Raw genomic sequence first — 55090 nt, 5'->3', positions numbered from 1 at the left:
CAGATTTTAAATTTATATTGAACTTGCTAACTGCTGTCATCACACAAAATATTGTCATACTGTGTGAATACTTTTAAGTTTCAAATATTATTCTGCTTCCACTGCTGTGTTTCTGAAAAGCATCCCTTCTCTTTCTGTTTTAGATCTGGTTTCAGAACCGCCGTGCAAAGCTGAAAAGATCACACAGAGAATCTCAGTTTCTAATGGTGAAAAATACTTTCACCTCCAGCCTGCTAGAGTAGAAGGAAGGATGGTTTGCTGTTACAGTACTGCTGCAGAAAATGAAGAATTATTCATAACCTGTATTAAGTAATGATATAGTAATTATGATTTTATGCCCAGATTTGAAAGTTTATTATAATTTTCATTCAAATAAACTGTAAATACTTGAAGTTTTATTCTAATCTACTTTTTGTGGGAAAAGTGAACTTTTCCTTAATATACTTGAGTAAGTATTTTCAGAGATTTTGAGATATTTTTGCAGTTTAAAACAATTCAAACCCTAGGTTGCACAAGAATTTCAGCTACTATGAATTACTGCGGATGACTTGACAAGCTTTATGGTTTTAGAAGAAGTCTGTTTCAAGTCTGAAATAAACTGTATGCAAAATAGATTTTGCTACAGGAAACGGTTTGTTGCATTGCAGTTTAAATAGCTCATTTATAAAGAATATGATAGTTTTCATAAATAAGATAATTTTTAGAAAAAGGTGTCTCCTATGGAAGGACTAATATTCAACTGACTTCAGTTTTAACCATTGCTCAGTTAAAAGAAGCTGACAATTATAATCTTTTTATGTAATTTTAATTAATTTAGGTTATTTGCCTATTTAATTCTCTAACTTGGTTATCTCCTCTCTTGTCAATATAACTGTTCCAGTTATGGAAATTGCCCTATTATCTTTTAATGACAGAATGTAGCATTTTATGGGATCAGATCAGTGGGGCCAGACCAGATATCCAGATCATTGCCATTAATTTTAGGGTGTTGAATTCATTTTTATCAAACAGTTCATGAAAGTTAATTATCCTCATATTTGATATTGAACCTGAAGTCAAGGAGAGCCATATACCAAAAAAACCCTCGAGTCTTTCTTCATGGGCACAATGAAGGGAACCATTTTAAGTACAGGTTGATGCTGCTCTTTGTTCAGCAGTGCTCTAAGCACTTGCCTCATGTGCTGGTGACCTTCAGTGAGACTCCAGCCTGTGTTTCTTGCTCAACATAAATTCTGCATTATCTGCTGAACAGACAAAATATTGCTCTTCCTTTCTTCATGCTTGTATCCATAGCTGTTGTCCAATAGGATGAAAGGTAAGTTGACAAAATAGGGTGATAGAAAAAATCATTTTATGTAGTCTCATACTAGGAAAAGCTAAAGGGAGGGATGATCTGACAGTCCTTACTTACTATTTTGAATTAGAGTTTGAGCTACAAGAGATTAAATAAAAACCATTTCTGTATTTTCTGAAAAATATCACTGAAAAACTGCACTACTTTAGAACTGGGTGACAGATATTGGCCCTTCCGTGTTTTTATCTTCATTGGCTCATTGCCTTCACTTTTATGCAGAACCCTAAAAATCTTGAATTGTTTGGCTTTGCTCCTGAAAATCTTATTTTAATATGGAAATAACAAACTTTTATCTGATATTGAAACATTTTTTTGTACTTTACTGGATTTGGGAAATAACATTCCTAACCAAATTCTGTTGTAATCCTGCATTCAAAATACTTAAGAGAACCACAAGTAAAGCAATTTAAATTGAGCCAGATCCATTGGGAATGGTTTTTAGAGAAATTGAAATCTCAATTCAGATACCTGCCTGATCTGGTAAAGGCAAAAACAATATTGGGAATGCATTCTTTTATTTTGTTTTTCTTCACACCTCAAAACGTATATTGCCCATAGCTTAACCTTACTGCAGGTAATCTGAAACTATTGTCTACTTTGCTTCTGGAAACAAAGTTTCCAGCAGCAGCAGATTAGACTAATCTGTACAGATTGATTGCTTAAGAACCTTACTCTATTATCTGGCAAATACCTAAATACACCTAAAGTCTGCTATAATGGAACTTGTCTCAAGTGACGGAAGTCTGACAAAACAATTTAAGAGAAGCAGTAGAATAGTAGCAGAATAATAATAGCACCAGCCCTGGTATCCTGCTCTCCATTAGCAAATGTTACCAGCAGGATCTTTAGTGTGAGGTGCTAGGAGTGTCCCACACAGTGCTAAGGGGGAAAGAATTTAAAAGCAGAGTTGCATTATTTGCTTCATTTGGCTTAGCTTGTTCTTCCCAGAGTAAAGGAATCAGCAAGTCAAAAAAGAGCCTCTCACTTTACATTTATACCTGTTTTGGCCAGCATGGGTTTAAATTGTGCCCATCACTTTCTCAAATGCAGCTGGATTTTTTTCCACCTTGAAAAGTGTTAGTCTGGACTTCACAGGGTGTTTGTCTTGTCCTGGCAATATGCAGGGCTGCCTTGGCAAAGGATGTGACAGTTGTGTTTCCTGTGCAGGAGCAGCAGTGGGGAGGCCACCCTGCATGCTGGCATCCAGCCCTGCTCTTTCATTCCTAACATTGATTTAGTTTCCATTATTAATTGTTAGATTGATGATCTTTGTCCTTTATTTTAAAGGACTTACATTATTGGATGGGAAATATAAGGTATTTTATTTTTAAAAATACTTTGGAGCTATAGTGATTGACCTGAATTATTATTTCATGTCCTGTTATTTGGTTAATGGATTCATCTTGAATCAAAATCACATTTTGTTATTTTATATGAGCAATTTATAATATCTTATGTATTTGATAATGAAAGAGTAAAAAGACAAAGTATAATAATCATTATATGAGGGGGAGCTGGGGCTGTTCAACCTCTTGGGGGGCATAGGGATCCCACCTGATTGCTTCAAGAGGGAGCTCTTGTGGTCACAGTGGGCAAACAGGGCTGTTGGTGAGGGAGAGGAAACCAGGGCTGCTGAACAGCCTTCAGTTCTAGATTCCTTTGTGGGGGAATAGTGCCTGGACTTGTGTGGCATGAGGGGAAAGGGCTACACAGAAAACATGGAAACCAGTGTGTCTGTTTTGGGCACCCAAAGGTGATATCGGTGGCCAGCAGCATTTTCAGGAGAATCCCAGGAAGAGTGAAGTGTTGCCTTGCATGGCCCACTGTTACCACTGAAGTTTTGCTTTCTTAGATTAACTAGCAAATGGAAAATTAATCATGTACTTGTTGAGTTTAGAAACAGCAATAAATTGGATTTCTTTTAATACCTGTTTTTTGCAGGACACTCTTTAAGCAAGGAGGCAAGAACATGATAAAAATGCTTAGGAATATGGGCTTGGGTGTAGCTGGGTGTGATTGCCAGTGACTTTCATACCCCTGGGTATGTTTTACATTTGATCTCATGGATGTGCTGTGGGGCTGGTAGTAGAGTGACAGAATAAGCACTGCATTGCTTGTGCCTTAAAATATAAAAGGAAAAAAAGAACAAAAAATCAGTGAAAGGATAGATTTTGCAAGTGTGTTTTGATCCATGTTGTGAATCAGTGTGAAGTTCAGCATCTTGAGCAGAGTGTGTTGTGGAATCACACAGGTGCAGGTAGTGCTTTTGATATTAAATTTCAAGCAGGGTCATCTGGCTTGGGATGTTGTAAGGATGTGTATGTGTGAGCAGTAAAATTGATACAACACCTAGACTGAAAGAGAAGTAAATATCCCTTCTTTCTGCATTTATGTTCTAGGATTTTTTCTCCTAGCTCCTAAACCAGGTTTTCCTCTGCCACTAGGATGGTTTGAAGGACAGAAGTAGGCAGGTGGTATAAGATAGTCCCCTTCATTAAAAATTATCTATGTCATTAGTCTTGTTATTAATCACTATGACATTTTGGGACTTTGCAATTTTTAAATTGCATGTGTTACAAACTCATTATCTCATGGTGACCTTTTAAAAAATCCATAACCTTGCATCAACTCAATTATTGTACCTTCTTTTCCTCTGATCCTTTCTTGCTCTCTTAGAACTGAATTTTTATTTTACTGGTCCATTACATTTTATTACTTCTATGGTTTTAAGTGCCTGACCACAATTTCTAGATGCTGGGGCATTCTCTTGTCTGTATAACCAAAATATGTTTTATAAAATTAAAATGAAAAAATATATTTTATTGATAGATTTCCTACTTTTAATTATTAGAATTTTATTGTATGGATCAAAGTAATACTCCAAAATATCTTGGGATTCAGTTTCTATGAATGATGCCATATTAAGGACATTAAGAAGATAGCAGATAAAGTATTCTGCACTAAAAATCGCTGGCTGTTTATTTGGCTTTTCCATATAAATTCAGGCTGTAAAGTCATACATTTTGAAACGGTTCTAATCTGTGTTTGAACCGCCTAGAAAAGTGCTGGGCTGCTCCTGTCCTCTAGAGGCTGGATTTAGCAATGACAGCCCCACTGCTGTGGGATTTAATCCGCACTCTGCAGCGGGGCCGGGGCACGGGATGCCCGCAGGGGATTGACTGATCCTTCCAATTACACAACATTTGTGACCGAATTAATGTTCTGCACACGTACAGGGCCTGATTTTCCAAAGCTCTCAGTGCTCAGTATTGAACAGAACTTAGTGATGGGTGGGTGCTTAATGTTTTTGATGCTCTGAACAGCCAACCTTTTAAAATCTTACCTCTAAATGAATTTAGGCTGCTGTTGGGACTCTGTGTCTGTAAGACTGCCCAGCCTTGTCAGCTTATGGTAGGAGAATATTTTCACATTCCAGAAAGGAATTCTCAGGAAGGGTTTCTTCACAGAAAGGGTTGTTAAACATCAGGGCAGGCTGCCCAGGAGATGCTGGAATTGCCATCCCTGGACATGCTCAAGAGACCACTGGATGTGGCACTGAGTGCAATGGTCTGCTTCAGAGTGTGATGGTTGGTCAAAGGTTGGACTCCATCTTAGAGCTCTTTTCTAAGCTAAATGATTCCGTGAAAGCTTTTGACAAAGTATCCTGCAGTTCTAGAATAACTCCATGTATTATGGTGTAAAACTTAGAATGACTTTTGATACAATATCTACAAATATAATTCTTCTGTGATAATAAATACAGTGTTGTCAATGCAAATATTTGCCAGGCAAAAAACTTATTGCCACCAGATTTTCAGTTTTCATTGTTTCATCACATTGGAAGGATAAGAAATTACTTTGTGCTGTATAAATACTGTGCACTTTTTGACTATTCTAATTGCTTTTCAAAGAATTCAGTCAGAGCAAAATATTAAAAAATATTATATTATCCATCTGTCATGATTCAAATATTTGTAGGATTCTCTAACTTCAGAGTAGCATTCCATTGTGTGCTATGGGATGTGTCTATCTGTCAATATTCCTGTAGTTTGCTCTAATTCATTTTGGCAGAGAAAGGAAGTCAGAGGGAAGCATTCTCAGGAGGCATCAGCACTGCCCTTAGAATGCTGAAACTTCTGTAAAAGTTAAGTTGGTTACATGGAAAATCTTTTCTTGGGGGTGTTTTTGTTGAAATTAAAAAAACCGATCCAGTCTTTTCCTCCTTTCCTCTGTAAACATACAATCCTGGGCAGTTAGTTTTATCACAATTTATGGTTTAGGAGGACTGGTGTTTTCAGTGGTTGCTACTATTGCAATCTAATTAGAAAGAAATAATATTAATCTATTGTAGTTTACCATATTAACAGGCTTTAACTTTCCATGGAGTCTTAACAAATCTTGTGCACTGCATTTCAGTCTGTTATTATCTGCATATTTATCTTACTTTTTCCAAAAATCAGCAGCTAACTCAATCCTGATATCCAACTGCTTCAGATTTGTGTTTTAAAATAATATGCCAGACTGTAGAGAAAAAGAACCATGAGTTTGTTTGGTGGAGAGGTAGAGCTGCCAGCAACAATTGTCATTCCTAATAGGGCCCTTCCTCTGTTTTTTTCAGCCCAGTCATGTAGAACTGCTGTGCATTCTTTCGTAAATCTGTTATGGAGTGTTCTAAAATTACACTGGAATATTTTGGGGAATATTTATCATATAAACAACAACAACAAAAAAAGGTAATTTCCATATGCCTCCAGCCTTGGTATTTTCTTTGTTTGTGTATTTCCCCTTGTGGGAGTAGAATGATGTGCTATTGACAAAGGGTTTTCCAATCTTCTTCCACACTGGTTGCACAATAGTCAAACTTTTTTTAATTCTTCCAGTCATGTTTCTATTGTTCTGCAGTGGTATCTGTTACAAGTGTCTCTATGCATTTTAATTGCAAAAAATTTCAGAACATTTTCTTTAGCCTTAATTACCCTTAGCTTTTGGCCCCAAATAACAAATGATGTCATCCCAAAGTGCTTGAGCAAATAGCTCTCCCTCAGTTAAATGGGAAAGGGTTTAAGGCAGGTTATGCTCAGTGAGGGGTCCCTTAGTGTGCTAGGATTAATTTTGCAGACATTGCCACAGGATGCTGTTGAATTGCACAATAGACTATTAAATCAGGTTAGGGTTGTTCTCCCACCCCACCTCCCTCCCCCGTGTTTCCCTGCAGAAGGAAAATGACAGGCTGTCTGCATGGGAAGCATTGTGCTGCAGTAAGAAAGGGTTGAGAGTAGAATTAAAACTGGAAACTTTTGTAAAGATGTTACTTCATTATAATTTCTGGCATTTATACAAACTGCATTGTGAGGATCTTGGTTTGCATTTTTAATAGCTAGTTGAGATAAAATTTCTATATTGCAGAAATACATTATTTTAAAATTGAACATTACAAATTATTCACTTGTTAAATAATAAAACATAGATAACTTTGGGGATACAGTTGTTGGTTCAGAATAATTTCAGTTCAACAGAGTTTTTATTGAAAAATGACTCATCCATACAATTTTTAATTTTCTTTGCATCATAAATCTACTCTTCTTTAAAAGTGCAGTTTCATATTACCCCTAATCCAGTGTAACAGAAGACTGCTGCTGAAAGATGCAGTCCTGCCCCGCTCCCTCAGAAACAACAGTGGCCACAGGGTGAGCCACTTTGGGGTGCTTTTGGAGAGGGAGGAGTGTGCTTGGTGGCACATCACTAAGTTGAATAATCTTAGAGAACTTCCTTTAGTATATTCATGTGAATAAACAGATACAAAACTAAACAGAAATACAGAAAGCAGACATTTGCCTACAAACATTTTCTGACAGTAGAAAAAGGAGGTGTCTGTGATACAGGGAACTGTGAGGTCTGGGGAGGGGTAACATTATATGAAGATTTGCATCCATGGATCACTGACAAATTGTTAATTTGATGGTGATCAGAAATAATTTTCATATAATAGCTGTTTGGTTTAGTTCAGTCATTTCCTTTTCACCATAACATACTCCTACATCTGATGCTGACTTGAGCCTCTAGGAATATAGGACTTAAACTTCTCTGGTCATTAAGTGCAATTTCCTGTAGAAGAGATTAAGTCAGCCAGAAAGGTCACAAGACCATTCACTCCCTTCTCTCTGAACTCTACAAGCCTCAAAACATCCCCAGATATCTGGAGACAGACTTGAGTTTTTTGAGAAAAATCTCAGACATGACACTGTGACAAAAAAGTGAGCAGGAGAGAAACTCTGTGGGATTCTGGAGAGGCAGCTTAGGCAGCAGGGAGGACTGGATGCTCTATTTCAGGACCTGTTGCAAAGCATCTGGATATAGAAATGGCTGGCAGTGTCAAAGTGGAATTCATGCATCCAATTCCATTTTCCCATCGGAGCACAGCAGCAGCTCCTCCGGAAGTGCCAGTAAAGGTGTGGCCCAGCAGGAGGCAGCTGGCTGCCAGGACAGCCTGCCGGGAGCTCCTTGCCACTCCTGAGAGAGCAGCACCACTGGAGTGGAGTTCTTCTGGAGGCTCTCACCCACTGGTACTGCCTGGGTGACCTTAGCAAGTGGAGTATGTCTCTACAGAAAGCACAAATTAAAACCAAAGAATGCTACACACAGGGCTCTTTTCCTGTCTTACTGAGGCACAGGTCTTTCCTGACTCCAAATCTAATTATTGGTTTAGCCCTGAGCATGTGTACAAGACATAAAAGCAAGCATCTTTATGTCTTGGTGCTTAGTTTCCCCATCTATAAAATGAGACTGGTAAGACAGATTTTTTCTTTGAGAGCTCTGTGTTTCATGAATTTTTGTCACATTTCTCAAGGCATAATGATTTAACTGTTTCCTTGAACAAGATGGGTATTCATAGATCAATTTCATATTCATTTGATTCAAGTTTCAATTCAATTTTATGGCTTGAGGTTGTTTTCCTATCACTTGATAACCTTTCACTTGAGCCTGGCCAGATCATTTGAAACCATGGCATGCTGTAATACAGAAGATTCCATGGAAACAGAATTTTTGTGACCCCTGACACAGGTGGAAATTCTCATGCCTTGCTGGGAGTGTCCACATCCATTTCACATTTGTTAGTTTTGTTCCTGAGGTTTGATCCTGGAGGATGGTTCTTCCTCTATTTTGTGCTCCATGCTCATCCCATGGATAAACCATCCCCATGGAAGTGGGACAATTTAATGTAAATGGGTACTTGCAAAAGATCTGATTTTCTATCTTCAGAGATCTGCTGGAGGAAGTTCCAGAAGATCCTCACATTGAGGGATTTCTGTTCTGGGATCTCTTTTAGCACATTGTCTGCTTGGTTCACTGCATCTGATGCTCCTTTCCTAACAGTGGGCAGTGTCTGTCTGAAACAGGAGTTACTGACTTACTGCAGTATTGTGATATTGCAATAGCCATGATTGTCTGACTTAGCTGAATACTCTGCAAGCCTGATGCATCCTTTCTGCCCCAAAGGGAGCTGTTTGAATGATTTCTTTTGCAGTTAAGGTCAGTCTCTCCTGGGAGAGAATTCTGTGCTAGAAATATGAACTATGGATGGAGCATAAGTCCAAGAATGAATTTTCTCTGAGCAATAGAAAGATTTTGTAGGGAGTTTTTAACCATATTACTGGAAATTTTTGGTCCATGAGTTTTCATGTTTTTATGGGAATTGCTGAGTTCTCACTGTCTCCTCCATCTGGGAACAGCTGCTCAGAAAGGAGAAGGAAAAAAAACCCCATATTTTTAGCTTTAAGCAGGATGGGAGAGTGGCAACCAAAACCAGCTGTAGAATGCAGGATATTGATACCCATGACTTTTGGGTATTATGCATTCTATACTACTCAGAAACAAGAGACTGTTGTAAAAAGGACAAAGGAACCTACAGACAAGCAGAGTCCCCACAGCCACTTTTGCCCTTCCATGAGCTCACAGCAGTTTGGAGACTCCAGTTAGAAACACTAACTGCAGTCATTTGATTCCTGCCTCTCCACTACTGTTTTCCACCAAAGAATTCAGTGGAAATTATTCTAAATGGACCTGAAGCAATGCAATACTTCTGTGTTCAGCCAGTGCACTCACAGGATAAGCTGGTCATGGTGGCAGCATGGAGGAACTGTTTTTCAGATGTGTCATTTGTTATTAGCTTAGGCTGAAGTGTTGGGAAGGAAGTATCAATGCTGGTTTTGTCAGATGGCATCTTTGCTTTGTGCTGCTAGGTTTGAGCTCTCAGTAAATCTGACCAATCATTTTGCTGCTTTTTGGATACTGCCAGTGGAACCAGGGGCAGCTGTGAGTTCTTCAGTTGTTCTGCTAGCAAGGCATTGGCACTATTTGTTGTGTGTCTGTTTTTGTTAAAAACATCATAGGCTAATGCATCAATAGCTCAGATAATGCTAATTTTGTCTTCACTTAAAAATTACAGCTTCTCCAGCAGTCTAGATCTCAGTTAACAGAAAAAGCCAAACATTTCCCCCATGGTTTAGAAGATTTAATTGCAGATCTATGGCATTATGTTCAACAGAGAATCCTTGCTTGTCATAGGTGGGTATGGGAAGCAGAGGTATTTACTGACCTGTAAATGAGCTGTACATATGTCTTCCTTTCTTGAGCCATGATGCTGTGGTATTTTATGTCCTTTCTAATTCATTCAAACATAAAAGAACTAGTTATTTACAGCTTTTATGCAGCCTGACTTGATTAAAAATAAAAATGCTCATATAGTTTTCAAGCCTGCTAGATGACTTCTGAATAATGCAAGGAGGAAGTAAAGCAGGAATACCCAGACAGAAGTGTGTGGTGTACAGTGAGAAAATGTGCTAAACTTCCATTCTGGCCTGGATGTACTTGACCATCAAAAACATCTCATAAAATCAGTGGAATTCCACCTAGAGACTTAATGTTACCTTTTTCAGAATTCCAGCCTGCAGGTGAAATGGAGATCAAAAGTAGGAGCCTTTTTTATCCCAGAGCAGCAAAGAACAATGGTCTAATCTCTAATTTTTGCTAAAAAAATGTTTAATATAAAAAATGTAATTTCTGTTCATGTCACAATGGAGGGCAATAGCCATCCTAAAGTCACAAACCTGTTTTCAAAGGTAACTCTGAGTGCCAGGGCTATGATCCATCAACTTAAACAAAAAGTTTAAGAAAGCTTTATCATATTATTTTCACCACTAGTCACAAAAGATGGAAAACCTATGATAGGTGCAAAACCAATAGTAGTTAAAAATTACCAGCTGGTCGTGTTTCCTTTCAACTGATTGCCTTAGTGGTGGTTTTACATACTATTTTAATCCAAACTCTAATGTCTTTATAAAATACTGATGGGTTTGTCTGTTCCATTAGGATGACATTTTTGTCCAAGATCAATCATAGCAAACAGAATGTACTAAAATCAAGGTTTTCAAAATAACTGGAGTTAAGTGATATGTAAAAGTGATGTATGACAAGGCCCTGGGCTGTCTCATCTGAAACTGAAGTTAGGGCTACCTTGAGCAGAGGGTTAGGCCTAGTGACCCTTGAGCTCTCTTCCAAGCTTGTGCCTTGGAGGAGCCTTGGGCTGCTCTTCTCTTACATGACTTTGAGGCAAAGGGGAGGAAATTGATGTAATTTACTGATCTATTACACCACCTTGCATTTGATATTTATCAGAAATGTGATTTATTTTATTTTAAAGAAAAGTGTTTCCATCAAAGCATGTGAGGTCAGAATTAACTCCAGTTGAAAAAGTTGAAATATTTATTGCCACATATGACTTCCTTTGCATTTTCAGCAATTGAAAATTTTAGGATAGTATGTTCTTCCAGCTTGTCTTCCTTAATTAAAGAGTAGCTGGTGTTTAGCCTGGAGGAGGCTTAGAGGCGACCTTATCACCCTCTACAGCTACCTGAAAGGAGGTTGTACCCTGTGGGGTCTCTTCTCCCGGGCAGTAACAGGACAAGAAGACAGCCTTAAACTGTGCCAGGGGAGGCTGAGGTTGGACACTGGGACGAATTTCTTCACCGTAAGGGTGATTGGACTTCGGAATGGACTGCTCAGGGAGATGGAAGAGTCACTGTCCCTTGAAAGTGTTTAAGGAAAGATTGGACATGGCACTTGATGATCTCAGAGGTGTTTTCCAACCGAATTGATTCTGTGATTCTGTAATGCATGAATTTATATCAAAGATCTGTGACTGGTCTTCCTTGGTACCTCTGTTCCTTGCAATGCAGCGAGTGGATCAGGAATGCGGTACCGCAGCACGGAACGAAGGTGGGATCGGCCCGGTACTGGCTTGGTCCCCTGACTGGCAGGAAGGCAGGAGCAGCCCGCCCGTGTCCCGGGGAACGGGGGGCTCCCGGGGCAGGGCAGGGTGCAAAGCAAAGCAAAGCAAGCAAGCACAGCACAGCACAGCAGCCGGAAGGGGTTCTGCTCCCTCCCATTGTTGCCGTTCGCAAGGGCTGGAGCGGAGCGGAGCGGAGCGGGGCGGGGGCGGCGGGGCCGGGGCTCGGGCGAACCCCCCGCCCCCGGGCCGGGCGCGCATGCACACACAGCCGGAGAGTCAGACACCCGGACAGACGGACAGAGCGGCACGCACCCGGCGGCAGCACCGCCGCCCGCGCCGGGCTCGCTGCGGACCATGGCACCGGGGCTGCAGCTCGGCTCCTTCCTGCTGGCCCTCGCCGCCTGCCTCGGCGCTGCCCGGCTCGCTGCGGGAGCGGCCGGCGGCAGGAGGGGCCCGGCGGCCGATGCGTGCGCGGGCAGGGTGAGTGGAGCAGAGCGGAGCGGAGCGAGCGAGCAGAGCAGAGCGGAGCTGCCGCTCCCCGCGCAGCAGCCGCGGCGGGCGCGGGGCTCTCTCAAGGCGCGGGGGCTGCGCGGGGTTCCGCGGGTTCCGCGGGTTCCGCGGGGCTCTGCAGCCCTCCGGGAGTGCGGGAAGGAGGGAGGGAGCACTGCGACACTTCTGCAACAAATAACGCTGCCCCGGGGCTCTGCATCTGGAAGTTAATTGCGGCCGGGAGGGAGGGTGGCATTTCCCGGCCAGGGATATTTATGGGTTTCTCGCCCAGGGCAGAGGCGGCTGGTAGCCGGCGAGTGTGAAGAAGTCACTCAACAGGTCCTTTACTGGCTCCCTGCTTCCCCGAGCCGACCTGGATAAAAGCGATCGCTGCGGCTTTGTTATTTTAATGATTCGAGGCCGGCTTGGGGTCTTAGCTCCGGGCCTGATCATTATACAGAGGATGTAGGAAATTTACGGGAGGGGGAAGAGGGGAGGAAGGTGATAAACGTTTTGTTACTGGTCTTTGCCTTTTGTTCCCCTTTCTGATGTGTTTTGCTGTCAGACTTTTCTCGATTGCTTTTCATATTCTTTTTCTTTTTTAATTTTTTAAAATATACTTTTAGCTACTTTTGAGTTGTGTGTTTTGGTTCGTTCCTTTCCTTTCTCCTGAGGGCTGGTTACAGGTTTAGTTGAAGCGTGGTGATCCGGGAACGCTGGAGGGAACACAACTGACTTTCATTGCTTTTCCTTTTTGTTAGACTGTCACTAAGGATTTTCTTGGGTTCAGATCAGATCCTTTGAGAACGTTGCTGCAACACAGAGTTCAGAAGTTTGTAGGGCATAGTTTAGAAAGGCGAAAGCATCGGGAAATATGTAAAGGGAGAGTGTGAAAAACAAACTTCAAAACCTGATCTAAACCTTTGTGTTGGATGGAGCAGTTACAGGTTTAGACTCCCCTGTTTGGTCTTTTTAGCAGAATTAGCAATGAAATGTTTTGGCTCGGTACGTCTATTGTGTGTTTCACCAGACATGGGCAGGGTACTCAAGAGGCTCATAACACCTCTGTATATTTGTGTCAAGTTTTCCATCTTCTATTAAGTAAATTATCACTATTACAAGTCATAGTATTTGACTTGTAATACACTTGAATTAATGTATATTGCATAGAAATATGCAAATGCAGTTTGTTCTGGATTTATTTTTTTGCTTACATAATATCAGTGTGTGTGTCAAACACGAATCTATCACAATTTAATTATTTTAATACAATGATTTTGACTGACTTTTAAATCAGCAAAACTCACATTCTTTCCAATTAGCATAACCCCCCCTTTGTCTTTATTGCTCACGATTAATGTACCATTTTAGCTTTTAAAATATTTGTACCAGTTTTTGGTTCTATTGTATTTTCAGCTTCAAGTTCAGACTTCCCTAGCCAATTTATTAGATACCTTGTCTGATTGTGTGGTTATAATTTTGTGGTCTGATTTTGCAATACCACTCTTGCACATGATTGCCTCCGTACTGCCGGCAGGGCAGCGTTTATTAGAGTAATGACTGCAGGATGGTACCCATTGTCTCAGTTATGTGGTATTTATCTTGGGCTGCATGTAAGTTTTGAGTAGACCTGACATGCTATTAAATGACTGATGGCCCCTCTAACACATTGTCTGCTCTGGAGCAGGGCTGCCTTTGAAGTAGTACCCTGTAGGAAGTAAAGAGACTATTTGCTCTATTAAAATTCCTTGGTATTTCCTCTGTTTAACCACAGGCCACTTCCCCTCTGCCACTCTAAACACTGCAGGGACACTGACTGATTGAAAAGACACAAGCCCTAAGTAATTGTATCCTATTCAAATAGTTATTCTTATTGCAGGTTATTTATAAGTGGTGTCTAATTAATGTATGTTAAGGGCATGAATAAATCTTAACATGTTACATAGAGAAAGTAAAAATGTCTAGTTTGCATTAAATGAAGTGGTTGAACTGAGGTAATTCTCAAGGGCATAAATAATCTAAAAGTATATAATTAAACTTTTAATGGTTGTTCAAGGAGAAATAAAATGTAGCTAGCTGGGTTTGTGTGTGCATTTAGATACATGCACATTGGGTATTTTCTTCTGCTAAAATTGTAAATGTGGGTTGCAGTTCCCTATGGTGAATCTTTTTTTCATCATTTGAGTGTTATTTTTGAGAATCTGTTCTATTTTTCTCCATATATACAGAGGTAATATACATACATGCACAAGTAATGCAGAAGTTTCTTTCACTGTGCAAAATACAGTTTTAAGTATCCTCAATATTTTGTAGCAGTAAAAAACTGACTTAATGAGAGCATATTACTGGACTATGGTTAAAAGAATTTGATGAGGAAGTATTTGTTGGCTTTATTCATAGCTCCTAAAACCGTTAATATCTAACATTTTCAAAACTAAAAACTAAATCACATTCTAGATGTGACTTTTTGTTTGTTTTACAATTTCCATCACAAAATATATTTATAGCCTGTATTATACATCTTCTCTGGTAACACACTGGCATTTGTCTTGCAAATGTTCAGGACTGTAGAATTTGGATTGACTTTGCTTGGTGCAGGATTCCTTTCATTGATGTTTAATAGGAATTTTGATGTATTCCAACACTTATTTCACATTAGGGTAGACGTTTGCTTAAAGTAGAATAGTGTTGCAAAGTAGTTTTCCATATGGATGATCTTAGGACCTCATATGCATACCTTTATCCAGAATAGAATAGTTCAGAGAAGGGCCTGTTTTAATCTAGAATAAGTGTGTCCACATGGGGAGCTATTCTGGAAAAGTAGACCCTGAATTTTTCTCATGCTCTAAACAAGCCACGAGGTGCACAGAGAAGACAGACGTGAGATCTGAGGATGATTTGAATATATTTCAGATTCATATATTCAGTGTTAAACACATGAGCAACTTTACTCTCAAGTTGTTTTGTAGATTCTAATGCAACTACACAAATGAGTATTTGTTTTCATGTTTAATTCCTCTGAAGTTCCTGGCATCAAATCGTGTTAAGTATAAAGCTTAAATTTAATGTGACTGTATGATGAGGAAGAATAAATAACCCAGCATTTTACCAGCCCTCTCCTCCTTGTTAGCAGAGAGTTGTGCCTTCCTTTGCTCTGCTAAGCAAAGCTGCTCAGACAGACTGGAGGGCTCTGTTCCCGTGCATTCTCCCTGAAACTCCCTGTGTCCCCTTCTATGCTCTTTATGTAAGGAACTTTCTATTTCCTTTTCACTTCAGAGCAGAGACACTGAAGATTTCCTACTGTTCCACTCTTGGGAGCTCTTCTTGCCTCATTATTCTTTCGGCTCAAGCTGCTGCGTCCCTACATTTATCTCCTCAAGCATACCAAAGCAGACTTCTACTTCTCCACAGTTAGGAATCTACCAGGCACAGAGCTAGGTCATCCAAAAATACTTTTCCCAGCTGAGGACGTGTTTTGGGAACTTTATTTTGGAGGAAAAACACTCTCTAAAATGGTAAGAAATTACCAAAGTTTAAATTTCTCCCTTCTATTTAATGTTATTCCCCAACAGTTAAAAAAAATCAGATTTTCTCATGCGGAGTATTTAAAAATTTGAAAAGCTACTAGACAGAAGACAGCCCTAAGATGGAGCATGGTGGAAGGTGTTAATGTTTGCCATCAGGGTGTTTTTTAATCTATAGACAGTTCCAGAGCTGCTTTAAAGCTCTGCAGACCAGATGCCAGCAGTTCCGTATGTGCCATTTTTTGGGAATTTATAGAATCAATAGTTTTCTCTCCCTGGCATCCAGAACAATGTGAGAGCATTTCAGAATTGATGAGATGTGTCGCTTAAAGCTTCCTGTGCTCTGTGATTAGAGACAATGCAACACGTTGAGTGCAAGGCTTTGCAGGCATGGTCAGTCATGCAGGTAGGCATCAGTATCACTTTTGTTTAGTTAGAGTCTGGCTTCAGGGTCCCTCCAGGGTTTGTTTTGGGGTTTTCTTTTGAATTTCATTTATTGAATAATGTAGCAGAGAATGAGACCCCGTTCCTACTCTAGTGTCAAAAAGTGTTGATGACAATCTGCCTATTTAAATTATTTTAAAAATGCACAAAGTAGCATAAATATGATCATGTTTAAAGTCACAGATGACTGTTTCCTCAGGAACTGTGAGGCTCTACAGTTTAATGCTGTGTTTTCAGAATGAGCATTCAAATGCATGACCTAGAGGAAAAAATATGGAAACATATGTTTATGTAATTGAAACTAACTCTCAGTATTAACAACAAAATTGTGTATTTCCAACAAAATTGTGTATTTCCTTATGTGTCTGCATGGAACTGGGCAATCTGAATGTGATGATAATTCATCAGCTGTTGACTTAACAGGGTTTCTACAGTTGGAGTCGCTTGGGATTGTTACAGATTTGATTGATTTCCTCTCCAGAATGTGTTCCTTACTTTAGATGCTGAACTCCACTCCCTGCCTTGCTTCCCTCAAAATTTGCTTTTCAGTAAGTACAAGTATAGAAACTGCTGGAGCAGACTTGTTAATTTAAACTCTTGAGACATTTATTTAAGAAGAAGTTCTACTTTAACAGATTAATACTTTATAGTCAATGGGTGAAAGGATGTTAAGCTGTCATGATTAGCTGATGCTAGCTTTTCTTTAGTTAATTACTTGGTAATGTTAATATAACATGGATGTTAGTCACTTAAAACTGCAACATTTAAAGGGTGTTTAATAGGGACCGGCTGTCCAGCAGATCAGTCTAAAGATGATGAAACAAAGCTTTGATGTGAGCTTGCCTGCTTAATTATGCTCAAAGGCTGAATTCTACCCATAAATTTAGCATGTGTTTTTAGAAGCAAACAAGAGGAGTGTGAAGTGTTCCTGCAGAACTGTTAACCTTGAATGCCATTTTTAGTTTTTAAAAGTAAATTTTTTTTCAAGTATATTGCTTTGATTTTATATTTACTCCTACCAGTATAATGAGGTGGATCTGAAATACATTTTTTCTAAAAGTTTAGGTTAGTGCTGATGTTCCTATAGTAGTTTTTATACTGTTTTTATATCTAAAAATGAATATTATGCATTAATACATCAAACCTAGGAAAAACCACATAAAAGTAGTATGAGTGCTTATTTTTATATCCTTATCTCTATATGAATTATAAAAAAGGATTGAATGGAAGTTTAAGTTACAGTAACCTAAAATAATATTAGGTCAGTACCTCTGAAGTACTTTAGGTTTTAGGTTATGGTAATGTGAAACTTTATTTAAGGGTCAAAATTTAAGTGCAGACTTGAAGAAGGAAGAATCCTGGAAGAAGGATTTTATCTTCTCATGTGTATAGTATTTTGTAGTTGTTTCACTGTCCTCCCCAGCTCTCCTCAAAAGGAGTGGCACATCCTGACACCCATTATTTCTATGTGATTTTATCATAAAAACTTTGACCAGGTATATACTTAGTAGAGTAGTGAATACAGGCACATACCAGTAATGGATAGGTTCATTGCAATATCCATACAACAGAAACACAGGTATTATCACTCTAGTTAGCCAAAATTCTGCCAGCCAAACCAGGGTATTAATGTGTATTTTAACATGCTTCAACTTGTTTCTCTTAGTAAATTGTACTTCCAGTGTCATGTCCAAGGCAGCATTTATGGATTTTAAAGGTATGTTGTTCTCCTGTCACCTCTCATCTCTGCATGGTAGATTCCAGGAGTGTGAGGAAAGTCAAATGTGCAGGTTGGGATTTGGTCTCCCAAAGTTTGATTTGATTATTAAAACTAATTAAAGCTTGGATTAGAGTTTTATCAGGCATCCGCACATGTTCCAGGAAATGCTGTATTCTCTGAAATTCTCTCACTTGAAGGCTATTACAACATTATGTCACTATTGACTCTGAAGAATTGTTCCAGACATTCTATTTTTATTATTTCTCTTTGGGCTGTGTTTCAGCAAGCCAGTAAATCTGCTTTTGGGGTGCATCAGTCATACTCCAATGAGCCCAAATAAATGTGAGAGGTAGCTTTGTGCTAGGGGGCTCCTACATCAGGTGTTGTACCTGAAAGCATCAACTCTGGCGTGTGTGTTCTGTTTGATGGAGGAGAGCCACAACTGTGTGTCCGTGACCGCTGTGAGTCAGATCTGTTCCTCTGGGTGCTGTGCCAGCACTGCCGTGGCGGCGCGGAATGAGCCATACGGCGGCCCGGGAGTCTGTCCGACCTGCCCGGGGCTCTGTCCGTCCCTCCTACCCGCGGGTCCGTCCCTGCTGCCCGTGTCGGGGGGTCTGTCTGTCCCTCCTTCTCGGGGGTCTGTCTGTCCCTCCTCTCCGGGGGTCTGTCCCTCCTGTCCGGGGGTCTGTCTGTCCCTCCCTGCTGCCCCTTCCCGAGGGTCTGTCCCTCCTGTCCGGGGGTCTGTCCCTCCTGTCCGGGGGTCTGTCTGTCCCTCCTGTCCGGGGGTCTGTCCCTCCTGTCCGGGGGTCTGTCTGTCCCTCCCGCTGCCCCTGCCCGCGCCCATGCCGGGGCCCTGCCGGCTCTCTGGGGGCGCTGCTGCTGCTGCTGCTGGACGCTGCCCTCTGTTCCCCCACCCTCTGTGTTCAGAGGGTCTCCCCCGAAGGTTGCGCTCGCTCCCCGTGTGCTGTTCCCGGGCTCACAGGAACAATGAGGGGCCGATCAGGAGCGTGTGGAGTTCAAAGGGCTCCCTCAGTGTGTGTGAGGGCCGGGAGCTGCTGTGAACATGACAACAACTGGACAGCATCAGTCAGCTCTGGGGCTGCTGGCTGGAGGGCATGACAGGCCTGCAGATCTGCTTGGAGCTGCACATCCTGAGCTTTGGGTTTCCAAATGATTGATTTGGAATGATGTAGCCATATGATCCTTTATCTCACAAAATTGTGTGTAATACCCATTCCTATACCCCCTGCTATATGGCCCTGCTGGATTTTCCTCATGGTTGGTGGGCAGACTTGGATTTTAATTTCTGACCTTGCCTATGTTCTTCACTCTTATATCAGTGGGAGTGACTAGGTATTTCTAATCTTACTTCTGACTACATTCAAATCCAACCAAGCAATCAATGACTTCCCTGACTTTTTTTTGTATACGGCTGTGGGAAAATTCCTGGTTGGCTGGCTATGAATTAATGAAAATCCTTAGAATGCTTCACTAATTATAGCTCCCGTGGCTTTAAAAATGCTATTCCCTTTTTTAATTTGAGAGAGGTCACAGAGGTTTACAGAAACTAAGAAAAGAAAACTTAACATCTGGTTGTGCTCTGTAGATGACTGCTTTTGTGTGAAGAAAAGTTATGGCATCGCCTCAGCATCAAACACATTCAAGGTGATCCTTTCTAAGAACTCTTTGCAAGAGCCCCCTTTGCTCAGACTGTGTTTTCTAATTAACTTTGCTTTGTATTTTCAAATGGAGGATTTTAGTTCTCCAAACTAAATCCCAAACTCATATTGATGCTTAAAGTTCACCTTACCTTTATAGAATGTATTTTCCTAAGTTTTGTAATTATAGCATAATATTTCCATATGTTTCCTAATATTTTCCTTTAAAAGTTATGGAATTGGAAGATGAGGAGGCTGCTGGGTTGAATTCTGGTATTTATGAAAGAAAATTTGTTCTGTGTTTACTTATCTATACTGAAGTCTCAGCTATTTGTATGTAAAATACTGAAGAGTAATCTGATTTGTGAAAGTCCCCTTTTTGAAACTTCTATTTTCTAAGCTAAAAGAGAATTTTTTTTTCCAAATAATGCAGGTTAAAATTATATGTGAAGCTAGTGTAGCTCATAGAAAGCATAATATGAGAATGTTTAGATCCAAACACTTAATGTTTAAATTGTTAAAATTATAAGTTATTAGCTGCTCAGTTAAACATATGTAATTCCAGGTGTGAGTGTTTGGACTCAGAAAGCATAAAAAACCACAACTTTAGAAACAACAGACACATGATCTTTTTATATTAGACAGTGATTTAAGCAAACTCCAAGCATGCCTCCATCATCTGCTTGTAGGAACAGCACCCCAATCTGTTTTCCTTTCAAATATGGAGAACTAAGGGATTTCTTTCTGATTTTATTTGGCTGTTTTGTTTAAAGAGCTAAACCCTACCTATTAAAATCAGTGGCAACACTTTGTTTTGATGGGATTGTCTTCCATACTTGAAGTGGCTTGATGCTGTGGGATTGCTTGGCACTGAGCTGCTGGGGCTGACTCCATGCAAGAGCTGGGTGGTGCCAGCCTCTCCTCTGGGTGGCCCTGGGGATGTCCCTGCCTGGTGACAGAGGTCACAAGCTCCCAGTGCACATCACTTGCCCAGTGGGAGGGTTTGGGTGCTGTCCTCAGCAGGGGCAGAGCTGCACAGAGCCACCCCAGAGTACAGCCAGGGAGCTGAACCGCAGGACTGGGGGGCACAGCTGCTCCACAGCTGGGCAGTGGCTGCTGCTCAGGCTTTGTTCATAATTGCTGTCTTCAGTCTCATGGGTGTATCCTGGAACAACCCAAGGACTGTGTTCTTGTGAAGTGGGGAGTGCGCTGTGAAGTTGGAAATTTGTTTATCCCACAGGAAAAACTTCCTTGATTCCAACCTTAATGATTCTGTGATTTTTTTCCCCCCTCAAATGTACCAGAATAACTTTGGTTACAGCTGCCCAGCAAGGAAGAATTCCATTCTTTTCCTCTGTCTGAGCTATCAAGGTGCCAGTCTGTATCTTGTCTCTCAGCCCTTGTAAAGCCTGCCTGCACTGCTTCCTCTTCCTCCAGCTTCTATGGGAATCAGTTTTATCTTCCTGTCTAGGCTTGTCCCCTGTAGTAGGCAGCGGTAACAAAATGAGGGTGGAAGTTGAAACTGGCAAATTGTGCAATTTTTGCTGAGCATAAAGGGAGCTCTGTCTGGATGAACTTTAAATACGGTGTGGGAAGGGGGTGTTGCTGAATCACAAACCTTTTTGGCAAAGTTTTCAAGCTTGTGCTGGGCTTGGCCTTGAAGTTTGTGAGATATAGGGTGTAAATGGGTGATTTAAGCTTCACCATATAAGTGTGAGCAGACCCTGAAAAGCTTGGAGTGGGATTCTGAAAAAGAATGGAGTGCCCTAACTCCTATAAACTTCAATGGAGTTTATATCTTCTGTGGCTCAGGGGTGTAGATATGTTTTTATATTGACTCAGCAGTGAAGCTGCTTTGTGGAATTCTCACTCCCAACTGTTTCCTCCCACTGTGGTGTTGGTGTTTGCCTTTCCCTCCCCACCTGCTTTAATGCACCTATTTGTGAGCTGCAATGTAAATCACATTTTTAAAGCAGCTTGAATTGAAAATATCCCTACCTTTTTTTTGTTTTGTTTTGTTTTGTTTTGTTTGTTTTTTCCCCTTTTCACAACTGGAGTAATTCCAATGACATGGATAAAATGAGGTCCCCATGCATTTATCTGAAGTATATGTTCAGAATTGGTGAACTACAGCATGGAGGCAGAGGAACTGGACAGGGGAGCCAGGAAATCCCCAGGCTATTTTTGTGATTAGGCCCAGTGTTCCATGTAGCTATTCAGATGCTTTTAACATTCCCACCGTTAAGTTGTGTTAATTTAGATACTCTGTTAAAGGTATCTCATCAAAAGAGTTTGAGGTTAGTATAATGAGCATATAAATTATTCAACATTTTTCATAGGAGCGTTTTTAACAGTGAGTTTTTCACAAGCAAGAAGATGATAATGTTTCAGAAATCACTTCAGCATCTGTTGAAATGCAGCCAGCTCCGTGGTGGAATACAGAGCTCAGGGTAAGGCTATCCAGCCCTTCCTGCCAGGAAATGAAGAGCAGGGTATTCATTTGTAACCCAAGGGGGGCACTTCACCAGCCAGCCCACAGTTTGTGAATGGAATTTGGTCAGCTTACCACGAAAATTACAGAACAACCCAGAGGGTCTTATTAACTCTCTCTTTTTCTTACCTTGCTCTAAAGACAGCATCTCTTATTAATGCAGTGTCTGTGAGCAAATTTGTGTAGGGAGTACAGTTGAGGATTATTCCCCATTATAAGGAACTTTCATTTTGTTTACTCTGTCAAAATTTTATCTGAGGTCTTCGGATATTGCTTCACAAATTATGCTCTAGTTATGAAAGAATATCTTGTTTACTGCAAAAAGTTGAGCCAAGATACTTTTCAAAGAACCAGTAAAATGATCTATTGCATAGTTACAACTTTGCTTTATTGTTTAATTCTCTGTTTTGAACAGCTTATGGTGGTGGTTTTTAATAATTAGCTTAGTTTACCTTCTGACAGGAGGAATAGGTTAAGTCCGAGAAGAGTTAAAATAAGAAACAAAAAGAAAAAACAAACACCTAACTCAGCCAGACCCTTAACAGGTGAAAAGTTATTTTTCCATGCTTCTTCAGAACATCAAAGGAAACAAAACCTTTATCTTTTATTCATTAGCTAGGAATAATGCAAGTTGGGCTAGCGTAAGTTTCTCCTTATAGCTGCATTTGTAAGAGTAATTCAGTAATGGTGCCATTCACTTTTGGGATTCTTTTTCATTAAGGACCACTGGCCGTGAAATGTCATGCAGAGGTTGGAAAATGGGACATTCAGCTCACTAAAGAATGAGCTGCAACGACAGAAGTTTCTTTTTATTACCTTCTGGCAGTAAATGTAGGAATCAAAGTCCTAAATAAGTGATAGAATAGCATCCAATATTGTCTAACAGTGCTGGTAGCTGTGGATGATGATTGCTCAGTGTAACCACATTGCATTTGGTTTGCATCTTTTATTTATTGTTTATTATATTTCATTCAACCATTGAAGCTCCATTAGTTTATCTGTGTGCTTGTCTGTGGCAAGCTGAGTTGGATTTCTAGGTGTGATTCCTCCCTCTCCTCCCACTGTGCTTAGGTTTTACTGCAAGAAAAAAATATTTGCTTCCATGTATCTATCTTTCAATTATATCCAAGTAGTATTCCTCTTAAGAGCTATAATTTCTACTGGAAGTGAGACTTGATGATCTTTGGAGCTACTTCTGAATTTACTGCAATAATGTGATTGTATTTTGTGTCTTCCTGTTCAGTGTTTTAGGATTAGCTGCATGTATGTTCAGTTTAATGTTGATAGAAAGGAGTTAAGTGAAAGTTTGTGAGAAATAGAGGTTCAATTTAATTTTTTAATCTGTGTATTTAAATGCTGTCTTCAAACTTCCATTGCATTCTGGCTTCTGAAATAAGATGAATGCTAGAAGGCAACTTGTTCATTGTCATTCTGTAAGGAGACTTCTTAGAAGTGACTACTTCCTGCAAAAAAAATCAGATAGTGTGCATGGATCTTTAAAAATAAAAGGCTAAACAATTAGTATAAATGGTTTTCCAAGCAGTTTTAAATTCAGATGAAATTTTGTCATAATTTGATCAAAGTCACATAACCTGTGGCTCTGTTTTTGTTACACATGCTGATGGTCTGTGGATAACGTTACATTTTTTCAGCATGAAACTGAACACTTCAAATCCCTAAAGCAGGCTCAAATTTATGGTTAATAAAAGAATATATTGTACTGGATGTCATCTGTTATATCACTCTGGGAACAGAAACTGGCAGTGAGTGGACAGGAAATATTTCCATTTCAAATCACTTCAGTCTATGGTCTAGGGTGAAAGTGTCTGATTTCAGGAAAATCACTGTGAATGTCCATGTAATAGAAATATTTCAGAAGAGTATAAGCTTTTTCAAATATGGTTTTTTGCTTTTTAGTATTTTATGAGCAGATACTACTTATTAATATCACATATTTTCTTTATTTCAGTCTTGATCCCTTAACCTTTTCAAGGAATAGCAGAAATGTGTATTCAGGTACCTCTGTGTGCCAAGTAATTGGTTGGGTTTTCAAGAGAGTGGATTCCTATGTGTTGGTTGGATTCTTCCAGCTCAGTGCATTTCTTCAGGTTGTCTCCTCTTCAAATGTAGTATAAAGTGTGAGATCCATGGACTGTAACTTTATTAATGGAAGCTTCAAGCAGCAGAAATTTTGGTATGTTTTTCATGTGTTATGTAGTACTTAAATAGCTCTGTGTTTGAAGTATTTAAAGCATTTCAATTAACTGCATTTTAAATGGACATGTTTGTCCAGGGTACATGAAAACCAGCAGAAAAAAATATGCAAATTTTTATCTTTATCATGTATTAACATCCTGAAACACTCAACCCTACATCAAGTTATTTATTCAGGTGTGTATCGTTTTTTTTCAGCTTTGCAGGAACACAAAATAGGAACCAAGCCTTAATAGGGTGAAGATTTATTACTTAATTTGGGCAGTTTGGAACAGTTTTATTATCTGAGGTGTAGGTTAAAAAATAATTAAGTCTGTATGTAAAAACAGAGCACTTCTGCCTTTTGAAGATAAGGAAGGTTTGATCTGAGGATTCATTGTGGAACCTGTTGGTTACTGTGGGTCTCATGGAAGGACATGAACTGAAACCTGCCTCTTGTGTGCTGTGCTTACTGCAGCAGCTCCTTGCTTGATGTAGGATTCTGAAAGGATTTTTTTATTTCTATGTTTTTATAATTTTTGTGAGATGGGTGAAATGACGGTTTAGGATCCCCTCCTTGCAGGTTCTGCTGACTTGTAAGGACAGTGTGGAATGAGTCTGGATCTTATTGGTGCTGCTTGTGTGGAAACCAGAGGTATTTCTTTAGTGCAGCACAGCAGGGGGATTTTTCCTGAGGCTAAATTGACTTTGTACCTTTCCTGCATCTTGTCAGAGTAGGCCATGACAGAACAGATCCATATGCCAAGCCTGCTTTTGTACCTCAGACATTTGATTTTAATGTTCCTGCAATTTTTCCCACAGTACTATTTCCTATTATTATTTATTAGTGAGTATTGAAATTTTTAATTTCAAAAAATTTGATTTGACTGACAAAATTGCATATTCTCAAGATATAGATTTTCTTTGCCATGGGTTTGTGGGTTTGGTTTTTGGGGTTTTTTTGTTGGGGATTTTTTTGTTTGTTTGTTTTGGTTCTTTAGTCAGATAATTCCATTTTGTCCAGTAATACAAGAACAAAAAGTGTTCCAAGGTTCTAAAAAAAGATTTAGCATGGAAATCTTGCAAGTGGTTAAATAGTAGTTAAGCAAATGGCACCAATGAAGTAATTGAAAGCCCAAGCAGGTTGTGGTACAGGTTGTGTCAGTGCTTTAGCAGATATCACATTTCATGTCAAGTTCTGTATTAATTAGTATGAAAAGGGCAGTTCTGAACTGCCATGTACCACACAGATAGGATGTGTAACCTTTGCTTTGGCCAATTTCCAAAAGCACTTAACATGAAATACTCAGGAAAAAATGGATCTCTTGAAGTGTTCAGCTTGATCAAGTGGATTATAAAGTGGGTTATCCAGAGGGTGTGATTGTCAGTAGTGGAAACTGAATGCAGTCAGAGTGAAGTTTTAGTACCATTTCAAACCTTAAAGCTCTCTTTCAAATCTTGTATCTAAATTTCCTTTTATAGTAGTTAAACGCTGCAAGGGACTTGATAGCACAGAAGGCCTAAAGACTTTGCCAGTACAGATATATTTAAAACACACACATTGCCCTGATTTTTTTTCCAACAGTAAAATTTAGCCATACTTAATGTTTTTTTAATTCAAGTACTGAAGATAGACAAGCACACAGGAAAATTTGAATGTATTTTGTCTTCTCTTCATGCTTTTTTTTCATTGTGAAAAGCCTCAAGAATCCTGATGGCAGAAACTATGCAGTGTGAAGGAGTGGGTGAATCACGAGGTGAACTTTATTCAAGGTTGGCAGTTCTCAGAAACATTCTCATGAATGTTTCCTCAGAAAACTGTGTTTTGGATGGTTTTATTTTGTTGTGTTCAAATTCCTGGTGTTGATTATTTGGTGGAGCTTTTCCTGCTTGTCTGTAAGTGGGGGAGCTCCAGTTTGCCTGCAGAGACAGGCTGGTATAGATGGAATATTTTACTACTATTTCTTCCAAGGATTCTTCAGGTGAGCAAGAAGTGTTTGTGCAGCTTTGTGTGTGTTTCTGACACTTCCAAATGGAGATTTTTTTGGCTGCAGACATGATAGCTGTACTCTGTAGAGGGGAACCAGGGGTGTAAAAATTCCCTGGCAGCCAAAGCTTTAAATGTGCAGCCACCAAATGTATCTGCCTGTGCCTCTGAAGTTCAGCCATGTACATCAGAACCCAGCGAGCACTGGACCTTCTAATCCTCTCTGTTCAATGTATTACTGCTTAAGCTTGGAGCAATTTTTATCTTCTCTGGGACCTGGACTAGACAGAGGCTTTCAGAAGGAATTATTTCCTAAAAGTGCATAGTTCAGCAGTAAGAATCTCTCTTGGCAGAGATTTTGGGAGGTGGGAGTAAAAAAGTGGAGCAGCAAAAGGACCAAAGCCTGTGTCTATAGCACAGCAGAGGGAAAGGCAGCACAGCTGAGCCTTGAGTCTGCCTGCAGCTTCTCCATTAACTGAGGGCAGAGAAAAAGGGAGGAGCACTTGATTTCTTCCTAGGATCTGCAGGGAAAGGTAATTGGTTTTATTGGCACAGTTGATGTACAAGAACATTCACTTCTAACCCAAAAGTATTTTTAGTCCTTGTGTTTGACATGATGGCCCCTCCATTTTTCTGGCTGGTTTTTTCTGCTCACCCACAGTACAAAAGTCTGCAGCAGTTGTCATGCTGGTGTGTCCTGAGACAACACAGCAACCTGCCCCTCACTTCTGGTGAGCAAAATGTAAAGCATGGCTGTGTATGGAGTGAATGTAGCACTTCTTGTGCCCTCCTGATGGTGAACTTAGTGCCAAAGGCTCCTTTTCATTACCACTTGCTCAGGTGCCTGTCACATTTCAAGTCCTGGCTCCTCATTGCCCAAGGCTTCTTAGCTTCTGTAGCTCACAAGGACGGGAACTTTGGGAGGAGATGCTTGTGTTATTTGAAGGGAAGTTGGTTCTTTTGCTTCATCTCCTGTAAAAACAAGTTTCGTGGGAAGTATTAAAAACACTATTGGTGGAATGGTAAATTATTCTTTAAAGGTAGAACGTGGGGGTTTGGCCAGTCAATCATTGGTTATTCCTGGACTAGAACTATACTGCTTATGAATTCAGTTTTAAAATCTCATGGATGAGTGTGTGTTTCTAAACAATTGTGTGTTTCTAAATCCCTAAGAATAGGGGTTTATGTCCAAAATAATTGTGTTATTTCAAAGGGAGGGATTAAGATGGAAGAATCCCAAATCCCATCTACTTTAAAAGTTTTATGAGTTCTGTGGCACTTCAGTCAGTGCAGTTATTGCTAAATTACCTAGCCACCACCTCCTCCTGAGCCAAGGCTTTGGTCTATTTATATGTTGGTCCTACAAAACCAATGTACATTAATATTCTTTGCAGTCATGATCTCTTGTGAATATGTAATACTCTCTGTACTGGTGCCTCTGTGTTTCATTCATGTAAGTAAGAACTAAAGTGAGCTTTCTAAGAACAGGCATTTCATATTTTCTGACAACAAACTCTCAAAGAATTTCAGTGACTTTCAAATAGAACAGGAGAAGCACCTAGGAGGAAACATTGTCTGAATACACCAAACAAAATAGATGTGCTATGTCAAATGTTTCACATTCCAGCCTTTATGTGATCTTCTGCTTTAAAGATTTCCTTGAAAGCAGCTGTTTTTACCATTTTCAGAAGTTACAGATTGGATAAACTCACCCTGTACTGCAAATAGAGTATTTGTAGTCTGCTTGCTCTGAGTTTGTTTGCAATGAAGATGTCCAACATTGCAGTAAATTTCAGATTAGGATTTTCTGTAGGTCAAGCACTTATGAGTAAAGCAGTTGATCCACATTTGATGACAGTTTCCCAAGTGATTTTTTTTGTGTGTATGTGCACTTTGGCATTATATTGAGAAATGAGAGTGAAAAACCCACCCTGAATTAGTCATAATTGTGAATTGTGTTCTGGCTGAAGCTTAAAACTGAACCTATGAAGTCAGTGCTAGTTACTTTTACAGATCTTCTGTTCCTTTGGATGAAACTGAAATCAAATGAAGAGCTTGTGCTAGGAGTTTCCAGATTGAAAGGTAGGAATTTGGCAGCAAAAAATTGTTAGGGAACTGTTTATGATTTTGGAAATAAGCTCCTTTAGTTGTCTTCCAGGTGCCATTGCATTTGCTCAGCTTCAAAGGCAAAGACTTTCTTTTTGGATCTGTCTCATTTGGAAGTACTTGCTCATTTAGGAGAAGCAGAAGACCTTTATGTGCATAAAATCTTGAAAGATACAATTTGTAACTCTAAAGTATTTTTCTTTGCTTTCTTTTTCCTTGATGTTCTGTCCTCTGCAAGCTACATAATTTCTTAATGTGGTAAGCCAAATGAATGAATGAACATACCCATATATATGATATAATGATTAATATAAATAACACATATCCATTGATCTATCATGCTTCAGTCACTTCTTGAAACATTTTCTTGTTTGTCTTCTGTGTTTCAGCATCTTTGAGACAAAGACTCTGCCTCTCAGCCTGTGGCTCTGTGTGCACAGGAAGTGCACAGCCAATAAAATGAATGAAAATAGATTGTTTAATTGTTTCATGGATGGATTAGTTTAGAAGTGCTTGGGCATAAGCTAAAATTCAGTGCTCTTGCAATTGTTCCAGTAAATGTGAGGAACCCTGTGGGCTTCCTGAGGTTGTGGATGACTTCCTACAGAAGAAAACGCTCTGGGCTTGTGGATTTGACAGTGTCCTGTGCAGTGTGTTAGGCAGTAAACATTCCCTACAGGTTTCATTAATTTAATTATTTCAGATATTTGTTATTCTGTTTGTTTTTAGAGCACAAGTCAGTGTTTCTCAAACTAATTTGTCTTGGGTCCCTCTAAAAGCAGCTTTTCCATTTGTAGCCCCTTTCCTTCCCAGTCCTAATCACCTCTCCTGCACCTGTCTTGGCATTGCTTTTTCTCCCCCTTTCCCTTCCCAAACACCTCTTTTCTGGGAATTCTCCTGCCAGGGGTCATGTCCCACAGTGAAGAGAACACTGCTTTGGCTACAGACTTTTGGCTTTTGGCCAACTATCTTGAGACCAGCACATTTCAGTATTGTTTGTGGGAAATGGGCTGTATTTGAAAATATTTATTCTGTTAACTTCTGGAGGCTTTTTGGTTGTTTTGAGAAGGCTTTTAATTTACCAAACATAATTTGCACAAGAATGTTGGAAAAAAATAAACTGTGTCAGTGCAAACAATAGAAAACTTCTTAGGCAAACTTTCAAATTGCATGAGAGAAATCAGAGCTGATGCTGCCCATTCTGTGCCATGCTTTGCTGCATGAAATTCCTGGGTTTGACTCAGAGATTTAAGATTTTCACGGTAGGTGGTGAGCAGTACAGATTGAGCTTGCTTCCCTTGTTGTTGTGCCCCTAATTGCTGCCTGTTCCTTAAAGAAACCAGTTCACATCATTTCAGGGAACAGCTGCACAGAGCTGTGTGCATCTGAAGAGTTGTGCTGTAAATACTTCTGGCAGTGTTTCTCCTTGCACTGGTTTCTCACTGCTCTGTCAGCCAGAGCAGTGTAAGATAACCTTCCACTGCCCTTTGAAAATAGAAACTAAACCAGGCAGGGATAGGGCATAATGGAAAGTAAATAATAAATAAAATTTTTACTGGTTTGGTTTGGTAGGTTTTCTGTTTTCTTTTGTTCAGATGGGATGTGTTGTGGCTCGTGCTCTTCAGCCAGCATGTTTCACCTCAAAAATCCCCAAGACCCCATGAAATGAGTATCCATGAATACCTTTCAGGACCACTCCTCCCCTGGTGGGATTTAAGCCAGCAGCTGTTCAATTCAATATTTTTTCTTGATAGGAGGACATTGAGAAAACCATATCTAGTCAAAATGGCAGAAGGATTGTTCAGACAAAATGTAATTACAAAATGTAGGAAGTCAACCATAAAATCATCTGGTGGTTGGACTCAGTGATCTAAACCTATTTTCCAGCCTAAATGCTTCTATTATTTTAAGATGTTCCTTCATGCTCACAAGTGATGGTTTCTTTCCCAGCCAATATATTATTTACAATGGAGTAAAGCAGTGCTTTGCCTTTGGTGTCTCAGGTAGAGTTTGAGGTTCTCTGGAGACACATTCAGCTCCTCTGCAGCTGAACTTGTGTGCAGTGGCTCTGGATGAAGCAGTGAAACACTAAATAGCCACTGTCACAGACATCTTTTATGAAAAATCCTTTCCTTAGCATTTTTCCTGCTGAGAAGCTGAGAGGCCTCAGGAACAAAATGTGAACAATGTTTATGTGCTGCTGTGGAATGCAACAGGTGGATATTTGACTGGCCTATGTTGGTTATTTCTAATTAATGGCCAATCACAGTCAGCTGGCTCGGACAGAGGGTCTGAGCCACAAGCCTTTGTTATCATTCTTTCTTATTCTATCCTTAGCTAGCCTTCTGAGGAAATCTTTTCTTCTATTCTTTTAGTATAGTTTTAATGTAATACATATAATAAAATAATAAATCCAGCCTTCTGAAACATAGAGTCAAGTCCTTATCTCTTCCCTCAACCTGAGAGCCCTGTGAACACAGTCACAAGCCACCAGCTAAGAACCAGCCAAAATCTGTGAGCTTCTTGTAAATGATGCTGCTTCTATAAGAACAAACACAAAAGATGCCAACTTAGTAAAAGAAGTTAAAATCAACATAATTAGAAGAGTCTACGTTCTTCTTTAAAATATGAAATAGGCACCAAGAAATAGGCACCAATTAATTCACTTTAATTCACTTAAACTAAAACTTCTTTCTACAGTGTCACTAAGAGGTGTTTTAAAATGCTATTCCCATAATTTGTGCATGCAGTGCAGGAACATATATATATATATATATATATATATATATATATAGGTAAATCTGAACAAAATTCCTGGTTGCAGTTGTCAGTCACACCAGGTTTGTAAGAATAACAGCACAAACCCATCCACCAGGGCTTAGAATTCATTCTGCAGTCAGTGGAGTACACACAACTTCTATAGCAAACATCAACATGGATTATGTATTCTGTTATATTCTCTTGAAAGCAATTCAAAATGCAGGCATCTAAATAATACAGATAATTCATTTTACTGATGACTCTAGAAATAGAAAATATTTTTACTTGGTTGAAAGCATCAATAAATCAATAAAGCTTTGAAACAAGAAGAGCAGATGTCAAAAATAAAGCCCTTGTTTTACTGAGCATGAGTATGATAAACATTGATTATTCATCTTGATGCTAAAGTTCAAAAACAATTGTCCCTTCAGTTTGCCTCATGGGAGTGTGAAATTAGGACCATGTGTGTGTTGATGAACAACATGTGAAAGATGAATCATGATTACTGTTTTGGTCTGCTGCACAAGGCTGTGCTTGAGGGGTAGTGATTTCCTACCTCCTCTGCCAGATTGCTGTAATTAGTGCTAGCTTCTCTCTCTGCTTCCCTGTGTTTGTGTTCAAGTGGCTGCCTGACAGTGCCTAGGCACACACATCAATTGGCCTTCTTGAATCAAAGAGTGTTTGCTCCACAGAAGAATGTTGGAGTATATTTCAATGTTGTTTGTAATAAAGATTCCTTATAGAACTATTCTGAAATCACCCATCCATTTCTATCACCAGTGCTATCTCTGGCATGAATTGCAGATATGAAAATAGATGTTTCTTTCAAATAGGAAACACTATGTTCTAGGTTAAAAAGAAGAGGGAAAAGTTACTAAAATCAACCAGAGTTTTCATTTCATTCAACTGTGTTTAATTTATGCCTCTGGCAGCAGATATTAGTTAAATTTAACTTCTCTTGGAGGCACAATTAGTTCCTGTGGTTACAAATTTCATTTTAGCTTTACTTCTGGATATGTAATCCTAACTTTGTTCCTCTCTGGCCCAGTAATGGGTACAAAGAGTTGTCAGGAGTGCATTTCATTACTGAGCTGTTACTATAAATGAGGGCTGGGTATTAGAAAAATCTAAACAAACAAGAATAGAGGTTAATGGCATAGAATAGTCTTTGTCTTTTATTAATATTTGTGCTCTTTCATGTCGAAAGATGGATGTTTAAGTAGAATGAAATGCCTGTACATGCCTTGAACATCCAAATGAGCTATTCATTCTTCAGGAGATGATGTGGATTGGTCTCATTTAGATCTGTGCTGACTTGGGATATCTGGGGATCTTAACCTTAATTATTGAGGCTGTTTATACAGACTGAGGAGCAGATCCAGTGCTGATCTCTGTGATTTGAGGTGTGTGATGGAAATTGTTCCTGCCTTGCTTGGCCAGTATAGATAGAGGATTTGGATTTTAGCTTATCATGTTTTCTGTGGAGCTCTGTGCTTTGAGCTCACATCATGTGAGGTTTCATGTGGCTAATGCCTCCTCTGCTCCCCCAGCTTTTTGACAAATAAGGTTATTGCTAATTTAATATGTGTGCATTTCAACTTCGATTATCTGTTCAAAGGTCAGTGGTCTAGAGTTCTTCAGAAAAGCTGTTTGCTTTCCTCTGTATTTCTTCTCAGTCCACATGTATGGAAGTATGTAGACCACAGGGATTTTGTAAGAAAAGCTCCAGGACACAAAGACTTGTTTTCTAGTAAAGTTCTGAATACATTAAATTAAACAAATGGAAATTCAACAAATGTTCTTGGTTAATTAATGATAGAATCACAGAGTGGTTTGGGTTGGAAGGAACCTTCAAGATTATCTAATTCCCACCCCCCTCCCATGGCAGGGACAATTAGCTAAGAATTCAGAGCCCTGAGGCCATAACATTAGTATTTCTAGCTTTCAAGTAGGATGCTCTAAACAAGTTCTCCTAGCTATAAGCCACCTAAATAGCTCAATTACTTTAATTCAAAACCAAGGCAATGCTTCCTGGAAGAATATATTTTTAAACTCACAGCAGTAAGTCCTTGAGGGATGAATACTGCAGTTGAGCATGATGAAATTATCTGAGTAGCTTACATGTTTTAACTTCTAACTAAAATAAAAATTATTTACTTCAATACTTTGGGGTGACCCTAATTCTGTCACTAATTACTGCAGCCTTTTTGTACCTTTTCTACACTTGAGAGAAAATTTTTGCCACTAGTGAGCCTTATGTACTGCATAAGTTCAGCAGAGTTTGGCTTCTGTTATGTCTGTATTTACATCTAAATTATCAGTGCTTGTGGTATATTATTTATGCTTATGCTGTTACATATTTTGTTATGTCACCCTAATCCCAGTAGAAATGCAATTAAAGGAGAAGTGTTGCCTCTTTATTTTAATATAGCATATAAAAATCCTATCTAATGAATAAAAACACATGTGCTCATTTTCTGTAGAGTTTAGTGAAATGTATATCTCCCAAAACTTCAGCTCTGGGACAAGAGGAAGACAAGTAACAATTGATTTGATGGTTTATCTCCCTTTATAAAACGTCAGTAGTTACTTTTTTGTGATTTTTTAACTCAAATAAATCATGTCTTTGTTTTGCTGTAAGTGAAATGACATTTAATAAAGATTAGAGAAACAGAAAGTGAGTCAGAAATAGAAAAATTACAACTGAAAAGAAAGACTCCTTCCTGTTTCAGGAAGCTTTTTTGTATAACAACTGGTTCAATGCCAAACTAAATCAAACTTAAACAATTAAAAGCTACCTAAGAAGAAAGTGAGATTACAAATTTAACTTGCAACAGTGCTAACAAAGTCTGAATTGCTTTCATCCTTTAGGAAGTGTTTTAGGGGTTTTTTTAACTTGACAACTCCTACCTTGTTTTCCTTTGCACATGCCTGGGTCTGGCTGTGGAGAGGCGCCCAGGGAGTGCTCAGCCATGATCCTGACAGCATCTAATTCCTGCTGCAAACCTTTAATACTGATGAGATTTTGTTTGCATTGTAGCAGGGAACCCAGATACAATTCTATGTAAATGAGTAGTATTTTTTTAAAGCCAATGGTAAATATGATGTATTTTGCCTTTCAGGGACTGATATTGTATCATAAGAATCAGTATTCCAGTTTTCAGCTTGGTGTCTTGTGAGGGAGATGCTACATTTTATGTTTCAAAACAATTTCAGTGCTTCCTGAAGGGGAAGGTATTGCGTGTCTGAGGGCCACAGTTCTTTTGTCTAAGTAGAGAAGAGCCAGCAGACTCATCAGCCTGGGTTTCTCCCTGGCAGAGCAGTTCTCTGGTTGCTCTTCAGTTGGCAGTATCTGCTTTAACAGTATTAGATGAAAGAAAGGGGTGTCTGAGGTAGCATGAGGGGTTTCTGCAGTGTCGCTCTCTTGGAACGTCTGATGCTCTTTTTCATGGCTGTGAGTGGAAAACAGCTCTTTGGCTGATGTTCTCCTCTCCTCTCTTGCACCCTGTTTCCCTTGGAGAACCTGGCTTGGTTTGTCATTAAACCTTGATTAAAGGTATGGTTTTTGTACATACACAATTCACCTAGATGGTGGAAGTTGAGAATATCACATCATTTTCTCCCAAAAATAAACTTCTCTGATTCCCATCTACTGGGCAGATCATACTACTTCAGCCACAGTTTGATGTCTTCGTGCAAATACTACATTCAGAGTTTCCATATCTTTGTTTTTCCTCTGCAGGGGCTGTCATCAGTCACAAAGAACAATGGACTGCTCAACATCACCTTTAAATATGACAGTAAGTTGAAAATCTGCACTATATTCACAGAAATCAAGGCCTCCATCACAACTGTCAATATATAGCAACATGTGTCTTAAAATGGCTCTAAGAATGGCATAAGCAAAATAATGTCAAAATATTGACATAATTTTAAAATCTAGAAAATTTGTGTCTGCTGGGTCTGGTAGATGTTCTCCTTCTGTGTCTCACTGATAATGAAACTATCTAACAATTTGTAGTAGTTTCTCTTTCAGGTTGGCCTGAAATACATAATTTGCCCAGTATTTGACTGGAACATTATAGAAAATTATTTTATTCTGTGAAAAATATAGTCACTGTACACACAAGGACATAGGAAAGGATTATTTTGAGCTTTCTGCAGCTTTTCTCTGATGTGTAATTTTGGGTGAAAATGGCATCATGTGTGTCTCGAGGTAGAAAATGTGTTAGTTTGTATTTGTATACAGGTAATATATTAAAAAATAGTCTTTTCAAGGATGAATATTGAATATGAAGATTGAATAGCTTCTTTTCATTTGGTTGAATCAGTGGGAACCTGTCATTAGCTACAGGCCCAGGCCAATGGAGCACTGCTGTCTGCATTTGCTGTGCAGAGAGGTGGTGCAGAACTGCAGCAGCTGTGCTGGGGTGTGCAGCTAAACGGAGATAAAGTCATCTCTGGCATAGTAACAGTGCTAAACAGCTTGGGCAGTGATACTTCAGATCTCTTCAAGCATCTGCTAAATGGCTCCATCTTATTGTTGGGGATTATTTTAGATGTTTCATCATCTTTGCTGTCTAGTTGTCAAAGCAGGACTGCTAACTACATAAAGAATTTATCCTTATGTGGGCAGCTAGTGGCCATCATGTATAAACTCAGCGTACAGACAAGACAAGGTTCTAATTTACATTAAAACAGTGTTTGTTTTAATGCCAGTGCAAGTCATAGGTGTTTTTCTGCCTACCCAAAGAAGTTACCTCAGATGCAGAAAGTAGGTAAAGTTTCATCATTGAGAGCATGCATCAGGAAATCTAACAATAGTGATTTGTTTCATTCTGATAATCCTTTTGCTCCTCTATTTTATGTTAATTTCTGAATTTGCAATCCTTCACTGTGATTTTTTAAAATCTAATTTGATCTTAATACTTAAAATGATCAAAATTTCAGTGTGTCAGATTGTATAAGATGTAAGTGTCACTACAGAAAAAGTTGGTTTTTTTTTTTAAATCTACATAACAAAAACTAGGTTATGGTACCAGTCAGAACAGGGATCCCCACGTTTAGTTAACACAGTGAGTCTGTTTAAATCCCAGTATGTGTCATGTTTTTTCCATTAATTCTGGCACTAGAAACTGTGTTTAACCAATGAGAAGTATTAATTCACAATTCTGCTGGCACATTCTGTGCTTCCTGGACAAAGGAGTTATTTGAGTTCTGCAGGACTAGGAATAGAGTTTGCTGATATGAAGACTAAAGAGCTCACATGGTATGGAAATACGTGTTTACCTTTTATAAGCCAGCACAAAAGAGAAATTGGCTTGCTGGCTCTGGTTTAAAGGGTCTTATTTTGCCACTGAGCAACTCTAGGAAAGTGTTTTATGATGCTAAATTAGTTGGTTAGATTATTTATTCAGGTGAAAAGAAATGTTTGTATTTTTAGTATGTCACTTGTATTCAAGTAAAAGACGTGGTTTCCTAAAAAGTGTGATTTTTCCATGCTGTTTTCTTCCTAAAACTGTTGTTCTTTATAACTGTGAATCAGTAACTTGCAGTAAAACTTCAGGCATTTGTGCTATATTCCATTTTGGCAAATTGTCCTTTGACCATAAAATTCTGGTAACCAGGATCCAAAATCTTGGGCTTGCTATTAATTAGATCCAGACCTAGCAAAAACCAGTTACTTCAAACTTTCCATTGAAAGAGATCCTCTATTCTCCTAGGAGGAAGTTCATGCTGTCCCTGAGTTCCCTCATAGCAACTGAGCTCTACAAACAGTGGAGTCAGTACCAAGCACCAGCTTTTGTAAAGGGCAGCGTTGTAGTGTTCTATTCTTATGTCTGTGACAGTTATAGAAAAGACCCCTTGCCATGGTTATTCATAATAAAAAGCTATTTTCTAAATCTCCTTTACAGTTAATAATTTTTCTTTCCTTGCCCTTAAGATCACACCTCTGAATTAAATTCAAATTTCCTGTACTGGCGTATCATAGCACTTGATTTTTCATGTTTCCTTTCTACAAGCTCTCTATAGATGAATATATAGCATATAAATGATCTCATTTTTTTTTTAAATTAATCATCAGTCAGTAGTATACAACCTACTGATCAATTTCTTCTGCATTTTGTTCGTTTCACTAGTTCAGAAACAGAATGTTTGTTTTTGCACACCCATCTCCATGTATGCTGTGCTCCAGAACTAGTGAATTCCCTGCCTGCTACTTCTCTTCCTGCCACAAAATATGAGCCTAAATACTGTAAAGTTTTAAAAGGAATAAAATTTGGAGTTGTTTTCTTCTTTTAAAAAGAACAAGTTCAACAACAAACTCAGGAATCTTTTGTTTATAGTTTGTTTTCTCGATGAAAGCTAAAGCCGTGGCACCATAGTTTTAGGGAATAAACTGTATTTTGTGAGGATAGCAAAATAAATCCAGTCCTGAGTGAAGCCAGTGGCAGTTAAGTGGTCCCTAGGGATGTGGTGCAGAACGGAAGGCAGAGAGGAGATGGATGTAAGCAGCAGGTTCGCTGTGGTCAGGATCAAGCAGGATCGTGGTTAAAAGCACTTCTTGAGCACTTCTCAAGTTCTCATGGTTTATTGTTCTCAGATGTGCCTGATCATTGACCAGCATCCTCTTGCTTTGAGCACTGTACATGAACAAAATTAATGTCAGTCTTCATGGTATTTTGAACAGCTACAAGGAAAAGTTGTTCTCTTTTGGGAACCCCAGTACATGTGATGTGGGACAGGTTACACTGGTGGTATAAACTGGTAACACCCTTGGGAGTCCTGTGAACTCTGGGTTGGCAACAGTGAAGGTGGTTGTGCTCAGTGATTTGTGAGGTTTTGTGGGGTTTTGGGTCTTGAGACAAAAACTTCATCTACATTTGCAGTGTAGTCCTTGTAGAAAATAATGCACTGGTAATTTACTTTGTTCAGTCTTGAAGACATGTTAGGAAATTTATGTCAGCTAGAATGTTTTCCTAAAGTGTTCATTTGTCCATATTTTAGACTGCACTCCTTACCTGAGTTCAGTGGGAAGACACATGATTGGAGATGTGCAGAATATCACTATCAGTCAGTTTGCATGCCAGGAGCAGGTGGCTGTGGTGATCCTTTGGACAGCAAATGCCATTGGTAAGTTCTAGAGGGAAAAGGACTCATTGATCATGGGTTTGGTAATAACTTCATGCTCAGAGGTATTAAATCAAATAATTAAATTATGCTTGGAATCATTGATGCAAACTGCCTAAGAAAGGAATTCTTAACACCTTTGCAAAGATCCTTTTTTTTTTCTCGTTTGCTTCAAAAACACCCTTAAAACTAGGATGTTCTCTGCAGTCATACACTGCTTTTTACTATCCCAGCTTAGTGAATTCCTGCTCTTCAGAACTGTGAAACTATCCCTGGTTTCATTTTCTGCCCTAAGGCTTTGGTACATTTCAGTGGCATTGATTGAGTTTAGTTCCTGATACACTTAAAGGTTCTTTAGGATGCAGATTGTCTTACAGCTGGAAGCCATTGTCTAATCACAGCTATACAGACTTCAATGTGTTTCCTTGCCAGGTCTGGTGGTTTGGAGTATTCCTCAATTACTTCAATGTCACTGGAAGTACCTTGTTGCCCACTAGAGCAGTAGTGTCCAAAACTGAGGATGTGCAGAAATCCATTTCCACTGAGAAACTTGTTTCTGGGCTTTAAAAGAACATGTGAAAATGCCACTGAATTCTGCAGGACTGTGCAGTTGAAGGCATTTGGTAATCCTCAGCTCCAGACTGGGTGAATCAAACATCCATGAGAAACAAAGCCTGGTGTTCTTCCTTGTGATCACCAGAGGTAAATCCTTTGGAGAGCTTGAGGACAGAACTGCAGTTCAGGAATCTTGGGTAACCTGGGAACTGGGCACTTTCAGGGTCTTTGTGTAAGGACAAATGGTGCTTTTGTTCCATGAATGCTAAGAACACATTTGGCAACACTTTATCTTCTACAAAATTATGAAGCATTAATCAAAACACACAAACCTGTGAAAACCAGTGAACCAGAGGAGGTGGTGGAAAATGATACATTTGGAATTTTAGTTTTTGGGCTGACAAGCACAGCATAAACTGAAAATGAGTCCATTTTGATTTATGTAGCAATTAGCTTATAAAAGCTGTGACTGTGTCATTGATAAATATGTGTAATGCTGTTGAAGAGATGCAATCAGCTGGAGCAGTGCAAGTTAAAGAGCTGTGCAGTGCCTTTGATACCTGAGCCACAAAACTGTCACAGGGTAACCTGGCATTTTCCTGGGATAGTCACATCACTGTGACTCAGTTTAGTCATATCATGTAGTAATTCTGTGATGAGAACATTGTAAAGACACTGTGCTAAGTTGCAGTAGAGTAACTTGAACAAAATGGGTGTAGTTCTGGCAGCAGTTATGAATAACTGGAAGTATACATGCACTGGAATAAATTCCATTCCATTTAAGTCAAGTTTTCTGTTAGCCCTTACTGTACTAGAACTAAAGAAGTTGTAACAATTGTTACCATTTTAATCTGGTAGTCTCAGAGATGATAATAAAAGTTATAAAGGACTATTTCTATAATTTGCCAGCAAAATGTTATATTTGATTGTTAAAGTGGAAATATGAAGTTGCTATGAAGTATTTCTGAAGGTGAAGAAGGTACTGATAACTAAGATTGCAGTGGTAATTTGGAAGCCCCTGATGAGACATGGGCCCCTCTGTTCCAAGTGTTTTACAAGTATGCAGTGATTGTAGCCTTGGCCAAAGACTGCATTCTAGATAGGCAAGATGGAATATGCAAACTGACATACAGCCACAGGTATTAAATACAAACATATTTCATATGACTGGTAAATTTTATTCTTATGACTGATCAGTTTTATTCTTAAAGATAAATGAAATTTATTCAAATTGCATTAAATACCACACGATGCATTTTGAAATATTAACCTTCTGTTTAAATGCCCTGCTGTTTGTAGGGATTGAATACCTGAAGGGATTTCGAGTAATTCTTGAGGAGTTAAAGTCAGAGGGAAGACAATGCCAGCAGATGGTTTTAAAAGATCCAAAGCAGCTCAGCCCCAGTTTTAAACGAACAGTAAGTGCTTTGCTTCAAGAAAAGTTTCAGTGCTGTTTGACTGTGAGTGGTCTTGAAGGTGTTTATCATCCTAGAATGGTTTGGGTCATTAAAGGTCATCCAGTTCCACGCCCTGCCATGGGCAGGGACAGCTCCCACTGTCCCAGGGTGCTCCAAGCCCCATCCAGCCTGGCCTGGACACTTGGAGGGATGGGGCATTCACAGCTTCTCTGGGCAAGCTGTGCCAGGGCCTCTCTTCCTTCACCCTGGAGAATTTCTTCCCAGTATCTAATCTAACCCTTCCCCCTGTCAGTTTGAAGCCATTCCCTCTTGTCCTATTGCTCCTTGTAAAAGAGTTGGTTGGTTGCCAAAAGTATTACTGGTGAAATTAATGATAATTGTTGCTTTAGAGACAGATCTTTTTCCTTTTGATAGAAACTTTCCTGAAGCTGGGAACTGCCATTTGGTACATGGAGTACAAATGCACATCTGTAATAGTCTACATCCAACTGTGGATTGAGATTCCTTGTGTCAGTTTGGAATAGAGGAGTAGAGAAAGGATTCTTAATATATTAATTTCAGCCTTTGATTGCAAAATTGTGGGCTTGTTTTGAAAAATACTTTCAGCTATGATTGTTGATTTTAAAATATGTGCAATCTTGTCTTTTTTGTAGGGAATGGAGTCCCAGCCCTTTGTAAACTTGAAGTTTGAAACAGATTACTTTGTAAAGATTGTTCCTTTTCCTTCCATTAAAAATGAAAGTAATTATCACCCATTTTTCTTCAGAACTAGATGTAAGTATTGCACATAATATGGTGTTGCATATACTGTAGTGTTGCATTTTGTATAGTATTGCCTATCATCTCTTCAGTGTGCCACCCCTCCCCTCAATGTTTTGGTTTTCCCAACAAAGAAATGTAGTGGGTGATGATTTTGGGTTAAGTAGTTACTGACACTGTTGTGGAAGGAAGATCTGGGTGTTGAGCAGAAGGAATTTGCATGCCATAGATAAATCTGTGGTGTGTGATCATAGGTGTCAGGTAGGCCTGAGATTATCTCAGGTTTGCCTGGAGCAGGATTGTTCCTGTGGTTCTCAGGTAACTCTTGAAGATGGTTTGCTCCTCTCTGGACATTGTGAAGAAGGGCAGGTTGTTTTTTGCCTTTGAGATTATAATTTAAAACAGCTATCCAAAGAGAGATGTAGAGAAGGACATCTAAAATTAGATAGCAGCACATCAATTTGAATTTCTGCAATTACTGAGCAATTCTCTTTGGAGGTGGAGAGAAGAAATTTGAATAAGTTCCTCAGTGCTCACACAGCATGGTGAGAAACTGCAAGTACCCTTTGGGGTGAGCTGTTGATATTTGTCCTGCTAATGGGTTTTTTTCTCTATAAAACTTGCTTAAGGTATTTTCAAGCCTGTCTGTTAACGCTGTACCATTGGTAGTAGTGCTCAGCATACTTTCTTATTCTGAGTAAATACATTTAAGACTAGTTTTAACTTCCTCTCCTGATGTGCCGTGCCTGGTGTTATCCCTTTTGTCTCACTAAGAAATGTGATTTTCAAATGAATGGATCTCTGTTTCTCATATAAAGATGAGAAGGGACTTGAAATCATAACAAAGGAGTTATGTTTGTAAAATGCATTTAGTCCAGGCATATTAGAGTCTGGGAAAGAAGTGAGAGTTCTCAAAATTATGAACTCCCTACTTTGGCCCTTGTTCTTTCTCTGTTCAAATAGCACAGCAGTTTGATACTGTTTAATTAATATTTTTTCTGTATATTTGTAGCATGTGAATTGTTGCTACAGCCAGAAAACCTTGTCTGCAAACCTTGTAAGTAAAATATAATATTTCTATATATTAATCTTTTAAAAAGTGTCTGTACTTGAAGAGTCATTTTGCAATTCATGAATATCTCCTCTGACAGACTGGAAGCCAAGGAATGTGAATGTTACCCAGCAAGGTTTTAACATGCAAGTGTCCTTTGATCATGCACCTCACAACTTTGGGTTTAGGTACTACTTTCTTCACTACAAACTGAAGCATGAAGGACTGTTTAAGCAAAAGACCTGCAGGCAGGTACGTGGCTGAGTTTTGCAGCTCTTAAAAACACACCACCTATTAACATGAGGTGTTCTAAGGTCTTACAGAAACTTAAAAAACTTAATATAAAATAGTATCAGTTTTAAAATGGTAAAACTATTTGGAGCTGTTTCTGTAGGTAACAATTGTGCTGTGATGGCACTCATCAGTCACAGCCAGGCTTGGGGACTCCACTGGGCCTGGATAACACAAGTCAGTTCTGCAGGCAGACAATTGTATCAGTGAATGGGCAGACTTAGTTCTGCTGGTCTAAGGTGTGTTAATACAAGGGTGCACTGCCTATTTCTAAATCAATGTGAATTCTTTATTATGTTTTCAAAGTATGTGAATTGCTTGCAAAGTATTCTTTCTTTATGTAGGAGCAGAACACAGACACTACAAGTTGTGTTCTTCAGAATGTGTCTCCAGGAGATTATATCATTGAGGTAACATTTCTGTACAACACCTAAGGGAATATGTTAAAGGGAAAACAGAATAAAATTAAAATATTTCAAATCACACTGGTAGAATTGAGCTTCAGGTATCCCTACTGAGGTAACTTGGGCAAGTAAATTTTCTAGAATGATGCCTTTTTTGGGCTTACCTAGAAACAGAGGCCAGACAAAGTTGGAAGAATAAAAACAGAGATATTTAATGAAGGTCCTCTGGTATATTAAGGGCAGATGAAGCCTTCGCCAGGGCGCTACACCCAAAATGGATAATGGTCAGGAGTTTTTTCAGACAGATATAAGTTTGGTCCATTTGCATATCAGGGGTTAATCCTCCAGACTACAGCTTCAGGTAATGAAGTCAAATTCCCCAAGTTTGCACCCCCCCAATTCACTTTTGTTTATACTTTTCAGGGCCCGATGCTGTAGGGTGTCTTGGAACACAGGCCCAGAGGGATTGTTTGTCTAACCAAAATGTGAGGACAGTTAACTAGCACTTTACGTGGAGTTTAGAGTTATGCACTAATGTGGTACAGGATTTGAAAAATACAAAGGCTAGAATCTCAAGGCATCAGAATGCTCTTGACCTTGCCATAGCTTTGCTTCCATGAGTGCACAGCACTTTGTGCCTTAAACTGAAATTGTGGGCCTGCATAATACCTGGACTTTGATTTTTATTTTTTTTAATTGGAATTCTCCTTCTTGGTCAATTTTTATTAGACTAGTTTGTGCTGCTCTTTAGTTCTAACTATTTGAACAGTACCTTTCTTCACATTTGGTCATAAAAGCTGTTACAGTTATTTTCATATTGCAGAAAATAAAATTAATCTTTTACTTTTCCAAGCTGGTTGATGACACTAATACAACAAGGAAAACGATGCACTATGCACTAAAACCAGGTATGAATTCTGTTTTTTAAACAATATACTATATTTACTGTACTAATTTAGATTCAGTTTTAATTATGTTGGAAATAAATCTCTGTTTGACCTTTGTCTGTTTGCCATAATCTAGATTATTGAGATAATTGTGCTGTGCTTCTTTGACCAAATGAAAAAAGAGTAGAGATGCACACTTGAGCATACACACGTGCATCTCTGTACGTTTATATTTAGTGGAGTTTGAATCAATCCATCACTGGAAATCTTTGTGGAAAAGTGGCTTTTGTTGTATATGTGGATATGAGGGATGATAACCTTAACTGCATACAACAGAGAGTGCAATAGTGTGGAAATACTGCAATGAAACTGTGGGAGCAGCCTGAACACATCACCTGTGTCCTTCAGCCCTGGTACCAAACCCAGCAGTCTGGAGAGCCTGTCAGGTGAATGCTTCACATGCCTCTGGGTCAGACCTGGTTTTGAGAAGCTAAACAGGGATTTCAGAGTGCAACTGCACCTCAAAACAGCCACGGATGCAGGCAGTGGATAAAATGCACTGAATCCTAATGCACATTGCTCAGGGTGATGTCTGCAGCAAGGCAGTTCTTTCTAAGGGGCAGGTTCAGCACCCTGGAACCAAAACATGTCAGGTCTAAATGACCACTGCAAATCTCATCCAAACTATTTGCCACAGGGCTGTTCTCCTGGGGCTGGTGTGAGTTGCAGCTCTTGTTACTGATGAGAGTCACTCTGATGCTGTGGCAGTGGGGCAACCACCGTAAAACCTAATTTGAAGTGGAGAACATGATATTTGAGCATATTTGATATCCTGTATCTTGGACAATTACCTGATAATAGAGTACTGCAGCAGTTTTGCATTGCCAGTGTGAAGATTTGTTTGGATAATTGTAGTGCAGCTGATTTGCATGTGGCTAATTGTGCTTTCTTTTGCAAGTGCACTCCCCGTGGGCTGGCCCCATCAGAGCCATTGCCATCACAGTGCCCTTGGTTGTCATCTCTGCCTTTGCCACGCTCTTCACCGTGATGTGCCGCAAGAAACAGCAAGGTGGGGGCCTGCACTCAGTGCAGTGCCACTGACAGATACACTTGTGTAGCCAAAACAGTCCTCACTGATAGGCTGACTCCAGAAACACCTTTATCTGAAAAGCTTGCTTTTCTATTTCTCTGTCCTTCCTCCCCTCAGCTTTTTGTGTGCTGAAACTTGTAGCAAATTTTTAATCGGTGCTTGATGGAAATTGGTTGCCTAGACAGTATTGTATCACAGATCAAGACTTCACTGTAGAAAGGAGACAACAAAAGCAATATTGGAAAATACTTTTTATTTCGTGTTACTTTTTCTTTGAGAAAGTACCATGTGACCATGTAGATTACAAACAGATTTGTAAATGGGTATGTTTTAAACATTCCCTTATTTTACTCAGAAATATCTAATTCATATTTATTTTAAATCAGAAGGAAAGTAAAACCGTGTGATGCCAATACAATTTACAGTGCTGTCTGGAATCCTATCTACAGCTGCTATTCCAGATTTGCTCACTTTCCTGGAAGTTGCCTTTACCTTTCATTCTAAGCCATCTTCTTAAATTTACTATGAGCCCTGCTTGCAGATGTTTTTAGATTCCATTCCTCCTTGCTGACTTCTCTGTATCCAGGAGCTGGCAAGCAACACTTGATACATTTAAATGTTAAAAATACTTGGCTTTTTATATTGAATTTAAAGCATCATGTGGTTTCATGAACAATGGAAAAAGAGATTACTTCTCCAAACCTCACATATCTGTGTTATCCACCTGAATTTTGGCACTGAGATATACTGCAAGTGCTATATGCCAGCTGGGTTAAATCCTTTTACCTTCTGCTCTTCTGTAGTTATCCCCTTTGCTCACAGCTAGCACAGTTCCAACAAAAAACCCAGACAAATCACTGAGGATTTGTCTACAGAGGGAGTTGTTCCAGAATAGTTATTCCTGATGAATTGTTCTGAATCGAATCCCTGGATGGATATTTGTATTTTGAAATACTCATACTTTATTCCAAATTAGCTTAATCAGCTGTAGAACTAGATTGAATTAGTCTGGCATAAGGCCAGACTTTTATGCTCCAGCATAAAAGCATCTATGCAAGGAAATAAACACTAATAGCTATTTTGGTTTAAATTAATCATATCTTAATTCAAATTAATGTCAAATTAATGTCCAAATAGGCGTGTGTATATATTCACTAGAGAAATCTTGTAGGATATCCTGAAAGGGTCTGTGGACCTGGAGTTTAATATTCTTACTTGGCTTATGTTGTCGTTTGGGTTTTTTTAACAAGAGACTTTGTTAGACAGGAAACTCTTGAAGATGATACATCTTTTAGGCTTATATTGTTTGAACAGAGATGTGAAGACTGTTGAGATTGAATAAAGGTGAAACAACTTCTTCTATCTATAAAATAAATCTTCCTTGTGTTTTCTGAGTTGGGCAGAAATAACTGCACGTTTAACTTTGAGAGTGTATTCCACATGCAGCTGGATAAATAGAGTGTGTACAACTTTTCTTTTTCAGGATGGAAAGGAGAGGAAAATATTTAGGAAAAAACCCAAACGTTACTGTATGCATTAGTAAAAAGCCTACAAATGCAATAAAAACTCAAAACAAAATCAAGCTTTATAGTGTGAATTCTCTTTTCTCTTGCACTTTAGAAAATATATATTCCCATCTGGATGAGGAGAGCTCAGAATCTTCAGCATATGCTGCAGGTCTCCATGTGGAAAGGCTTCGACCCCGGCCAAAAGTGTTCATCTGCTATTCCAGCAAAGACTGCCAGAAACACATTAATGTCATCCAGTGCTTTGCTTATTTTCTTCAGGACTTTTGTGGCTGTGAGGTAAACTCAGCATTTCATATGTAAACAACTTTTCCTTAATTGAAACAGCACTCCCAAAATGCTGTGCTTGAGAAGTCGGTATTTCAGTCACTCCTTTCCACAGAGATAACTTCTGTTATTTTTCTAAATTTAGGCTGTATGAATTTTCTTTACTTGGGGAAATGAAGAGATCTTATCCAGTGTAAAAAAACCAAAACAACCCAAACCAACAGAATAGTGGAAGATCATGATTTCAGTACTTTCATTCAGCTATGTTTAGCTTGCTTTGAATTAAGTGCTTTTTCTGTTCAGTAGGCCTTACATCTTTATAGTCAGCAACCACAAAGAGGTATTGTTACCTACCTGATATACTTTGGTGTTCCTTTAGTGAAATTTAAAAGAAGTTGAATCTATCAAGACTTCTGCTCATAGAGCAAATAGTGCATTATTAGGATTACTGGTTGACAGCATGTCCTTACTAATTCATTTTTATTTTTTATTTCCCTTCTGTTCCATTAATACTGTGAAATCAGCAGCTCTTTTTTTCCCTTGTTTTTGTTTGAATGGTATGAGAGAGACATTTCAATTGCTACTTTGAATGAGCAGGCCTAGAATCTCATACTGCTGTCTGAAATGGAATCAATATGTGACCAGTTTTTCACTTTTCAGCTGGAAAAGGCAGGACAGTTGCTGGACTCTTTGTGCTGCATTTTCCCCCCACCCCCAGGATGTGACTGGGCTGAGCTGGAGCTGGGTTTCATTACAGCAACTCTGCTCTCTGGTGACCAAACACAGAAACACAGCTGAGGCCTCGTGCTTGCTGGGGATGCTCACAGCTTTTTCATCTGCTTAAAATAGTTCAGGATAAACTATTTTATAACTAACTTACTTGAAACCCCTTTTAGAGATGTACAATTGGGTTTATATACATAAAACTTAATCAGATTTTTTTCCCCCTTTTTAGGTGGCTTTAGATTTGTGGGAAGATCTGAAAAGCTGTAAAGAAGATCAGAAGGAGTGGCTTATTAAAAAAATAAATGAGTCACAGTTTATCATCATTGTGTGTTCCAAAGGAATGAAATACTTTGTGGAAAAAAAGAACTGGAAGCACAGAGGAGTAGCCCAAGATGCAGGAAAAGGAGAACCCTTTCTCTTTGCTGTGTTGACTGTGGCAGAGAAGCTTCGTCAGGCCAAGCAGAACTCAGCTGACCTCTGCAAGTTCATTGCAGTTTACTTTGATTACTCCTGTGAGGGAGACATCCCTGCCATTCTGGATCTGAGCACAAAATACAAACTCATGGACAATCTGCCCCAGCTCTATTCACACTTACACTCCAGAGATCTCAGTGTGCAGGATCCAGAGGGGTTTCCTGTTAACATCAGTAAAAGGAATTATTTCAGGAGCAAATCTGGGAGGTCCCTTTATGTTGCTATTTGCAACATGCATCAGTTCATTGATCAGGAACCAGATTGGTTTGAGAAACAATTCATTCCCTTCCCTCCACCTTCTTTACACTACTCAGAGCCTGTCATGGAAAAATTTGATTCAGGCTTGGTTTTAAATGACTTGGTGAATAAACAGGTGATGGATGGTGATTTTTACCTGAAAACAGATCTAAACATTTCAGTGGGGAATTCAGACTCCCACTGTATCATTCAGCACTTAAACCTTGGAGAAGATATAGAAACTCAGGACATTCAAGGTGGTGGCAGCTCTGTCCTTCAGCCATTGCTACATGTTGTTAAAGCTGCAAATCTGAAAGACATGCCTCGAGATTCTGGGATCTATGATTCATCTGTCCCTTCATCTGAATTATCTTTACCTTTAATGGAAGGACTATTGACAGACCAAATGGAAACATCTTCCATTACAGGAAGTGTTTCTTCATCATCAGGTTTAGGTAAGACACAGCAGTGTATCCAAACTCACATTCAGTTATTGTGCATATTTCTGCCATCTCCAAAGAGGTAAGATAATATGTGAGGAGCCATATAAAAGGTTACAGAGAAAGGTGAACATTGTATAAAGATGGTAAAAATAAACACAAAATTTAAAATATTTAAAAATCTAAAATAAAAATAATATATAAAATAAAAATATAAAAATAAAAAATAAAAATAGGAAGAGTAACTTTGGAAAATTTTTTTTTTCCTAAACTTACAGTGTGTGGAGGAAATCTTAGCTAGGTAAGATTTCACTAAAATTCTATTAATAAGTCACTGCTCATTAATTGACCTATTCTTGGAGAGACAGCTTCTTCTTCCAGGGACCCCTTGGCAGCTGGGATTTCAGCTGACAGCTGTGTGCTTGTAATCAAGAGGGTGGTATGGTGAAACATTCTCACAGACAGCCATAAATCTAAACCTGGCATCCTGTTTGGCTCCAGCACATACTGGATCCTTTAGGGGTATCCTCTGTACTGTGCTTAACTCAAGTTTCAGAATGACATCAGGCTTTTCACCAGATACAGGGCTGGGGAATGAACAAATGCCTTTCAATGGAGTAATTTAAATGCTTGGAAGACACTCTCCAGAACAGACACCCAGCTCAGATACCTTCAGTTAGAAGGTGTAAATTTTGCCTCAGGCCATATAAAAAAACTGATCTAACCTTACTAGTTACAGGATATTGAACTGGCATCACAACTATCTCAGTGTGGAATGTTCCAGCAATTGTATTGATATGATAAAAGTGCTCTGCTGAGATTTTCCTTTAGCAGCTACAACAGGTGAATATTGTATTTTGATGGTTGTATGCTGTTCTGCTTTCTAGAATCAGTGTTGACAGTGCATTTTCTAGACTTTTCTCTTGGGTAAATGAATTTTTTATTCTTATTTAGATATTTTATAACTAATGTTTGATGCCAGAATTATCTTGGAGGAAGAGAATACAAATGCTGATTTACAGATATGGCACCTATCAGTTAGATAGCCTATGTGACTGAATAGTTAAAATCTGAAAAAAACTTCAGGTAGAAAAAAATACAGATTTACTGTTTTAATTAATTAATTAAGCCACTACTACTCTCTTTTCAGAATTAAAACTATATATTTTTTACTTTCCTACCATCTTCTAACTTAGTCTTTTCTCACATTTGTGGGAAAAAAGTACAGATGATCACTGTAAAGGTTCTGGTGAAAGTAGGATGCTAGTTTAAAATGTACGGCCTCCCTGGAAGAATGCTTTCCCAGTGTGCCCCTCCTGATTCAAAGCTGAGCTGTCAGCTGGGTGTCCCAGCTGCAGGAGGCACGGAAGAAAGAGGCAGTCTTCCCAGTAATTAATTCTCAAGTCACATACCCCCTTGTTAACATGCTCCAGCTGTAGAGGTTAAACGTTAGAGCTCTTGCTGATAGAGTTGGATCTTTGCACTGATGTTCAAATGTCTCAAGAAACCACAATTTCTGCCATTTTCCCATTTACTGTCCTCATCCAGAAGCACCACCCTGACTGACTCTCCCCAAACCTCCCTCACCCAAACCACAGCCCTGATGAGGTACAGGTTACAAAGGAGACAGCACTGCAACTGACTCTAAAAGCATCATCTGCCTTTTACACTGCAACCCATTAAATTTCTTTTGTGTCCCAGATATACAAAATATTTACAGCCCTAATATTTATATGCATGCTAATGAGAGGAGTAAATAGAAATTTTAGCTTTTATTCTTGTTCTGAGACATAGACACATCCAAATTATTGCTCTGAATTCACCCTACATTTCAGTTTTTTACTTATTTTACCTGGTACTTGGTCAGAACAGATGTGAATAGCTCTGACATTTAGCATCTCAAAAGATCTTTCCTTTCTTCCTTTAAAGGCCAGTTTGATATAATCTTTTGAATAAAAATCATAAATCCCCTAACTTAGAATCCTTTCTATGTTTCAGTGCAGTTCCTGAGCAGACTACTGGTCTGCAAAGTAAAGAGTCTCAAATATTCATCATATTGGGCATCCTCAACTGAGTTTAAACCAGTTTAATTTTGATGAAGTACCAACAGCTAAACCTTTATTGGGTCCATTCACTAATGAAGTCTTCCCTAAGAAGTCCTGCTTGGGTAGAAAATCAGTGTTGTACCTCTAGATAACATTTTTCTGGGCATGATAGTTCAGCCTCAGGAGTGCAAGACAAGATGGTGCAGAGGCATTTCAGAAGTTTTCTTGGCATTGTTTCTGAAATATTGACTGAGTACAAAATCACTGTTTCAATTAATGAACTTCACTTTTTTTTTTCTTTTATAGGGGAAGAAGAACCTCCTGTAATGACTGCTACAAAGTTCTTAGTGCCTGGAATATGTAAAGCAGAACTTCATTGCCACATCCACACTGATGAACTGCAGGCGATTGCTCCTTTATAATACATTACAACATTGTTATGCATTGCCACTTTATCAACAGCCTCTGTTTGTGCTTTAACTACCACACTGTCTCAGCACCAAATCTACTTGAAGGAACAAACTGCCTCTGAAGAAGATCTGTTATTCCATTTTTTGTGGCCAGTAAACTTGAATCTGTTGGTATTTTTATAAAAACTCTTTCATAATTTGAGAAATGTAGCATGGAAAACCAGAAGTGCATACATTTAAAATAATTCCTGTTATAATTTAAATGTCATTATATTACACTGTTTACAGATGCTATAATCAAAATTTACTATTTTTTGCTAGGAATAACTTTGCAACTGGACATAAAATAGCTTGGAACATTAAGCCTTAGTAAATTTTGTAGTCCAGCCTCTAGTCCAGCTGATGTACTTGATGGCAGGAGCGTTGTAGTGAATAAGAACAGGATTTTTTTCTGAAGCAAGATAAAATGCCAAAGGTGACATTCTCCATCAGAAATTCTCGATCAGAAGAAATAATTTTCTTTTCAAAATGTTTGAGCTCTCTTCCTCAGCCTCCTTTTCCCAGATGCTAATGTGTGTCAGTATTTAATTCCAGTGCATGTCTCCCTCCCCTGCATTGATGTCTTGTGCCTCCTCTGCAGTCTGGCTGTGGTGACTCACAGACAGCCCCATTCTGAGGCTGAGGATCATTCTAGAATACACAAAAACACAGGTCCTCCATGTTCTGAATGATACCATGGAAACAAAGCTTCCTGTTTCTTCCTGAAGGGCTGATATAAGAATAAAGAGATGGGAGAAGGAAGACCATCCCTTATATTGAAGATATTCTAGGTCTGTTCAGCCAGGAGAGGAGTAAGCTTTATATGGGGGGTTCATCATTTGAGGACAGGTGCTACAAAACCACCTGGGCTAAAACAAGCCAAGACCAGCAGCTAACAGGCAGGAGTATTTTGTTTTGAGCCAAGCAGTGAACAGAAGCCAGTGAGTTATTTTGCAGTTTACACTCCTTATCATCACTTAGTGATTCAGATTGTGTGCTGTCACTAGTGTTATATTAAGGAAAAATGCAAGAACTACCATTGGCCATTTTTATCTGCTGAGACAGAGCAGGCATGTCCTGTTTCCTGCAGTGACCAGGTGGGTAAATCTTCATCCAAAATGTCCCTCCTGTTTCCCAGGAGCAACTCTTCTGAAATTAAATGCATCTCTGTAACTGCAATTCCAGGCACTACTACAGGAAGTGTGGGCACAGCAAATACCAAGGGACACCTCACCAATGTGCCTTTGCTCATTCTGGTCACAGAGTCAAATTCTGGCTCATTTAACCTGAATTCACATTCCACTAGCAGGAGGTTGCTTTAAAGAGAATTAAGGGAGAAATCAAATACCTCAAATATTCTCTTAGTTTTAATAGATGAGAATTAGACATTTTTAACTATTACATTTTATTATCCATTTTAATAGCATGAGATAGAACTATTAAGTGATGATTTTGGCTGAGTAGCTGTACAGCTCACGGGTTGTTTTCTTGGGTTGTTTTTGTTTTGTTTTGGGTTTCTTGTGTCAGTTTATATTTAATCATTGGAATTTCCAAACAAAGGACTCTTGAGATTGTTATCACAGATGAAGTAAGAAAGTGCTGTAACAATTATTTGTGTATAACAATTAATGGCAGAACTCTGACATGCTTTGCAATTGTAATATGGAATTCTGTGATCATTTGGATCAGCATGTGTTGGATCTGGAGGGCCTTGTCCAGTAATGAAATGTTCCTTTTTCTCTCTGCTTTCTGAATTTCAAAGAACACTACCTGGAAAACTTCAAAACTTGCAATATCTAAGTTTAGGTAATTTTACACACATAGTGAATCATCTGTGCCTTTGATATTTTTTTAAGGCTGTGCCTCTAGCCTTATTGAAGGCAAAATTCTTCATGTTTTCCCATTGCTTGAAGGTCACCCTAGGCAGCATCATTTAGAGGTAAATGCTCCTCCATAAATCCAGCTATGAGGGATATCCAGCTATGATTTGGTGCAATTCTTGTTATTTTACTGGAGAAAGGGTTTGGATTCAATAAGCCAAGGCAGAAAGGTGACACAACCTGTGTGCTGAAGATCTGCTGTGCATAGAAATCCAAAGCTGCACAGCATGAGAGGAGGAGGAGGCAATTTCTTAGCAGTGAGCAGGTGAAGGTAATGCTGCTCCCATCCATGGGAAGTCCCAGCTCACTTACTGTTATTTAATGCTGGGCTAAAGATTGGGAAGATTTCCTTGTTCCATTAAATATAGTGGCTGAATCAGTATTACAAAATGAAATGAAATTAAGTTTTCATTTTAAGCTCTAAGAAAGCTGACTGTTAAAAAGGGATGAAGGCAGTTGCACAAAGAATTGCTTGTCATTAATGAGTTTATTTGTTCAAAATTTGCTGTACAATCTTGCAAAACTTACTTGTTAATTATGAAAAGTCTATGCAGATGACAGTCTCATCTAGGGGTGGGAGGGAAGAAAAATTCCTTTATTCCTTCTTAGCTTAAGGTGGAAGCAGCATATTTTATGTACTCAGAAGAAAGACAATATAATTAAGTGAAAATATAGATTAGGATGGCCCACACCTCAAGTTTACAAAAGCAAGAGAAGTAATACTTCAACTTAGTATAGCTTTTTTATAAGCCACAGTTCCTAAAACAGTTAGATACTGAGATGCTGGAAGGACATAGTACTGAATTGGCAAGTACTATGCTGGGAATAGCAGCAGCAAAAATCCTTGTAAGAATGATTTTTTTAAAGATATGTTAATACACATACTAGAGGTTAGCTTACTACTGTTTTCAAGCATTAGCAAATTCTAAACATCATGGTAATGGTGAAAGGATCCCTTGAATTTCTGCTACACTCAAGTGTGTGGACATTGGATATTTCATAGTGTATTTTCTGGGAGGGTGAAGAAGCATTGGAAAGCTGAAGGCTCAAGATGTGCCAGTATGTTCAGTGTGTTCAGCATTCTGAATGGGAGTACAGTTGTTGCCATAATTCATTCCTGTCCATGGATACATCAACTGTTGAAAATAGAATGCACCTGACATTTTCAGAAACAATGTTTTGTTATACTTTAATTTAGAAGTTAGATACCAAAATAAAATATTTTTGTGTCATTTCATTCATTGGGCTTTTCTTATACTATTAAAAAAAAGAAGGCTTAAAAGTGCAATGGTTTTATCCTGCACACTTTGAGTGCAGTTCCACACAACACACAAGCAGCCAGACCTGCTAGCTGCTGTTCATGCCCTGCAGCTGGGAGGGAAGCAGCTGCTTTGATGGGTCTTTGTCATAGTCAAGCAACTCTCAGAAATGTTAACTTCTAAAACTTCTGTATGGGATGGATGGGGTCAGATTTTATTTTTTAATAAAATTGCATTAATATGATTTTATGTAATTTTTTCCTGGTTATTCTGCGTGCCAGGTGAAACCTATCCACATCCACAAAACTGTAATAACTTGGATTAACTTTGTCAAAGAGGATGTTATAAATACTTAAGATTTATATGTGGGGTTTTTTTCATCCAGCTGATTTCAAAGCACTGTTCCAGTCAGTGAACCCTGCAAACTGTAATTTTAGGGGTAAGCCTTGAAACCACTCTGATTCCTTTTGTTGCTCGGGTAAATGAAGGGGATCTAGTTACATAATGTTGGATATAATGTTGGATATTGTAGATACACAGTTTGTGGTAATTGGCAGTGGGGCTGAGCCCCATCATCCCCAGTGGGCACAGCTGTGAGCAGCAGGTGAGCAGCACTGACAGCAATGAGCCATGGAGTGCCCAGGGGCACTGCCCAACCACCAAAGGGAGCAGAGGGCACACAGGTGCAGGGCATCAACAGGAGGGGATAAAAGGCTGGGCTGAAGAACAAGAGGGGCAGACCCCTGCAGCCTCCTGAAGTGATGTTACTCTGCATGGGCAGATGCCTGAAGCCTTCTGATGAGGTGAGGTGTGACTGTGTATGGATGGATGCTTAAAGCCTTCTGAAATTGTGTGGTAATACTCTGTGCATTGTGGCTCTCTCAACTGTCGCATATAATAATTTGTAATATAATAGGCTTCATAGTTATAATAGTAAAAATCCATGCAAGAAGAAGACAACATGTGGAGAAATTTCTTCATCAGGTAATAAAAATACATAAAGTTGTAATGAAGGCTAATTTACAAAAATCAAACTTTTTTCCAGGTTCTCTGGTAGGGTCACAGGCCTTGGCAATAGGTGGTAGGTTGAACTAGCATGAGTGAGTGTATGGAATGCTGTCCTGTTGGGTTGCTGATTTAGTTGGAATTCTTAACTATTGAGTTGCTACTGGTGTGCAAAAAAGATC

At 39.1% G+C, this 55090-nt stretch overlaps 2 protein-coding genes across 2 annotated transcripts in view; both read left to right on the top strand.

Annotated features, from left to right (window-relative positions):
- HESX1 (HESX homeobox 1) overlaps positions 1-242 on the top strand; it is a 1959-nt gene extending 1717 nt beyond the window's left edge. Inside the window, exon 4 of the mRNA XM_036391219.2 lies at positions 144-242. Coding sequence (XP_036247112.1) covers positions 144-242 — 99 coding nt within the window. The remainder of the gene's footprint in view (positions 1-143) is intronic.
- Positions 243-12051: 11809 nt separating this feature from the next.
- Positions 12052-53881, top strand: IL17RD (interleukin 17 receptor D). Its single transcript, XM_036391302.2, has 13 exons — positions 12052-12122; positions 34757-34814; positions 38023-38148; positions 40000-40118; positions 40772-40892; positions 41890-41934; positions 42029-42180; positions 42564-42629; positions 43477-43531; positions 44469-44579; positions 46221-46405; positions 47349-48285; positions 50622-53881. The coding sequence occupies exons 3-13, from the start codon at positions 38058-38060 to the stop codon at positions 50735-50737; spliced, it is 1998 nt and encodes a 665-aa protein (XP_036247195.1). The 5' UTR covers positions 12052-12122; positions 34757-34814; positions 38023-38057; the 3' UTR covers positions 50738-53881.
- Positions 53882-55090: the final 1209 nt, after the last annotated feature.

The sequence above is a fragment of the Molothrus ater genome, chromosome 11 (assembly GCF_012460135.2).
Source record: "Molothrus ater isolate BHLD 08-10-18 breed brown headed cowbird chromosome 11, BPBGC_Mater_1.1, whole genome shotgun sequence".
In the NCBI taxonomy this organism is placed as follows: domain Eukaryota; kingdom Metazoa; phylum Chordata; class Aves; order Passeriformes; family Icteridae; genus Molothrus; species Molothrus ater.
This window is presented reverse-complemented; position numbering and strand designations above follow the sequence as displayed.

Excerpts from the sequence above, each read along its gene's own strand:
- IL17RD (XM_036391302.2), top strand. The coding sequence starts at position 38,058 with ATGATTGGAGATGTGCAGAATATCACTATCAGTCAGTTTGCATGCCAG. Across the intron at positions 40,893-41,889 it reads ATTTTTCTTCAGAACTAGAT|CATGTGAATTGTTGCTACAG; the intron begins GTAAGTATTGCA and ends GTATATTTGTAG. Across the intron at positions 42,181-42,563 it reads AGCAAAAGACCTGCAGGCAG|GAGCAGAACACAGACACTAC; the intron begins GTACGTGGCTGA and ends TTCTTTATGTAG.